The 72,089-nt window shown below is 37.3% G+C and overlaps 1 protein-coding gene across 1 annotated transcript; it reads right to left on the bottom strand.

Moving 5' to 3' along the window:
* Positions 1 to 49,673: 49,673 nt before the first annotated feature.
* On the bottom strand, positions 49,674 to 50,161 carry LOC307105890 (ribonuclease H2 subunit C-like; the record flags this gene model as incomplete). The annotated part of the gene is given in 2 exon segments (XM_079781811.1): positions 49,674 to 50,095; positions 50,098 to 50,161. Coding segments are annotated over 2 exon segments (486 nt in total).
* Between the last annotated feature and the right edge of the window lie 21,928 nt (positions 50,162 to 72,089).

The following is a 72,089-nucleotide window of genomic DNA, read 5'->3' as shown; positions in this document are numbered from 1 at the left end:
GCCATCTGCTTTTCACATTCTTGGTTAGCTTGATGAAGGAATTTGTAAGGGACTTGGGAAGCAGCCTCTAGGAAAAGGTTTATGTGACATGTTCTTGGGTGATATGTAAAACTAGTCAATAGATGGGTTTAGTGTTTGTTTAAAGAAAATGACTTTTATGACAGGCATGTGAATTGGTAGCTCAATGAGCCTTAAACGAGTGCTTTGAAAATTCATTTATTACACTCATGTTCTCTTTCAGTTCTGCTTTATTGTCTGGTCTTTCTGCACTGGGTGGCCTCAAGGGTACAACAGCTGTGCTTTAGACAGCTATGCCCCTTATGCAGAAAATGAATTTGTATATATCCATATAGATATATTTTTCTTTTTTCTTTTCCTGATTAAAACACTATGCTGTCACTACTTCAATGTCTTTATTCTTGGGTCTATCTGGAGATAAAACTAACCACAATATAATTAAATAACAGCTAAAGTGTCAGATAACTTTAATCAAGGTCTCCCTAGAATAGAGAAGGCTTTGTCAAGGAAACCTAAGTCCTCCTGGAACTTCCTTGTACTTGGTTTTGTTTCTGACTTGAATTGAGTGGTATCATTTTTCAAGCCCTCATGAAGATCACTGATCTTTTCCTCTAATTTCAATCCAGTGATTAATATTCTTGCAAAAATTTCTCCTTATGGTTAATTCTATTTTTATACAGGTTTGGAAAGTGAATTTCCTAAAAAGACATTCCTGTATTATTAAATATTTTATGTCTTATATGACAGTGTTTATTTTTTATTTTTATTACTTTATTAGAAATATAAAATATTTTTAAAGTCCAAATGAGTTGGTTCGTTCATTTTCACAGTTTGGAATGTATCTTTGTGTGTGAGAAATAGACTAGCAAGCACCCTTTACTGGATGCTATTATTAATTACTACCAGTTGCCTACATATCTTGTATGACTGAATTATGGAAGAGTAATTCAGAGTCGAAATCAGAACTGATCACTGACCTACTTGAAGCAAAGTTATGGATTAAAGATGATTTGCAAATGTTATTTCCATGAGCCCTGATTTTCCCTTTTTGAACCTCAGGAGTTTAGGTAAAACAGGAAAGCATTTTGTCTTCCATGACTTCCAAATCCTTTTAAGAACATTTGACTCACTATCTATGCCTTCTCCTACTCATGGCTTCTCAAACTTTAATATGCTTCAGAATCCCCTGGAGGGCTTGTTAAAAAACAGATTGCTGGAACTAATCCTAGAGTTTCTAATTCATTAGGTCTGGGGTGGGCCCAAAGAATGTATATTTTTAACAAATTCCCATTGATGCTGATACTGATACTACCAGCCTGGACAGCGCATTTTGAGAACCACTGTGCCTCATCGTTTGCAAATTTCTCCTACATAGTCTCTGCGTTTTCTCTTCCCACATCAAATGCTGACTATTTAAATTTTAAAAAGAAAAATAAACAATCTACCAGTATATGCAACCATATTAACAAACCTCAAAATGCTATGATGAGCTAAAGAAGATACAAAATGTATGAATAAATTTATAACTATAGTTCAAGAATAGACAAAACTAGCCCAAGACAATTAAACTAGAATAGTTGCCCCTGAAGATGTGGGAAGAGTACTTGGAAAGGAACAGGAGGATTGTCTTGAAGTGATGCAAATGTTCTGTATCTTGCTTTGGGTATTGTAACTTGGGTGTATATTTGTTAAAGCTCATTCAATTATACAACAAAGATCTGTAACACTTGTGCATATAAATTGTACCTCAATGAATAAAGTAAATTACGATTGCCAAATATAAAAATGGTTCTCTGTAGTAATAAAATCTGTTAAGTCAATTTAGACTAAAATTAAGAGGATACACTTAATATGGGTCTCCCCTTAACATCATTTACATTTTATTAAAAATATAAACTATTTTCAAATATTTTATCTTAAGGGTCTTCATCACAGGCCTTCACCACATTACTGTCTGTGTCCATGGGTTATAGTTCTTAATCCAACTGCTTATTCAAGAACACTGAGCTGTGGGTAGCAATAGAGAAATGCAGGTTGGTGGCTGGGCAATGATAACATGGAATGACATTTCTTTTTTGACACTTTCATACACACTAAAAATATTAAATTTAGCACTTATTTTTCAGTTTCTAAATTTATAGAAACTAAATGCCATATCTAAGTTAAAAGAAGTCCTACCTCCCAACCCCCAGGAAATTTCTTGTATATATGTTGTTGAACATAAATGACCCTTAGATTTGGCCCATTGATCACATAAAATGATTGTGTTCAATAATAGATTCAAGATAATTAAAAATCAAAATATATTATTTAAATGTGAGGTATTATTTCTATATTTTATTAACATTTAAAAAGGGTGTTATATGAGTAATGGTGGTTACATAAAATTTATGAAAGGCTTTGAGAATTATCTAATAATTTCTTTATTATAGAGCTAAGAAAAAACAAGCCCAGAAAAATTAAGTGACTTACTCTAGGGATGACAGCTATTTATTTACAAAATTAGACTAGAATCATGAGATTTCTTTATTCCCAATTCAAGGAGTGAAAATGACCCAGATAGTGAAAAAATTTTCTATTTATTTGGCATTCATAGGGATTAGTCTTATAAATAGTAAGTTCCAAGACATGACTACCCCAGTATGATATTATTCTTCTAATACCATGAACCAAGGATTTAAGAAAACCAGTGAAAATGATAAATACCTAGCAGAAAGTAGATTGTGTAGCCATCCTATATAATAAAGAGCTAAAATGCTAATTAGACCCAGATGGCAGAACTACCTTCCCAACGACCAGTGGGCGGGGTTGCGGGGCCAAGAGGCAGCCGGGGCCACGAGGGCCGAGCCCCTTGCACGAATTCATGCATCAGGCCTCTAGTTCTTATAGAAGTGAAGATTATTTGTTTATAGCATAATCCTCGGGTTCTGGGAATTTTTCGTTTTAAAAAGGCAACAAACACTTGTACTATCAATTAAACTTTTAAAAAATGTTGTTTTCAGAAAGAGAAATGTATTTCGAGAATCCGTTTAGTAAAGTTGAGTCTTTTGAAAGATATTGCTGTCATCATTATGGGCCATTTGGTTCACCTGCTAATTCCCAAGAACACGTATGTAGCAATAGGTCTCTGCCCGGGGCAGTCCCTCATAATGTTGGAGCCAGATCAGTACAATGGATTGGAAACATATAAATGTTTTGTCACCTTCCCAGTACTAGAGAGCTCAAATTGCTGAACATTTCATTCCCTCTCATGGCAGAGAAATGTGTGTTCTTTATTATAAAAGGTTTAGGGATGGCATACTGTGTAATAGCTCAGATGAGTAAAAACAAATTTAAATATAAGCCATGCACTGGCTTATACTTTGCATGTTGTAAGTACTCTTGGAGACAGTATGGGGCCTTATTAAGTTTGAACCTCAGGTCTTTCAACTTCCCTGAGAAAAGAGAACAAATGGTAAGTACATGAGAAAATAAGTAACTAACCTCTGTGATTTCCCACTTCAGCTCAAGCCCAGATATTTTTGTCAGTTGTTAATTACAGTCATATTTCTCTAAAGCATTTTCTTTTTTTTTAAGCAGAAAAAAAAATATAAGGGACACATTTCAAGGAAAAAGGCTGAACCATGCAGTATAGGTTCACATTTGTTCTGTGTGGAGAGGAACTATTGGGAGGAAGGCAATTGACAGGGCTGCCTACTAGACAGGAGGGAGCTGGGGGTTTAGCTGAAGTAGGAAATCAGAGTGGGACAAGTTAAAAGGCAGGGGAAAATGGCCAAGAACTCTGGCTTGAAAATGGGGAAGGTCTCAGTGGAAAGGTAAGAAGGAACCCTGATGGGATGTGAATATGTTTATTCAGCCAAGAAAATCGCAGTATTGCTTTCAGTGCTCAGTGCTCTCTTCTGTCTATTTTCATATACATACTTGTGTATGATGGTATATGGATTCCCAATGCCTCTAGCATTGAGGATCATTGTGGCATACCTCACACATCTAGCGGAGTTCTGCTTTAAGGGGAAGAAAAGAGAAAGAAACTTTTTTTTTTTTTTACATGAAAAGGAATTAAGGCATAGGGAAGTGCATGAACTGATTTCAGGTCACATAATTAAATTACTAATAACATTTGAATTAGAGCCAGTGTCCTAACCCCACATCCTGCATCATTTCTAGAATTGTTACATTGGATGTGACCACAGAGGTCATTTAGTCTAGTCTTCCCTCATCTGGCCCACCTTCCCTTGGAGGTTAAAATCCTGAGCTATCACTGCATCTACCCCGCTCAGCTTTATCCTGATAATTCCTTTCATGATGAGTGGTAGTTCCTATCAAGAACACCAAGCACATGGTTTGGTTGAGCATGAAACACCAGGCTTTTCTGAACTATCAGTTACCATTTTGATTGCTCTCTTATTTTTCTATACAGACACTTGTTGACAGGAAACCCTGTGGCCACCATTCACTGCATTTAAGTAATCAAACAACCACAAACTGTCACTGTCACTTTCGTTTCCTGTCATCATTCATTTTCTTTAGCTGCTCCCAGTTTATCATTGAAGCTGGATGTCCCGTGCATTCATGTACCAGGAGGGGAGACTGGGTATCTGCAGGTGCTGGTAAATGATGAGGGAGGGAGGCGGGCAGTACATGCTTGCAGCCAGCTCTCCTGGCTTTCAGTTATGCTATTCACCTGTGGTTTTAGAAACTTTTTTTTTGTCTCTAGGATCAAGCGAAAATCCTAGTCTTATTGCTGCAGGATTTTCTTAATCCCCCCACAGTAGTTAAAGACTATTCCTAGCTTCAGTCTGTTTGTTGTAGCTTGTGCAGGAGTGATGCACGGATAACCTGCTTCCAGCGGCAGCTATAGGAGAAAGCTCTGTGATGGTGGGAACTGGATTGAGTTGTCCTTCACAAGGACCTTTCTCCCAGCTGCTTCTATATAAACGGATGTCTCTATAGCTTGGAAGACGAGCAGGAAACAGGTGTCTTTCTATTAATACCTAGGATGTATCAAAGAAAGAGAAAGTACAGCAGTACCGGAGAATCAGGTGGTCCACAGTTGAATACTTTGTACACAATAACTAATCACTCAAAAGATACTATTTATAATAAAGGCTATAATTATAAGCCAGGTGGCTGTGGTTAGGAGACTGTGGGGCTTATCAACAGGTTACTTGACTTACCATTACAGCTTGAAAAGAGCCATGGCCACCTGGGTGGGCAGTCGATGGTATGGCATGCGCCTGCCTGTCAACAATACACATGTGCTCTGCTCTAGCCTCTTTCTGTGCTGTCTTCTGAATCTGCACACATAAAAGCTGTGATCTAAAAATCTCCCCCTCCATTTGCCGATACAATGACCAGAAAACACGGGATTCTAAGAGCTTTGAGACCAGAAGTTTTATGTTATTTTTCCTGTTAAATTGATATAGATTGGTGTTCACTGATGCAGTATTTTAAAATCCAAGATATAATCCTACCAATGGACGATATAGCTATAGATTCTTTGTTTTTTTTAATTTACCATTTAATTTATAATCCATAAGGAACAGTTTGAGTATGGTATAACGGCAATGGTATATTAAGTGAAGCCATTGGGTATGAGAGATATGAAGAAGTGTGGGAGATGGCCCCCTAGTCTGAGGGAGCTTTCTTCTTAACTGAGGAGATAAGATACGATAAAAATGTTTAGTAGATGTTTATATTACATGCCCTATCCCCGCAAGAGACAATATCTATTAAAACTGGTAAGACAGGGGAGATTACTATGCAAAGAGATTAGTTACATATAAAGCTTCATGAAGAAGGAGGGACTACAAACATGGAGAGAAATTAAATAAGAGAAAAAAAAGAACAGTCAAAGGCATTTGGGTGTAGTGATTGTTTTAGTTTTCTATTACTGCGTGACAAATCACAAACTTAGCCACTTAAAACCTGTTTATTATCTCCCAGTCTGTGGGTCATGTGTCCATCATGGCTTCAGTGAGATCTCTGCTCTAGGTCTCCCAAGGCTGCAAGCAAGGTATTACCCAGGAGGCATTAATAGTTGTAGCTCAGGGTCCTCTTCCAAACTCACTCTGATGGTTGGCAAAATTCAGTTCCTCGCCGCTATTTGATTGGAGTCCCCATACTTTTTTGCCAGCTATTCTCTAGGGGCCACTGTCAGCTCCTAGAGGCCTGTCTTAGGCCCTCGCCCTGTGGCCCTCTCCCTAGGTTCTCTCACAACATAACCGCTTCCTTTTCCAAGGCCAGCCAGAGATGTCTGCTCTCAAATTCCCCTCTTCAGGAGGGGCTTAGGCTGTCTTTTAAAGGCTCACCTACTAAACTAGGCCCATCCAGGTTAATCTCTTTTTTAATTAACTCAAATGCAGCAGATTAGGCAATCTGATTAGTATTGGGAGTGAAATCCAATCATGTTCACAAATCCTATATGCATTCAAGGGGACAGAATTGCACAGGCCATGTATACACATAAGGAGGTGAAAATCTCTTTATCCATTTTAGAGCTCTACCTACCACAATAGTCAAACAATGCGGAAAGAGGTGGTTTTACATGATGTGTTTAAAACCCAGTAGCAGCAAGAATCAGTTGTGAAATAATTTTAGAACTATAAATCTGTTAAAACAACATTGGAGACAGTAAATGCTTCAGGTCCATAAGCCACTTTGGTGGGTTTTACTTAGTGCAGCGTTTTAACTGAGGGAGTGAGAGGACCCACAAGTCAGTGGGCTTAATAAACTTGAGACATGTCCATTCTATCTAAAGTCACTGATCATAGCTGAGAGCAGCTTTGGCAAGTGATTTCCTTTGTTTGGAAGCCTTGCTCATATCAGTTTATAATAATAAAATGTACATTACACAATTGTGATTTTAACAGATCTTTTAATGGAGGAGTAGGACTGGAGCATTTACTGACCTTGGTAAAGGTAAATTTAGTTTTTCTGAAGTTTTTGATTTTTCTCTCAGGTATGTATGAAGAAAAAATGATATCTTTAAACAGTTTACTCTTTGCATTGTAAAGTTTGTTTTTGTGCCTTTTTTGCTCTTAAATCTCTCAAGTTACAGGTCCCTCGTGAGAGCTGACACAACGCGGTAAAAGATCTAGATGGGTCGGTACTAAATTTGTGGTATTTTTCTTTTTAATAAAGTCTTTGTAGGGCTTGTAAATGCCTTAGGCAGCTTTTTCTTCTTCTTCACCCTTGTCATAAGGCCAGGTTGTGAACAAAAAGGAACAAATATTCCTTACAAGATTAGTTCCTGTGTGAATCCAGCAATGTATTTCAAGTAGCCTTTTTGTTGGGGAAAATATAAAAATGCTTTTTTTTTCGTTGTTGTTTTTTTCTAGGTATCTTATTTAAAGAAAAACCAAGGTCCTTAATATACTCTCTTGAGGTTTGTAAACTTCAGAATGTTATGAAACATGGGAAATTTATTCACAGAATCTGGAGCAAAGTTCATTGATGATGCCCTGGGACTTGATCGCTTGGTACTATTTTATGATGGTCTGAGAAGGCAGTGTACCAATTCAAAAATAAAAGTGTGTGCTAATATTGGCATTATGACATCTTTTCCAAAAGCATATCTTTGTTGAGCCAACAATGTCTTAATATTTCCTATCTTTGGAAGAAATTATGTAACTTTTTCCCATAGTCATAGCCACTTTGGTGTATTAGTTTGTCCCCTTGCTTCAAATACTAACCTATAGCAAGGGGTGTATTTCTAGCAAATACAAAGAGACAGATAGCTGTTACATGTTCTTTTGATCACTTTGATGTCTGGAATATATAATTTTAATTTAAGATCACCTAAGAAGCTTCTCTAAGTTCTAACCTAGCACAGTCTAGGATTAGTCATTAACAATATAAGATACATAGGTAAATATTAAAATTATGAATTGTTGTTGGCTTTCTGTATGTTCTGGTTTTACTCATTGTGAATCTATGTTAACACTGATGTTTTACTGAGGAATGAGGAATTAAACAGTGAGGTAGGTAAATGCAAGGACCTAATCATACAAAATGTACTTAACAGCCTTGGTCTCTATACATCCATCTGTGATGGTTGCAAGTCAAGTTTAGTGGTAATTTCCCTGGAGGAACAAGTGACTATTAGGAGAAACCAGGATTTAGAACATTTATTGTTTGCTTAATGTATTATCTCTCACTAAACCAGAGGTAGCAAACTCACATGCTCATAGAGGCCAGGGAAGGCACATAAATGAGTGAGGCTGGCTGAGGGGACTCTGGCTGAAAGCAGGTGCCTGCCCTGTCTTATGCAGCTGTTCTTCATCTCCAACTGACCTACCCATGCTGGGATGTGAATGCAGTTATATCTGAGTCTCCAGCTTTTCAAGGAAAGCTAGAAATATATATATATATATATATATATATATATATATATATATACATATATATATATATATATGTATATATATATATATATATCACCTTATATATAAAAGTAGGAAGATGATTAATAATTATTGATAAAGCTTGTGGTCAGAAAACCCATAACATAAAGGCCAGACTCACTCTCAGCTACCAGCCTATAAGCATCACGCAAGGCAATGAATTCCATGATAGCTGAGAGAGCTGAGCTTTATCTCTGGTTCACTGTGTAACCATGGTGCAAATTGACCGACCCATGGTAGGCCGGCCCTCTATAGTTATGAAATGAATTAACTGTTTTGGTAGCTGATTAAATGCATTCCATTTATCCTAATCTTACCCTTAACAAAAATAAAAAAATTGAAAATGAGACCAATACGATGGTTAAAAATAATAATACACAGGTCAATTCAGTGAAGTCATGGGCTTCATGAGGTTTGTATCGTATTTGCCTACATAATATTTTTTTTAAAAAGTGTCCTGTGGTTTAAAAATCTAGCCTACATGTATTGCATTTGGCTGTCACAATATTCCCAAACATGTAGGCCTATGTATAAATATGTAAACCAGAAAGTTTCATACACATTTCCATATTTCAGGATTTTCTTCACAAATAGACAGATCTGGTATTATTGGGCTCACATTCCCATTTAGCCACATTTGCAGATCTGGACAGTGACTTCTCCCTAGAATGCGTGCTTGACAGTTAGGCATAGTACCTCCAACTGCTCATCACACCAAGGTTGAGTGTCTTTTGCCAATTTTTGTGGAAAATATATAGTTATTTTTCTTATAGTAAGAAACCGTTCTCTGAATCGATGGCTCTGCCTAGATTGAGAAAAAGAGAAATGAGAATTTACGTTCACAGAAAAGCCTGTGGCCAAATGGTCACAGTAGGTCAAATTGTAAAAGCCCAGACTAGAAACCACCGTGTTGTCCTTCAGTGAACGAATGGTTAAACAACCTGCGGCACATTTACAACCTACTCAGCAAAGAAAATAAATGAACTACTGAAACACACAACAACTTGTGTGAACTTCAAAGGAAATATACAAAGTGGAAAAAAAGTCAATGTATATAACCACAAGGTTACATACTGCAAGATTCCATTTGTATAACATTCTTGAAATTACAAAATTATAGAGATAAGAAACAGATTAGTGATTGCGTGCATGAGGGGATAAAAAGGGAAGGTGGGATATAGGACCAAGGTGAGTGTGGCTATAAAAGGGTAACACTGGGGATCCTATGGTGATGGAACAGCTTTGGTTTGTGACTTGACTGTGGTAGTGACACACAAACCTGTACATGTGATACAATTACATAGAACTAAATACACAAACATGCATACCCCTACAGAAGTACATGTAAGCTAGAGAAATGTAAATAAGAATGATAGACTGTTCCAATGTCAATTTTTTGTGATATTATACTATAGTTTTGCAATATGTTACCATTGGGGAAACTGAGTAAAATGTACATGGGATTATTTTATACATCTGTATGTAGATCAACTAATATCTCAAATGAATTATAGTTTTAAAAATTTGAAAAAGAAACAGTCTAGGATTACAAATGGCCTAGAACATGTCGCTTTACCCACCCATGTCACTTGCCTGGTCCTTATAGGACTCTGAGGGTGTAGCTTCCGACTTACACGGCCACTCCTATGCCCAGAATGGTTGCTTTCAAAGGGAGCACTGTGGGTTTGGAGCCGGAAATGGAACAGAATCAAAGGAGGCATAAAACGGTGGCTAAAACTGAACACACAAGGGGACCTTGAAATTTCTCCAGAGAAATGTCTGATGTTTTTAATGCTAAAGAGCAAAGCCAGAGCACACAAGAATATTGCTAACTGCCACTGTCATCTTTGCAAGCGCATTTCTGGACATCCCCTGCTGTTTCTTGTCTCCCCCGTGAGCTGGGAGAATAACTTTCGGAGTGAAATCTGGTTGGCTTCGCAAAATTGCATCATCATACAACATCCTCTTTAGGTATCCTACCAACTACTCAACTGTTACTGCTCTGTCGTAAGGGGGCGGTCCAAACAATGAAGGATGGGTATGGAGGAGCGGTAAATATTGTCAAAGGGTGTGTTTTGATTTGCAGTCTTCATTGGTTATGGCATTATGAACATGCCACATGTAACAATTGATAAAGAAAACCGTATTTAAAATGGAGTCGGGAAGCCATGAAGGGAGAGCTCTCAGGCATGTAGCATCCATTACAGCCTGCATAACCAGCAGGAAAAAGAAAGACACATATTATAAAGGAAGACGTTTTTCACATGAAAATGTTATCTCCTGCTTAAAAAAAAAGAACAAAAAAAAAAGGAAGATTCACCCCACACTCCAGCAACAACGCACACTGCTTGCAGCCAATGAGAAACCACGAACCAACCAACTTGCGACAGTCTGCTTGTCCTGAATTGCAATTCCTCTGCTATTCCCTAATAAACTCATTGTGAGCTTGCCTCAGTTTACCTCTTTGTTTACATTAGCACAAACAAATAAAATGCTAATTAAAAAAACCACAACACTTTGATTATCTTCTAAAACTTGAGAAAATGCCACATGAATGCCTGGGCCCAGCTGCCTGTACCCCCTCTGCTACTGCTTCAGGAGAAGCGCAGGTAGATGGAGAAAGCGGCGTGGTTTGCACGCCTCAGGTCTGCCTCCATGCGACAGCGCGGTGTAGGCTTCCAAAGGCTCAGTGGTTGAAAGGCTTGACTTCAGAGCTCTGGGGGAGGGGACAATCCTCTATTTGTTTATAGTCTTTAACTCTAATTACATAATTACATTGGAAGGGGGACTGACTTCTGAACAAAAGCAACAAAGCAAACAAGGTAAAATTATAACAGGTCAGTCCGGCTATTATCTCTTTAGCCCTCCAGTGTGTGCGGGCGTGTGCGCACTTGCGTGCGCTCACCAGCCAGTGCTTGGTATTAACAGATAAAGGCAGTCAGGGGTGCAGGCAAGGCTATCATTTTACCTTTAGTGCACTGTGGCACCCTGATTATCGCATTGAAATTGTAAGGCAAGCGGATGTTGTAGAAACAGAGGCCCTCCATGGCAGGGAATAGAGCAGACCTAATTAGCCTCAAGTACCTGTAATCCTAGGAGATGTACCTCAAGATAAAAGCTAGGGGAAGTCCCTCAGGTATGACTAATAGGTCCCCAGCCAGGTTGGCTCTGGATCAGGTGTAGTGTGTCAGCTGTGCTGAATGCATCCTATTGATCCAGGACAGCCTGCACTTTCTGCCACAAATTGAATTCAAATTGCTTACAAGGCGTCTGGCTCTACCTGATTCATATTTCAAAATAACTTTCTTCAGTACCAGTTTGGTAGTAGATTGTTTAGTCTTTTTTTAAAAGCCATCTTTTAAAATACATCCTCTTAAATCCTGTATATGATTTTCTTCAAAACCAATTTGTAAATGCTATGGACAAGTGCATTTTAAACGCATCTTATAATTTAGAAAAATGGAGAAGGGCTTATTTAAAGATTATGGTCCCTGCCTGCTAGGAGATATTTTATTTTTTAAATTATTTTTTATTTAAGGGAAATATGTTTTTTTTCTGTTTATTTACTAATTATAAGAACTTAAATAATTATAAATACAGAAATAATACAGGATTTTAAGATGCAGATAATCTAAAATAGTGTTTTCCAAATTATAGTAGAGAAATTTTGTATTCTAATAAAATGTTTTTTGTTATATATTTTTATTGATTTCAAAGATGAAGGAAGAGGGGGAGAGAGAGAGAGAGAGAGATAAAAATATCAACGACGACTGAGAATTATCAATCAGCTGCCTCCTGCATGCCCCTTACTGGGGATCGAGGCCACAACCCAGGCATATGCCCTGACCGGGAGTGGAACCGGTGACCTCTTGGTTCCTGGATCGACACTCAACCGCTGAGCTACACCCGGCTGAGCTATTCTAATAAAGTGTTATGACACAGCCTCCACTTACACCTGCTCAGTTCCCTCCCTGTACACAATCTGAGCTGATGTAGACGGAAGCCTCCACATGAAGCCAGGGTGGGGACATGAGCCCTATCTGTTTGGCCCCTTCTCTTCTTGGGGTCTTTGAGGGGCCTCTAAGGAACCCTAAAAATCACTTGATTGAGCAGTGTTCAGTCTTTAAAGGGGGCCATACCTAAGTGTTTTCAGACGAGTGAGGATCTAGGCTATTTTTGAAAACTATTGCTGAATGAGATCGCATAATCTCATGCTAATTGAGTAAGTAACCAACACTGCCAGAAAATTCTTCCTAAACATTGCTGATTTTTACTTTCATTAGACATTGGGGATCATCTCATTCATTCTACACATACTCATTGAGCATCTACTATATACCAGGCACTCACTGTTCTAGGAACTGGGGAGGCATACGTGAACAACACAGAGGGAACATGCATTACTTACAGAAACATACATTACTTACAGAAGAGAAAAGCACTAAGAAAAGGAAAGAAACAATATAAAAGATATTAAATACCAAAATGGTTAAAGGCAATTTTAAATAAAGTAACTAGGATAAGCCAATTTCAGAAAATGTTATTTGAACTGAGACACCAATGAGAGGAAGGAAATAGCCAAGCATTTTTTTTTTGGGGGGGGGGGGGATACATATATAACAGTATTTCCTTGAAAGAAAGCACTCAACTTGTATAAGTTATGCTTCTTCTTGATTTAGTCAAATACTTCTGGATCATTATTCAGGGAGAAAAGCGAAGGCGACCATTCTCAAATGTCAAGAAGGCATTTACGAGAAGTATAAAAATATTAGAAAGTTTACCGTAAAATAAAAGGTTGCTGCTGGTGTTTAGCTAAGTAGCATGGGTTAAAAGGGAAGGCAAGCTAGCATTTCATAATACTTTTAATTCGTGGCTTCCCACCTATTTCCTAGTGGTGTTTTCCCATTTCTCAGTCAGGAAGCTGGGGTTGAGAAGTTGCCCCGATAACCAGTGGTGTACTGGAGCCAGCAACAAGTACCAGCTCATGAGAGCCACAGGGGAGCGTCTCCTCCCAATTCTCCATCAGGGACATCGCTTTGGCAGATTGAAATCAGGCATGAGTAGATGTGCTCCCACCATAGAAACTGAGAAACACTACAGATCTACCTCCCCCACTCCAAGGGCTGGTTGGGAAACATTTATCAGGACACCACTGAAAATAACCTACTGAAACAATTTTCAACAGGTACAAAAGTGTGCCAGTTTTCTCAGGAATCCTTCATTAATAGTCCCATTGGATCAGTTACCCATACAACATTTTCTCCTCAAACTAAGAATGTTTTTTTTTTCTTATGGCGCTAGCACCCAGGGTCAGGGAGTCAGAGATTTTAAATTATTTTATTACTTATCTGTTTGTTTTTCAACATCTTTTTTTTTTTTTTTTTAATCCTCACCGGAGGGTATTTTTCCATTGATTTTCAGAGAGAGTGGAAGAGAGAGGGAAAGACAGAGAGAAATATCCATGTGAGAGAAACATTGATTGGTTGCCTCCTGCACTCGCCCTCGAGCCTGCAACCGAGGTACATGCCCTTGGCCAGAATCTAACCCGGGACCCATCAGTCCACAGGCCGACGCTCTATCCACCGAGCCAAACTGGCTAGGGCCAAACTAAGAAATCTGGCCTAGTTAGTGGCCTGTTTTATTTCTAGTCATCATGACCAGAAACAGAAACTGCCCCAGATTATCTAAAGTTAAGGCAAAACACTTCTTGGGATATTCATTTTAAATAGAAGCTTGATCTATATAGTTATGAATTCTTCTGTTCTCTCTGAAAAAATAACTGTAATACTAAAGGGAGGTAAAAATGATACATTGAAACAAAAATATTCTTATCAAAAATCACAAAGCAAATGTGGGACAAATCCTAAACTCAGTATCTGTGGACAGGGCTAAACATTTTCCAGATTATATGTGATCTAAAAAATAACCAAAATAATTAAATAAATACTAATTTGAAGGGGCTGCGTTGATTACTTCACCTAAATTTACCTCTGAGTCAGCAACTCAGAGTTAACAACTAATTTACTTGATGATTTTACTGTTGTAAAAAAATGCATCAGTTTTCCAGTTCACTTTCAGGATTTAAAAGACATTTTTGAACTTGGACATGTAGGAAAGATTGATAATAAATTAGAGAATGTCTCTAATACTCAGCATTTTATGTCATGATGGTTTATCTTCCTTAGCAAAGGTTTGCCACTAAATCTACAGTGTTTCTAAGCTGAGAACTTGCAAGACTGTTAGGCTAATTACTGAATGCCCCTATAGGGGTTAAAAATTGGACCAGGTTTGTTTGAAGGGATGTCAGATACAAACTAGACAGCTGCTTCTTTCTCACTCATTTCACTCTATTACTGGTTAACTTAGTGGAAAAATGTAAATTTTCCAGGGATTTTAGGTTGAAGGTATCTCAGCCAACGTAGATGTGTGCTTGACTTGAGGTCTAATTTAACTCCCATGTAGTATTGATCGACGGAGACCACCGGGGACATTTACAACCTTCCTTTGCCAAAGGTAGACGATGGTATAAGAGTAAAGTGTAATAAATGTACCTGTCCGGTCTCATGTCGATATCCAGCTGCCGTGTGTGTGTGTGTGTGTGTGTGTGTGTGTGTGTGTGTGTGTGTTCACTTGTGTGTGTCATTTTGAGTGCATCCGTATTTCACGTTTATTGTAGTGTGATGAAACACCTTTCAAAATGGCCAGAGGGACACTCAGCAGTAAGCGTTTAGGCAGTACAAATTGGAGTGAACAGGAGGACAGTTAGCAGGGAATATTTCTGAGGTCAAAATGGTCTGGGTAGGAGCTGAATCAGCTAAATGCAGAACTAAGAGCTACAGTACCTGCCGCAAAGTAAATATAGATTACCTTCTTGATGACAAATTGATCCACTGGACAAGAATCTTTCAGAAAAAGAGACAAGTGCAAAAAAAATTAAGTAATTCACACTGACCAACTTTTAACCCTTTATTCTATAACTATCCCATCGCCCCAAAACTTTCTTCTTCATATCATTTCAGCCTAACAGAATCTATTAAACAAGTAAATATCTATGCAGAACTCAAAATTCCAACGTTAGCATGAACAATTTTGAGAGACAAAATGATTCCTCCTCATTTCACTTGTGATTGATCCCATCAGACATGAATTCTCATTTCTAGTTCTGTAGCAAGAACTAACAAGTAATTGTGATGGTCCCATCTGCAAAACATATATATGGGTAGAAAATCAGCCTAATGTGCAAGCACCATTTTGAGTTAATTCAGCAAATATTTTTGAGCCTTTACTATGTGTCTGCCTGCTCCAAAAAGTTTATTTTGAAAATTGCTGTCTTCAAAAGATCTCTTTCAATCTTAGTTCACTTTATTGAAATTGACTAGATTTCAGTAAGCAATGAGTAGGGGTAGACAGGCAATGTCTTCATTTATTTAGTTAGCAAACATTTATTGGACAAATACTCCAAGCCAGGCTCATTCATTGGCAGATGATGGTACATCAGCCTCAATCACTTGGTTCCATTTCTCAAGGAACTCACAGTTGGTTTAGGGAAGAGAAGTGATTAAAAAGTACAAATAGATCATAGTAGATGATTAAAAAAAAAAAAAGATCTCAGAAAGGAGATCAGTTGCCAAGTTGCCCAAAATAGTATGTGGAAAGGACACAGAAGGTTTTCTGGAAAGGATTACAAAAGGTAAAAGTAAGATTTGGCAGAGTTAAGAAGGATAAGAAGAGGAATAAAGAGGAAGAGCATTCAGCGTGGCAGGAGCACCTAAAATGGATGGACAGAGCAGATAGAAAAAGTCGGTATGGCTTCATACAACCAAAAACAAATACCAGTTACTGGAGGTGGTTGGCGGGAGCCCAGGAAGGAGTAGTATAACAAACGGACAGCCCTAGTGGATGCTGGCAGGGTAGAAGCTATATAAAGTTAATAACACAGAGATGTAATGATTCTCTGTCCTAAGGAAAATTAAGACCTAGCATCAAATTGTGGTCATTGAGATGACAAAGAAAAAATCAAGTTTAAGCTGACAACTTTCAGGAGGTTCATTTGGAAACTATCCTAATAATAGACAAATATGCAAATTGACCATACCTCCGACACACCCACAAGCCACACCCACCATCCAATCAGAGTGAGTATGCAAATTAACCCAAACCAAGATGCCTACAGCCACAGAGAGCAAGGTTTCCTAGGTAACAGAGGAAGCCAAGCTTTCCGCCAGCTGTTGCAGGCCTAAGCCTCCACTCAAGCTACAAAGTTTCAATTATAGAAGGTAAACAAATTCAAACAAATGGCGGCAGAATGGAGAGAGCAGGCCAGGGTTGCCGCCGGCAGCAGGGGAAGCAAAGCTTTCCGCACACCCTGGCTGGGCCCACCCGCTTAAGGCAACAAAGTTTCAATTATAACCCCAACATAAATGGCTGCCGGCTGTGGAGGGAGCCCCAGGCTTGGCTCTGCTCCAGGCTACAAAGTTTCAATTGTAGAAGGAAAATAAATTCCAGATACCAGGGCCTCCTCTTGGGTTGCCAGGGGGCGTGGCCCGCCTGCAAACCACCACAGGCCCCTCGCTCAGGCCGCCCCACGCCCCAAGGAACCCCACCCTGATCAGGGACACCCTTCAGGGCAAACCAGCTGGCCCCCACCCCTGTACCAGGCCTCTATCCTATCTAATAAAAGAGTACTATGCAGATTGATTATCACTGCAACACACAATATAGCTGCCCCCATGTGGTCAAAGATCCTGCCCCCATGTGGACACAAGATGGCCACCACAAGATGGCCAGCAGGAGAGGGCAGTTGGGAGGCACCCAGCCTGCAAGGGAGGGCAGTTGAGAAGGACCAGGCCTGCAAGGGAGGGCAGTTGGAGGTGATCAACTCTGTAGGAGAGGGCAGTTAGGGGTAACCAGGCCGGCAGAGGAGGGAAGTTGGAGGCAAACAGGCTGGCAGCAGAGTGGTTTAGGGGGTGATCAGGCTGGCAGGCAGAAGCGGTTAGGGGCAATCAGGAAGGCAGGCAGGCAAGCAGTTGGGAGCCAGCAGTCCTGGATTGTGAGAGGGATGTCTGACTGCCCGTTTAGGCCCGATCCCAGGGATCGGGCCTAAACGGGCAGTCAGACATCCCTTGAGGGGTCCCAGATTGGAGAGGGTACAGGCTGGGCTGAGGGACAACCCCCTCCGTGCACGAATTTCATGCACCGGGCCTCTAGTGAGGAATATAAAAGTTTCATTGCATCTCAAGAAAAGAAAAGAAAAAAACAACAACCCACCAAAAAAAAATTTATATTAGTAAAGTTAAAATGTATCTGTTCTGAGAATTATAATTTTTCAGACTATTCTAAAGTATAATTGTGAATTTCACTCATAAAATTGTCTCATTTTAGTCCATTTCATCCTCACATTTTTTATTTCTGGTACCAATTATCATTGGGTATTGAGATATAACCATATCTGGCAAGGGAATCAGAAGGACAGATGAAAAATACTCTTAAGTTTTGCAAAACTAGATTCTGAGGAGATCCAAAGAACATCCAAGAAGATGCCAAATTTCCCGGTAGCTACAACAGATTCTGCTAAAGGTAGGTTATTTGCTGAGTGTGGTGACAAACCTCTAATAGTTACAAGGCTAAACTTAGAAGAGAGTAATCACTTGGTAAAATAGACTAAAATAGCAAGAATCAACTCCCTGGCCTAAAACTGGTATCTCTTCTCAGTTTTAAGCCAATTTCCCTTGTTTTGAGGCCAATAGGGCTAAAGTCTCATTTACCATGCACAGAGTTGAGCTCTCTCCTAAAACTGGCTACCTCCTCCCAATTAAACAAATAAGAAATATAACATGTATTTTTATGGGACTCTGTCCTAGATATTGCTCAGCAATACTCAAACATGAAAAAAAAATGAAGAGAACCATTGAGGTTAGAACAGTCCTGTATTACTTTCCTGACCTGAAAAATAAAGCACGCATTTTGTAATTAACTAAAGCCTAAAGACAATTGGGAATTATTTCCTTGGAGAAAAGGATATGCTTAATATTTTATCCAATCAAAAAAAATTAAGAAAGTAAAAATGTGTTTATTGTAAGTTAATATTTTCAACTGCAAAGAGTGTGTAAATACATGAATAAATAATGTAAATCCATAAATTGATGAAAAGTGTATAGATAGAAGGGGCCTACATATCAACAAATATTATTTTAAATAGGAATCAAATTTAAACTTATAGATATAAATTTAGTATCTGAAATACTATTTCAAATTCCCTATAACATTGCACTGATTTGTGGAGAAATGTGAGAATAATATAATTTGCTTCTATCTTTTAGGAGAGAGAGAGAGAGAGAGAGAGAGAGAGAGAGAGAGAGAGAGAGAGATCATTGGTAATGAAAAAATTACAACTCATTCATTTTATGTCAATTGAAGGTATATCATATAGTAGCTGGCTCTAATTTCCAGTACTAAGCAAAATACTGAAATAGTTTGTGGTATGCTTTGTAAAAAAAAAAAATAGTGTTTTCACGTATGTAATCACATCTGTGAACACATTATGGTGATAGAGTTACTAGTATATGCTTCCAAGAGTGTTCTATTATATTCCAACTGCAATTTTCTGAACATTAATTTACCTCTGTACTTCTAACTTATTCTGGCTACCTTGAAGTAAATACTATATATATTTCAAGAATCCTGTACAAAATTATATATTTGATAACAGAGTGACTGCTGATTCAGTAAACAGTGCATAGCTGCATTGTATTGACCATGGTGCCACACGATTTCTAACAGCAGGCACGTGAAAGAGGGGAATTTGTATACAATAATATTTTAAAGTCAAATCTTTAAATTTCTTATCAATCATTTCACATACTGACTGGAGAAGCTCCAGAATCTCATACCATCTTGTGTAGAAGGAGGAACGTCCATTTTAGAGATGACTTGAAGGAGATAATAATAAATAAAAATCATTTATTCAGGTGACTTCAAATCAAGAGCATGAAGAGAAAGAAAGGGTAGATTATGGCCTATTGATCAAACCAGCTTCCACCCTCACCTCCCAGTAGGTGTCAAAGGTAAAGACTCTCCTAGGGAAAGAGGCTGCTAACTAGAAGGCATTGACTGAGCTTGCATGAGGCAATACAGCCATCTCACCTCTGAACACAACATCCTTCACCTTTGGTGCTAAGGATGCTCATTCTATTTTCTTTGCTTCGGGCAATGACTAAGGAAAGAAGAGCTGATGCAATGCATCTAAGGCATCAGAGTTCACAGGTCTCTAACGTATCTGGGGCATCTGTGTATACAGTGATGGAAAGTATTTTCAGTTCAATCATTTTGAAAGCCTGGATAATAAGAGGAGCAGGAGGACTTGTAGCATGGATAACAAATCTGATGTGTTTGTGGATTTTTTTTTTTTTACTTTTATCAACATGAAGCTCAGTTAGCAATTGCACCAAACATTGATTTTGCTGTCCTGTTTGTAGGCACTACAGGGGTCTTTTTAGCTGTGCAGCACAGACATATGCTGAACAGCCTTTGATTTTTTTTTCCTTACAAGTTTGGTTTGCAGGATAGGCCATTGCCAGCATGTGTTGTTCCAGTCATTATGTAAGATCCATATCATCACTTTGTATTGAAAAATCACCTGTTCCCATCCTTACCTTTCTCATTTTCTGCCAATCCTTGGGCATTCCACAGCTGTTACCCACCCCAGTCTGAGAAGTCCTGGATTTCTTACTTAGAACTTGTATAAAAACATCCCTGCAGTAAATGCTTCTCCTGGGCACTGCCCCTCACTGCTTCTTGGGTATGCTAAGGAACTCGCATTACTGTGATGGGAGTTCCGCACAAGCTTCAAGCAGGAGACAGGGCCCTTCGTGCAAACTTTTCCACAGAAGTCCCTGAAACAACTTCTCAGAACCCGTGCCTCGTTTATTTTCTTTTCCCCCCCTGGTTTGATGTCAGTCATCAATCGAGCAGGAGACAACTCATTTCATTTCTCTGACACACCATGATGGACTTGTGTTGCAACCCTGACTTATTTTGAGAACTTCAATTTCTCAAGCTGAAAGCTTGAATGTCCCATGGTTGGAAGAGCTATTGATCCGATGTAGATGGACGGCTCAGGAGGAACTGATACATTCCTTACAGCACTTTCTTTTTCCTTTGCTTTCCCTGGCCACTGTATAATGTAGTCTTTCTTGGAGTTTGCTGTCATCTACAAACTTTGATTCTGGCCTCTGGAATACATTCTATTTTTACACCATTTTTCCCCTCCAAGCTTTGTCCTCATGTTGTATTGCTCCATTTCATTTCAGATGAATTGTCTATTAACTTAGGACTTAGTCTATTAACTTAGGAGTTATTCTTGGTCCCTTTTACAACTTGCTGGAAAATCTAGGCACTGAGGTTAAGTGGTATGTCCTAGTGATTTTAGAAGAAAGAATGTACATTATTTTCTCAAATACAAGATGCTAATATGGCAGTAAACATTAAGAATATATTTTTATTCTTATTTATTTAAATTATTATTTGAAATAGTAATTTAAAATCTGCAAATAACCCACTATAGGTATTAAATAATGTAATTTTTAAAAACCTGATTTACAAGTTTCTGGTGGAAATAATTAGTTCTGTATGCCCTTCTATGATAAGATGAGGTGACTACATGCTGTCTAGAAGTCTAAGGACTTAAACTACTCTGACCTAACATTTCCTTCTTTGATTAAGAAATAGATTAATTTAGAAGTAAAGAATACTGTGGACCTCTACCCCTTTAAGACATGCAAAAGCGAATGTAAAAACTTTCTTTGTCAGAATTCATGAAAATAAGACCTTTTTTGTTGTTGTTAATTCTCACTGGAGGATATTTTTCCATTGATTTTAGAGAAAGTAGAAGGGAGGAAGGGAGGGAGAGAGGGAGAGAGAGAGAGAGACAGAGACAGAGACAGAGAGAGAGAGATGAGAGAGCCACATCAATTAGTTGCCTCCAGCACTAGCCCCAACTGGGGTGCGGAACCTGCAACCCAGGTATGTGCCCTTGAATGGAATCGAACGTTTGAACCTTCAATCCATCAGTTCACAGTCTAACACTTTAACCACTGGGTAATGCCAGCCAGGGCAAAATATACCTTATTTTTATTTTCTTCTTAGCATTTATTGAAGTGATTAGTAGCTAAGCTCTATGCAAGGCACTTCAGGTACTTTGTCCATTTTGTCTTCATATTGCCTTTATAAAGTACATTTGATTATTATGTGCATTTTATAGGCAAAAGACCCTCAAATTTATAACTCTCTCTAGCTCTACAAGTAATATGATTAAAGCAATCATTGGAAAGAAGTCTGTTTGACTTTGGAACATGCTGGATCCCCTAGTAAAACAGAATTCATATCAGAAAGAGACTTTAATGAAGGAGCAGCCTACATACATGTGGCCAAATTTAAAGAAACTACAAAAATAGGGAGGGACCCGGAGATGAGCAAGAAGGTAAGTCTTTAGCATCCATGGGGCTGGATAGGCGAGGGAGCAGGCTTTCTTTCAAGCTACCCAGTCCTTTTCTCGGACCTTCCCAGGGCTATGCTGTTGCCTCCCCTTATCCAATTCATTTCCTGGATCTTTCGGGGTGTTTTGCTCCTATCCCATCTGAGCTTTTTCCTGGATTTTCCCAAGTTTTGTCTCCTCCCTTTTATGGTCACCATTTTAACTCCTACTGCACATGCCTCATAGTGTTGTCTCCTCATCTGGCTTCTACTGGGCATGTGCTTAGTAGAAGGACCTCTCCCTGTGCCATCTTAGCATCTGCTGCACATGCACCCAGCACAGGAATTCCCCCCCCTCCCCCGCATCTCCCCATCCGCTACTCCCCCCACCTCCCCACCAGGCAATCCAGACAAAAAGACTGGTTGTTCACTGGGGTGACTGGAAAGCCAGACCATCCTCCCTCCTTGGAGGGACCCAGAGACATTCATCCCCTTTGGAGGGCAGTGAGGCTGTCCCCGAGTGTCTGGGGAGCTGTCATTTCCTGACTTAATTAAGCTTCGCCAGCTTTCTCCCTTCTCTTTTGTTAGTAACTAATTAGCCGCCTATGCTAACAAAACTACTCTTCTAAAGTAAGGATACAGACTTTCAAAATACTGGATGGATGAACTCTAAGAGATTGTTTGGGCCAAGCCTGTTCTTTCAAACTGAAGCAATAGATGGCCTGAGTGCTTAAGTAATTTACTCAGTTTTAAATATCTAAGAAATGGGGACCCAGACCAGCCCTTTCTCCCACTCCTCGTGTATGAATGACCATTGCACTTCTGTACTTCTTCCTGATAAGAAAGACAACTGTCTTCTACCTGATTCAGTGGTGACTTTTCAGTAAGGTTAGTAACTTCCCTACACTATGTATTGTGGTAAGCTCTCAGGCATTACTGAACAACAGTAGTTATACTTTATCTGTCATTGTTTACAGGTCAGATAAACACAGGCAAATAAAGGAGAATAAAATAGATGTGTTTTAAGAAGCAACAATTCAATAATTAATTAATGTTGCAGGGTATTTTATTAATTACAAATTAATAATTAGATTGTGATGTTTGCTCAAAGAGGCTTTACAAGTTGCATTTTTAAAGGTATATTATGAGTATAATCTGGCAGTTTATTTCAATCTAAATTGATTTTTTTTCTTCTCTCTTCTTCCTTCTCTTAATCTTCCTTCCATTTAACAGGTCTGAAGTGAGATGTTGAAAGCACAGTGACACATAAAAAAGAAAGGGATGAAAAGATTACATACTTTCTTATATTTGAAGTAACCTAGAAATTAGTTTATTTTGTCTCCATATGTGTGTTTGTAGATATAGAAATACATAAATGTGCATTTCTCAATAGTCTGCCAATGTAATATATATATGTATATATAGTGTCTGTGTGCATAATTTAAATGTATTTAGAATACATTATATATAATTTAGTTGATCAAAAGCAGAGAAAGTGTTATACTTTTCATAATTTTTGTAAAAAACCATGAAAATAAGTAAATATTTCTTCCTGAGACTGGAAGACATTTATTATTTTCATAGGCTACTACAACATTTACAATAATGATTATAAAAATAATAGCTAATATTTATAAAATGTGTATTACAAGTTTGCCATATGTATAATTTTATGAAATTCACACATATGTGTACATATTATTTTATCCTACTTAATATATGAAGTAACTAAGGCTCAGAGAGATCAAATTATATAAGTTACACAATCAGGTAAGAGGTTTAGCATAGACTTGAAAATATATCGCTCTAGTTGCAGAATCTGATACCTCTCCTAGCCATTTTCTCAGCTATTCCTCAAATTCCAACTCCATGATCCCAAACACTTTCCTGTTTGTTAATTACGTCTTATTTTTCATTTGAGGAAATGTAGGGATCAAAAATAATAGTGTAGTAACCTTTTTGGACTTGTAGTGGCCTTTTTTGGCTTGTCTGTCCAGACCTTATTTTCTGTGACTTGCCCTTCAATACCTCTGTGAACATAATCCCATTGCTTCTGCAATCTGTGTTGCTTTTTAGTCTGCTCCAAGACTGATCAATACATTTCTTTCCAAGGTATTTTGGAGACAGAAAGGTTAGTGTCCTCTGATGGTTGAATATATATCATGCAAAATTGGTCCATGTCCGCATGAACTGAAAATGTAGCCAGAAGAGCACAGACTGGGAACGAAGGCTGTATTCCAGGTTTTAGTGAATTAGGGAAGCATTCATGGCTCCTAGTTCATATTAATTTAGAGATACCTTAAGGTCCTTATGATAAATCACCGTTCACTTATGCTATCTGTGACTTTTAACCCAAAGGAAAACTCAGCATAGCCACTGTAGTCCTAATCCAATCTTAAAAGTTTGACTCTTACAATCAATATGAGTAACTAAAGGCTAGCTGAAGAGAAGCCTTATAACCAAGGATATACAGAAGCCACAATGAGACTGGTAGGAAAGACAGAGACAAAAAAAAATAAAGGGCTGGCCCCACTTCTACAGTCAGCAGCTGAGATTCCAGGGAGATATGTCAGCTGCAAAAGGTCCCCCTGAGAAGTGTGGGGTTTCAACCTCGTGCTTGGCTGCCCAGCTCAGAGCACCAGAGCCAATAAGAGGCACCCACATAATATCTGGCTATGAAAATCAGGGGGATTCTGTGTGCTAGGAAGAAACAGGAGTCTGTTCGAGGCACAGGCACCCTCTTAAAGGAGCCCACACAAAAACTCATTTGCTGCAACTCACCCTATCGAGAGAGGGCAGAGTGGACTGGATCCTGTGAGGAAAGACTAGTGTTTGAGGCTCTGGGTGAGAGCTGACGGAATTGCTGCTGGTAACCCTGTGCTGAGTTCTCTCACACCACAGACACCACACTTCTTGGGTGGAGCACTCCCCTGCTTGTGGTATCAGCCTGGGGGGAAACAATAGCCCCACTCTCTGGACACCGTGTTGTCCAACACTGCAGAGTTCATTGCCTGCTGAGGAGTCTACTGCCTGGGCTGGAATGTAGAGGTCTGAGCAGACTCAGGAAGTGTCACTGACTGAGTCATGTGGCTTTGGGGCAGGGGCCCTGACATCTTGATTCCTAGTAGCCCCTGCCAAGATCTGGGCAGAATCTGGGACAGACTGAGTTGTGTAGCTCTGAGTAGGGGGCCACTCCATTCACCTTCATCCAAGCCTGACCAGCACCTCCCCTTTACAGGCGATCAATGAGACACATCCTGCAACTCCCAGCAACCCCACCCAGTTGAGATCAAGCTCCTGGTAGAATTTTTGACAGACCGAGTTGTGTAACTCTAGGAAAGTGCCATTTCCCCCTTACATATCTGGAAGATGCAGAACCCTCCATTTAAGCAGCCAAATCATGGCTTCTTTGGGCCTGATGAACTCTGTTGGCCTCACCCTGACAACTCTCTGAAATTCCACTCCACCACAAAGGTCTGCTGGCACTTGGTGGGTGGCAGGTAGACTTGATAAACCTTGGGGCATTTGCTGAGTGGCCTCAGATCCAGCACTGGCACTAAGTTTGAACCTGTATCAATCTGGTGCACACCACTCGCCCTGACTGGGGACTCACTGAGAACTTATCTCATGAAACGCTCTTTCCGTGACTGAGCCTGCCAGGCAGCTGGTAGGCGAGGCAGACAGAGGTGGATCTCAGGGGGCCTTGGTACTTTTTCTCCATGCCCAATGTTGGTAAATGCTGGTGTGCATCTTTGTCCTTCTTGTGCACACTGAGGCCCAACAGAAACAGCCACAAACTTTGGATCTTTGTAGTTCCAAACAGGTTGCCAAGGGCCAATCACAGACAGAGTCTGACATTGGCCTGAACCAGAGTCCCTCCCAAAAGGCCCCAGAACCAATATACCCAGTGGCCAGCTTCAGAAAACATCAGAACAGGATTCAATTAGATTTACAAGAGGCATATCCAAAAGGAGATCTTGGCATGCATTAGACCCTGCCAAAGTGAATTTTAATTCATTTGGTCAGCACCTGCACAGAAACTCATACATCATAGTTGTGTTGATCCTATCAACCAACCTGAGGATCGACCCCACACACAAACTGGACAATAGTAATCAAAACTCAGTTAAACTGGAAAGCCCACATAACCCACATAAGGGACATTCTTGGAGCACCCAGATCAAGTGGTCAAGGAGATTGTACCACTGGGTCCCACATTCACCTACCATATAAGGCCACCCTACCAAGACTGGGAGTCATAGCAGATCTTCCTAATTCACAGAAATAAACAAAAAGAGGCAGACAAAATGGAGAGACAACGAAACATGACACAAATGAAAGAATAGGAAAAACTCCAGAAAAAGAGCTAAATGAAATGGAGTCAATCAACTTACCAAATATAGAATTCAAAAAATGGTTGTAAGGATGATCAAAGAACTTAATGAGAACTTCAACAAAGAGATAGAAAGTATATTAAAAGACATAGAAACCTTTAAAAAAAGTCAGATATAAAGAATACAGTATCTGAAATGAAGATTACACTAGAATAAATAAAAAGTAGGTTGGATGAAGAAGAGGATTGAATCAGTGATTTGGAAGATAAGTTAACATAAAACACCCATCAGAGCAGCAAAATAAAAATATATAATTTAAAAGATGAGGATAGTTTAAGGCATCCATTGGGCCACATAAAGTGTAACAACGTCCACATCATATGGATACCGGAAGGAGAATAAAGAGACTAATGGATTGAGAACCTATTTGAAGAAATAAGGACTGAAAACTTCCCTAACTTGGTAAAGAAAAAAGACACATAAATTCAGGAAGCTCAGAGAGTTCCAAACAAGATGAACTCAAAAGGTGCATGCCAGGATGCAAAAGAAGTTCCAATGTTATGGAAAATATTCTCTCTCTCTCTCTCTCTCTCTCTCTCTCTCTCTCTCTCTCAATAAGGAAAAAAAATTGTGAAAGTTAATGTTCTATAAAGTTGAAGGATTATTTTATGCCAGTGATTGGGTTGGGGTAAGGGTTAAATTTTCTTCTCTTATTTAGATCAATCTTATTTGGGTTCTGAGGAATCATCATTCTAATTGTTAGCACAGCAGGCTTCCTTTCTTTTGGAAAACATGTTAACAATTAGTAATGGCTTTGAACATATCAATAATACAATTAAAATTTGAGGCTTTTTCAACACCTATTTTACAATTATTTTTTTCTCCTGATCCCAAGCCTGTCATTCCAAAACCCTTCATGGTTTCCTTTGAATTCTAAGGCCTACTCACTTGATATCTCCAGGAGGTCTCAGTGTTTCTAATACATCTGTACTCCTTCCGGTAGCAAAGGATTCCAGGCCTGAATTTCAGTCACTTGTCTTGAACTTTACTTGATAAAACACTAACTAATCTCACATACTTACACATGGAAATGTATCAATAGACAATATTTAAACTCTGTGGTTTTGATATGCTATAAATCAGAACAAAAATATTGTTAAGGATATGGACTCACAGATAGACTAGTTGTTAAGACGTTTTTGAGTTTTTTACAATTCCAATTAAAGATATACATTTGGAGCCTGGCCAGTATGGCTCAGTGGTTGAATGTCAACTTATGAACCAGGTCACAGTTTGACTCCTGGTCATGGCACATGTCCAGAGTGCAGGCTCAATCTCCAGTAGGGGGCATGAAGTGGGTGGCTGATTGATGATTCTCTCTCATTATTGATGTTTCTATCTCTCCCTTCTTCTCTCTGAACTCAATTAAAAAAATTTAAAAATTAAAAGATACACAATTTAGATGTTAAAAATTCTCCCATAGAAACAAATGTTTTAAAAATTATTTTAAAATTTCTCATTCATTCATGAACTATTTCAGGGTTCAGAGTTGCTTAGTGTATAAAACACTGATTAACCCTAATAGCTTCCACATTTCTGCTACTGTCTTTATTTGTTGTTTGTTTACCATGCATCTTCTCTAGACTGATATTGTAAGATTCAAATTTGTTCATTCTCCTTCAATACTATATACAGTAGTTCTTAGTTCACTGTTGGGAACTTCCTAGTTAGATCCTCAAAAATTACAATGGCTAAATAGAAGAATTATTCCAAGACTTAGATTCAGATATATAGAGACATATACATATAGATACATGGTGGACCAAAAACTATAGTTAGATTGTATTTTTATAATTTTATTTTTCTCACCTCTCATTTCCCACCTCTGACAACCAACGATCTGTTTTTTGTATCTATGTTTGTAATTTTTCTTATTGCTGTTATAAATACTATAAGGGAGATCTTATGGTATTTGTCTTTCTCTGACTTATTTTACTTAGTACAATGCCCTTGAGGTACATTCATGTTGTCTCAAATGACAAGATATCATTTCTTTATTGATAACTAAGTATCACAATCATTTAATCCATTATCTGTTGATGTACTTAGTTGTTTCCATGTCTTGGCTATTGTATATAGTACTGTATGTATATATATATCCTATCTAATAAAAGAGTAATATGCAAATTGACCATACCTCTGCTACACCCACAAGCCACGCCCACCATCCAATCAGGAGTGAGTATGCAAATCAACCCAACCAAGATGGCTGCAGCCACAGAGAGCGCAGGAGGCTTGAGTTGCCCCCGGCGATGGAGGAAGCCAAGTTTCCGCAGCCCTGGCCTGCCTTGGCCTCTGCTTAAGGCTACAAAGTTTCAATTGTAGAAGATAAATAAATCTCAACAAAAAAGGCTGTGGCCACGGAGCTGGAGAGAGCAGGAGGCTTGATTCCACTTAAGGCGACAAAGTTTCAATTATAAAAGATAAATAAATCCCAGATAACAGGGCTTCTGCTTGGGTCATCAGGGGGCATGGCCAGCCTGCAAACCACCACATGCCCCTCACCCAGGCTGCCCCACACCCCAAGGGAATGCCCACCCTGATCTGGGACACCCTTCAGTACAAACCAGCCGGCCCCCACCCGTGCACCAGGCCTCTATCCTATCTAATCCTATTTAATAAAAGAATGATATGCAAATTGACTGTCACTCCAACACACAAGATGGCTGCCCCCATGTGGTCAAAGATGACTGCCCCCATGGGTACACAAGATGGCCACCACAAGATGGCCAGCAGGGGAGGGCAGTTGGGAGGGTCCAAGCCGGCAGAGGAGGAAAGTTGGGGGCAATCAAGCCTGCAGGGGAGAGAAGTTGGGGGGAACCCAGGCCTTCAGGGGAGAGCAGTTGGGTGGGACCAGGCCTGTAGGGGAGGGCAGTTAGGGGTGACCAGTCCTGCAGGGGAGGACAGTTAGGGGTGACCAGGCCTTCAGGGGAGGGCAGTTAGGGGCAAACAGGCTGGCAGGGGAGCAATTAGGCATCAATCAGGCTGGCAGGGGAGTGGTTAGAGGGTGATCAGGTTGGCAGGCAGAAGCGGTTAGGGGCAATCAGGAAGGCAGGTAGGCGAGCAGTTGGGAGCCAGCAGTCTTGGATTGTGAGAGGGATGTCTGACTGCCCGTTTAGGCCCGATCCTACCAGGATTGGGCCTAAACGGGCAGTCAGACATCCCTCTAGGAGTCCCAGATTGGAGAGGGTGCAGGCTGGGCTGAGGGACACACATATATGTATGGCTAATATGCAAAGTGTCCCCACAGGAGTTCAACTGGGAGACTGAGAGTTCTATCATTCGCTATGATGTGCGCAGACAACCAGTGAGCAGCATGGAATGAAGGAAGGCCCTGGCAGGCAGCCAGAAGGCCCTGATCAGCCTTGATCAGCCCTGATTGCTGGCCTGGTCACCCCTAACTGTGGGGACCCTACTCATGCACAAATTTCATGCACCAGGCCTCTAGTGCTTCAATAAACATGGGGATGCATATATCTTTTTGAGTTAGTGTTTTTGTTTTTCTTGGATAAACACCTAGACATAGAATTGTTGAATCATATAGTAGTTCTATTTTTAATATTTTGAGAAACCTCCAAACTGTTTTTCATTATGACTGTACCAATTTACATTCCCATCAACAGTGCAAAAACAGTTCTCTTGTATATTCTTACCTCCTTTGTCATAAATTAATGCACCACATAAGCATGGGCTTATTTCTGGGCTTCCTATTCTGTTACATTGATCTATGTGTCTGTGTATATGCCATACTCTTTAGATTACAATAACTTTGTAATTTAGTTTGACATCAGAGAGCATTATACCTCCAGCTTTGTTCTTCTTTCTCAAAATTGCTTTGTCTATTCAAGGTTTTAGTGGTTCTATACAAATTCTAGGATTATTTTCTTTCTTTGAAAAGTATCATTGCAATTTTCACAGGAATTTCATTTAATCTATATATTTTTTGAGGTAGTATGATTGTTTTAACAATATTGATTTTTCCAATCCATGAGCATAAAGTATATTTCCATTTATTTGTGTCTTTTTTAGTTTCTTTTACTAATGCTTAATGGTTTTCACTATACAAGTCTTTTAACTCCTCAATTAAATTTTTTAATAGTAATTTATATTTTCTGTGGATAAGTTTTTGATCATATAAAATCTGTTATCTGTGATGTTAACAATTAAATATCTTTAGAGAGCAGTATTTCTGACTATACCCAGGATTAAACTTCCTTCAAACATGGGCTAACTTGAGGGTTATAAGGTTTGCCCAGCTGGTATGGCTCAGTAGTTGAGTGTCAACCTATAAACCAAGAGATCACCAGATGGATTCCTGGACAGGGCATGTGACCAGTTGTGGGCTCTATCCCCAGTAGGGGCATGCAGTAGGCAGCTGATCGATGTTTCTCTGTTGTCATCATCAGTGTTTTTTCTCTCTATCTTTCTCCCTTCCCCTCTCTCTAAAAATCAATAAAAATATATTGTAAAAAGGTTTGAAAAGAGCTTTTAAAAAATGTAAGATTGGATCTTTAAAATTAAAATGTTTCTCATGTTTTTAACTACAAAATAGATTTAGAACAAAAATAAAATATCACTTCCAAATTTCATTTAATTTAAATTAGAAGACAGATGTTCCAACTGACAGGTGTTTCTTTCCAAAAATATGGTTTAATTAGAAATTTTAAGAAAGTTAAATGTGGTGGAAAAACAACAATATTATATGTGGACATAAAAGAGCAGAGAAAAGTAATTACAGATCTGAAATTACCTCTAGGTCACTTGGTTAAGAGACTTGACAATATAATAATGACTATTATATTCTATATTAAAGTTGTATTCTTTAAAGTTTTATTTGAAGAAACAAAATATTTACACATTTTTAGAGAAACCATACTAAAATTTGTTAAATATCTAGTATTTTTCCTCCTCTGTAGTCCCAAAGTCTAGTTTGATGTATTAACACCAAACTCATCTTCCTAGTAATAGAAAGGATATTGACATTCTTTCTACTCAATGAATACTCCACTTTGACTTCAATTGCATTTTTAGAATTGACTTTTGTAAGGATGACTACTTTAAGTACTGCTTTTTAATTGCCTTATGATACTACTTTTCATTTACTTATGATAATTCATGTATGAAATGACATTTAATTGTTAAATACAATTCTTAGTCAACCATAATTGTTGACTAATTTGCATGTAGCTCACCCAATGTGCGAGATAATGATAGTTGTTATTATGCTGTATTTCTTCTGAGGAACATTTTAAAAAATATGTTACAGTTTTCAACTGAAGAACTCAAGCCCTATCACCTTATTAATTTTAAGACCAAATGAGCCTAAATAAATACCTACTAATATCTTAACTCTCCTTGATAAGCTCATTGTTTTACTTCATTTTTCTTATGGGTAGTATTTTAATTTAAAAATGGGCTTATGTTTGTCATTTTAATTTGTATTTATTTTTTTAAATTGGGAAGCAAATCAACAACTTCAAGTTCTATGGATGTGATTGACAATATAGCAATGTCCTGATTTATTTCTTGCCCATCTGTTTCAGATTATTAAGAGTCAGATTAATTGAATCTTCAAATTAGTCCTTAAATGTACATAAAGGGCAAATTGTCTTTGAGTTTCATTTAGAGAAGTGATTAGCTTTAGTTTCTCTTTCAAGGTGAATGAGAAGAGAAGTACGGCATAAAGGAAGAGAATCAGAGAAAGAACCCAGTGACTCTTGCCATTACAGAATGCTATGGATCAAGTGTAGAACATTTACCCCCTCAGCTATAAAGTCAGAGAGAAAGCACTCAAGAAAAAAATAACATCAAGTAACCACTTTTCATGAAAAATTAAGAGTTGTTAATTCAATTTGAAAAGAGAAATGTGGTAACTATGCATTTTTATTTACTTACTAGCATAATGTCCTACTTTCTGGGTTTCTATAATTGTCTAAAAAGGCCAGTCAAGCACACACACAGCATTTATGATACCCAGATGAATACTCTTACATTCTCTCTGGATCAAAATTGGTTTCATTGATGCTTATAAGACTATCAGTAATAACCACCATCCCCTTTCATCATCTTTAGTTTTGAAACAATTGTCATTTAAAGAAAGATGTATATTAACTATACCAGTGTTATTACCCTGGTTGTGATAGTGTACAGATTTGTAAGATGTTATCTTTAGGGGGAACTTGGTGATGGATACATGGGATCACTTTATATTATTTCTTACAGCATGTGAATCTACAATTATCTCAAAATAAATTATTTAATTTTGTAAAAAAAAATCAATCTATCAACTACAAATATACCACATGACAGGGATACTGATTTTCTTTTTTTATATTTCCCTCTAGTTTATTTATATGCATGTATAGTATATGTTTACATAGTTGCTGTCACTGTGTACAATTTTATCCTGTGTTTACTTTAACATTGATCAATAACCTCTATTCCCTGTTACATAGTTTTCATAATTATTATTATTGATGCTTGCACAGTCAAGTTGGTAGGTTATAATTACTCCTGTTTTTTTGGAAATCAGAATGTTCACCTTTCATGTGCAGTAGAGAAAACATTATATAAGAATGATAGCAGGGGAAATAAATGTAAAGAGAAAAGAATATTAAAGAACTAAATCTCCTCATGACAGGAAGGAGAAAGAGTAGAGGGATTTGATTGTCTAAGAGCTGTAAAATCTTACCATTTTGTTAGCAGCAAAATAGCACCAGAATGTTACCAGTGATTGGACCTTGGTTCAGCAACCTGGGCAACTGAATTCTAACTAAGAAAGAATTCAGAGACAAGACTCAAATATAAGCAAAAGTTTATTTAGAAAGTCACAGAGGTAGAAGAAGTGAGTCATTAGGATTGTGTGGGCTCAGGAAACATGTTATAGAGACAAAAGAGGGGCCCTTGGAACTTAGGAGAAAGAAAGTAATGATATACATGCCTCAGAGAAAGGATCAGGCATGCTTGAGAGAGAGAGAGAGGCAAATATTTCAATTGAATATCTATCAGTTTTTTCAGGGGTGTTCTTTCAGGATCATGGTGCCCACTGATTGGTTGGTATCAGGGCAGGGTGTCATTTAAACTGGTCCTGATGTCAGCCATGGCATTGCCCCCCTGACCTTCCTGACCTTACTACTTTTCTGGGCCCAAGGTGAATCACAACTGAGGTTTAGATGATATCTCAAGTTTGACCAAAACTATGTCTCCTGATCAAGAGACCTGAGGATTTGTTCCTAAGATTATTTGTTGTGGACCAGAACTTCATTTTCTTGAAGACTTAATGCTTAAGGAAGTGGTTGGGCAAGGGCTTGTATGGGTTTCATATGAGGCTATTGTCTGGCTCCCTAGTTCTTCCTCTAAGAGGGTCTACCATATGACCAGTGATATGCTAGGGAGGAAAGGTCACCCTGGGGGCAAGGTCCTTGTTTTCCCAGTTTTGCCCATTGCTAGGTACCTGGAGGCTTTCCGCCCTGGTGACATTCTATTCCTGGCCTATCATTCCTACTCTGCTCCTGTCTGTCTAATTGCTGACTACAATTTGACTTTGTAACAACCCTTCTAACCTAAATGCTAGTGTTTATATATTTATCTTTAAATAGAGAAATAAGATAATTTGTATGTGATGAGTACATGAAAGTTTATTATATTCTTGCCTACTTTTGTATATGTTTAAAATCTCCAATGTCTAAAAGATGTTTTTTTAAAAGAATTTGTTGACAGAAGATTCTCCCAACACCCTTGAAAATAGTTTAAAATACCCCTTGGTCAGCTGACCACCATTTGTGAAATTTTTAAAATACCCCTTGGTCAGCTGACCACCATTTGATGCATTTGTGAAATTTTTAATCTCTTTCTAATTGTCATGGGCAAGGAGAGCGGACAACTTACTGTAATGTATTGTATTGGATGGGATCCTAGAACAGAATGGAGATTATGTAAAAACTAAGGCAAGCTGAATAAACTACGGTCTTTAGTTAATAATAAGGTATCAATTGCTGGTGCATGAGTATAATAAAAAGCAAATCAACTTGTAGTTGGTTATGTTTTTGTTTTTAAATTTCAAGTGTTGTTCTTTGCCTGCCCCCAGGGTATGCTGTTCCTACCACCTCACTGTCAGTATATCCTTGGGTCAGACATAATTTAGATAGTCCAGATAGAGCAGCTTCCTCCCTCATGGTGCTGATAGTGAAGTGGAAGACTCAGATGATAAACAAGTAAATAATCAAATAAAGGAGCTAATTTAAGACCATGATAAATTCAGGGTAGAACATGCTGCCACCAAAACTTCAAAAGGCCTACCAGGCACTGTGCCTCCTTCTTTGTAATCGAGGATGCAAAATGCAGGGATTTTACTTGGACTCTGGAGAGGAAAGGACATCCCAGCACATCTTCCAGCCATCTACCTCTTACAAACTTCACTGCGCTCATAGGGCCCAGAATCTTCCTAAAGCTCATCTGCCACTCTCTGGAGTGAATGTGTCTTACCAAGTTGGCCAGAGTACTAGTCTCCCTTATTTGCTTTGTCCATTCAGCAGAATGCCATTAATATAATGGGTCAGTGTGACAGTTGAAGGGATGACCTTCAGAGAGGTTCAGAGAGGGAAGAGAATTGATGCATCCCTGAGGTCAAATTGTAAATGAATATTTTTGCCATATGAATGTCAATTGATTCTGAACCATGTTTTTCATGGGTATAAAAAAGAATGTGTTTACCAGACAAAAGGCCTCATGCAGAAACTTAAGGCATTTTTAATCTGCTCTAGCAATGATACCGTATCCAGATCAGTGAATATGAGTGGCTTCTAGATAGTTAAGCTTGCGATGGTCTATAGTTATTCTTTAGTTTCTACAGGAGTCAGAATAGAAATTTAAGTGGAACTATAATAGGACTACAACCCCTACATTCTTTTGGTCTTTATTTGGTTCTAATTTCTGGCATCCCCAACTCTACTACCCTGGGGATGCGATATTGGTTTTCAATTACTATCTTGGCTATGAATGGAAGGCAATTTTAGAGGTTTCCACTTAGCCTTCCCCACAGAAAGGATCCAATATGGGATTTTTTCTCATTGCCAAATCTATCTAAAGTGTCTGATTTTACTGGGGAAAAGAACATTGGGACCACTGTAAAGCTGAACTTTAGCTCAGTCTCTATTTATTATCAGGTCCCCATAAGCCTGAACTCTAACAGGGGAACCCATGATCACATTTTTTTTTCTCTCTGGATATCAATATCAACTCAGACTTTGTGTCTAACAAATCTCCTAATGTCTGGTATTCCTTTTCCCTAGTGTACAGTCATCTGATTAAACAGCTTTAGAACCCGTTGGAAAAGAAATGAGGGAATCATCACTGTGTACACATGCTGGTGTATCCTAGGGCTACTACCTCGGTCAGTGGGCTCTGGGTCTGAAAATTGGTTCAGATCTGGAAACTGAATAAGAATTGTGATTTTTTATTGGGGAACTGCCCTCAGGTTCCTATTCTTCTGCTTATTTGGTTACAGATGTTAGGCAGCAAGCATGTTGACTACTCACTTGACAATGTTGACTCTGAGGACACCATCCTCTACTAACCATCTTCACAACTCCCTGCAGCCCTTAGCAGTACCTCCTACCAGTCAACTGGTATGGTTGTTGTGGACCCCTCACTCCTGAAACTCAACCACAGCCACCTGGCCTCTCTCACTGGCACCCATTACATCTTTGTCTTTAATGAGCCCAGGTCTGTGATCGCCTCTCCTATCTTGATCTCTGGATTGTGAAACAGAGCCACCAAATGAAATTCTGATGCATTCCCATCAATCTTTGTTAGTAATCTGCCCTCCTGTGGAGCATAATCTTTTGGATAGTTTTCTAGCCTCATATATCTATTCAAGCAGACCCCCCTTTCTCTAATATCTGTGAGAACAGCTCGGGCATTTTTACTTCACTCGTCATTGGCCATCAGTTTTTTCAGACCTCTAAAAGTCACCCTCACCTATAGCTTACCCCATCTTTAGAGGTCCTTGTCAGGGCATTAGATCTCATATTCTGAGATAAATTGTTCAAGTTATGCTTATTAAGTCTTATATTTTAGCCCCTTTAGTCAAAATCCAATCCCAATTCTACCCCTCTGGCTCCTGCAAAATGTGCTAGATAATTTTGCAGCTCCTTCGATGTATATTTCTCCCCTCCCTGTGAGGCTTGGGGCTTCCCAAGGATGGGATTTAGTCTTAGTTTCTGTATAGTAGCCAGAGCATGAGGTGGAGATAGCTCCCAAGGAGAGCACATTTCTCTAGCAGTGGCGGGGCGTCAGAACTTTTTCCAGCATATGTAAGTGCTAACTCTGACTAGGGAAGGATGGACAATTCCTGCAAATTCTAAGCCTTCTAGGAGGTCTCAAAAGCCAGCATCATCAGGATCTCCATCAGGCTGTACTTACTCCATATTTCTTGTTCCTGGGTTTTCCCAACCATGGACCCTACTGCAGCATAGCAAATCTGCTTTGGCTGAGAATTAAACATCCCTCGGGCTCTACATCTCTAAACACTAGGTCCTCTGTGTCTGCTCTTCTACTTAATCTTTAACTATTAGTTGACAGCCCTCAGTGGTTTGTGTTTTTTTTTAATTTGTTTTGGATTTTTATCTCTCTGCAGGGCATCAATAGGACCCAGAAGAAAGCAGCCATGTATGCTGTCTTTGTAGGTATTGTTTCCTCATAACTTTAAGATACTTGAATCATCACACTTACAAGAACCTTTCCCTCCACAGAGCTGTTTTCCTGGTCACTTCAGGTAAAGTTTTTAGCAATTGGACTATTACCATGTACCACTCAGAACAGCATCCTCTTTGCCAGCCAGGTCATGTGCGAGCCCATCCCAGAGCCCCATCCTAATGGCTTTACTTAGAACACTCTTAACACCACTTGTATTAGTTTGGATTCTCCAAGAAACAGACACTACGGTGGGATTAGAAATTCAGGAGATTTATTGGGAAGGATTTGGAGGAAGCTGTTTCCCTTAGAGGAAAGCCAAACAGAATTCAAAGGGAGATGGTCTAGTATTCAATGGCATGGATGGATACTCAGTAGAAGAAAAGGGTACGAGGAGAAGAGAGGCTGTTCCTGGAAGAGCAACACTATGCCTGCGTGACAAGTGGAAGCAATCATAAGAGAATAAACAGAATTTGAGTGTGGCTATGCTAGGTTGTGAGCAACTATACCAATCAGTAGGGCTTTTGATTGTCAGGACTTTTAAGTGTTGCAAGAGCCCCACATGTATAGGATTTCTTTTTTTAAAATATATTTTTATTAATTTCAGAGAGAAAGGGAGAAGGAGAGAGAGATAGAAACATCAGTGATGAGAGAGAATCATTGATCAGCTGCCTCCTGCACGACCCCTAATGGGGGTCGAACCAACAAGCTGGGCATGTGCCCTTGACGGGAATGGAACCTGGGACCCTTCATTCCACAGGCCGACGCTCTATCCACTGAGCTAAACCAGCTAGGGTTGTATAGGATTTCTTGATATGCTGATTAAATGTGCAACTTGGTTTGTAGAAAAGCAGTTTCTGTGTAAAAATAGGGTATATAAAAAAAGAAACACCTTTGAAACGGATCGTTTAAAAAATTATAGTCATTAAGTGGAAAATAGCAACTCTGACTTCCAGAAGCTTAGTATGTCATTTGATCTATTTGAAATTACTATGGTAAAAAAGGGAGACATAAAGATGGCCATTATAGTCATTGTTTAATAGCATGATTCTGGAATTCTAGTAAAAAATTAAGATAAGACAAAATATAAATATTGATACTGTTTATCATAATTATCCACTAAAACAGCTCTAAATGATCAATGGGAAATCAATCAAAACTGAATTCAATGTAAAAAAGCTTTGAACCTACGTATACATAAAGATTCCTCAACACATTATAAAAAGTCATAAGTTAAAAAATAACATGGATATCTACATGTTCTTAATGAAAAATTTTAGGATCACACCTAAAGGCATTTTCTCAAGATAAGTTGTACATTGTATAATTCAAATTCATATTGATATTTAAAATTTTCAAAATTATTTTGAAATTCATTTGAAAAATAAGTAAACTAAAATAGCCTATTAAAAATAAAAATAATATGAGGAACATTTCTATTTCTACATATTATACCATAAATTCACAGTTATTTAAAAATACTGTCTTATTGATAATATAGACATATAGATTAATGGATAAAATATAGCCATAAAACAGCCTAAAATTTTTGTCATTTTTATTTTGTTAGTAATGAGCATATTCCTAATTTGTGGGAGATATATAGCATCAATAAATTTTACTGTAAAACACAACTTAAGAGTATTGGACTGAAGAGCAATTATTATTCAAAGGCTAGAATGTCTGAAATGACTAACATGGTAAGGGTATAATTAGTACCTTATTCTAGAAACAACATACTTGCCAAGAACTGAGAGTGTTCCTGAAACATGGAACTTTCAGATTTAAAACAGAGAGAGTCCCAGGAAAACTGTAACTTGATCATCTTAGACAATGCCAAAGTAGGGAATTGGAGATCATGTTATAAATAACTAATGGGCTACTTTGTGGGACCATCAAAAGCTATCCCACACCTTCCTGAAAAAGTCCTGGGATCAGAGGGTGAGTAGGCAGTTCAATCATGCAGGGCCTTGTATGATGAGGAAAGAATATTGGAGTTTGCTTCGAGTGTGAATGGCCCACAGCAGGGCTTTTTGAGGGGGCAGTGATTCATGGGCTCCCATACGGTATAAAGAATTTTTCCAGCTGTCACGGTGAGAATAGAGATGCCTCCTTCTTCCTAGACGACAGATTGGGAGGAACTGCACCAACACATTTCTCGGCTATTTTTGAGTGGTGAGAGTTTTGTTTTTCCGTCTTAATATTACTTTTTTGAGTTGAGCTTATGATATTCACTACTATTTTAAACAAAGAAATTATTTGTATCTAAAAATAAGTTTTGTATCTCTTAGACATTTACAAATGCTAAAGCTCTAATTCAGATAAAAGTAAAAATCAAACAAAATCCTTTCCCAGGCACAAGCACAATAGTGTGGTCCTTTTAGTCTATTTATTGTCGGTGTCTTAGGCAAATTCATAAGAACTACAGTAAAAAAAATATTTGGAGGTAATGTTATTAAACATTTAATCAAATGGCATCTTTAATAATTTTAATATGGACACGTTCTAGGGTTTAGCATCATAACATTGATAGCCTTAATTTTACACTCACACAGTTAATTTGTGGAAATTGTTACAACAAAAAGTTTCAGTAAAAATGAATTGTGTTCTCAGTGTTAATGATCAGCAAATCCTTGTCTTATTTTTATTCCTGGATAATGATAGTGTCAGTTGTATCACTTGAAACCATGAAAGACAATGGCTAAGTAATTACTTGTTTTTCTGCACACCCATGTCATTACAAATTAGTGAGGTTCACCTCAAATTATCAACATCTAGAGCCATTTATGTCTTAGTTTCTAAAAGAGGAAGTTTCAGTGATGTGCAGTTAATGCTGCTGACTGCAAACAGGCCGCCTACAGGTCTGTTTTCATAAAGAAATTTTTCAATTAGTGAAAGCCATGGGCATCAGCTTTCAAAAAGAGGAAAAAGAACTTCCCTATAAATCTTTGATCTTTTCTGCTGCATCATGCTTCTATGAAAGAGAGTTACAGCGCTCTGGCTTAAGAAGCTTCTACAAAATAATTTTGTTTTCAAGCCAGCAAGATTAAAAACTTGGAATCTGTATTCAAATCATAGTGTAGAAATAAAATGTTAAATTCAGATTATGTTCATAAGAGATTCACTAGACTTCACAGTAGCTGAGAAGTAATAAAATAAGTGAAATTACTTCCTTCCTTCACTTTTATTTGAATTGATAATATCAGTATTTCATAGATTGGCTTTGCCTGATCATTCCTTCCTGATCTTTTTTCTGTCTTACCATTACTCCGTGAAACGGTGCTTTTAGAAGTTTGCTTGAGTTATTATATCTCCTTTCAAAATGTTGTTTTCAACAATTTGTTCTATTCTTGATGGGGGATAACTTTGTGACAGTAGGGAAAGGAGGTTCTTCATTTCTTCACTGTTTCCATAAGTCATGGATTTCCATGTACTTTATATTTTATTTCTCACAAATCCATTAAATAAAACACATTTGGTTCATGTCATGTATAGGATGTGGACATTTAGAAGATCCAAACATAGACGTAAATGTTAGGGACTGTTGAGAGAAAAGAAACCTGGGGTGAATAATAGCCCCCCTTTCTAATATTAGCTATTTTTCATCTCAAGCATAAAATATACAATCATTATTCTTTTTATTTTAGAATCTAGTCTCTAGACTTTATTTGTCCTCTGTTCATCTTTAAAATATAGTATATATTCACTCCATTCACCTTTACAATCTATGGCTCTAGGGAGAGCTGTGAAAATAATTATGTTGTTGATAAAATATAACAATGTTTCTGTAGCACACTGTACAATTTCTCATGAAGCACTTACATTTGAAAAGCATTTTTGACAGGGTTCCGCCCCAGCAGTAAATGGCAGAATGATAGGTGTGGGCGTCTTGGAGAGTGGAAAACTACCTCTACAAATTAGAGACTGAGAGCAAAGCAAAAGCAAAAGCAGCCCAGAGTCATGGATGACATGACACTGGCAGCAAAGGTGAGTGCAGACTGACAACCAGAAGCAGACATTTAGATCATTTTTAAGTCTAAAATAAAAATAAAAAAAATAGCCTGGCTAGTGTGGCTCAGTGGTTGAGATCAACCTATGAATCAGAGGTCAAAGTTTGATTCCTGGTCAGGGCACATGCCCGGGTTGCAGGCTCAATCCCCAGTGTGGGGTGTGCAGGAGGCAGCAGATCAATGATTCTCATTATTGTTGTTTCTCTCTCTCTCTCTCTCTCTCTCTCTCTCTCTCTCTCTCTCTCACTCTTCCTCTATGATATCAATAAAAAATACATTTTTTTAAAAAAAGAAAAGAGTCAAGGCAGATAAATTAGAATTGTGTCATAATTGCTGTCTGTGGTTATTCCTGTTACCAATCCCTCATTTTCTGGGTGTATTAGTGTCTAACAAAAGAAACTACAAGACAATACTTGGTGAGCTAGGTCTCAAGCCAGTAACAATATTTCTTTTTAAAGAATAAAATGGACTCAACCTTTGTTAATTACCAAGTAAAGAAGAAGAAAGAAGGGAAACTCAAATGCCACAAGGTGACTTCATTTAGAAAGCACAAAGTATTATTCTGTCAAAACCTTTGTTCTGTTGGAGTTGGGCCTTGGTAATTAGGAAGTTCTTAAAGAGCCACTTTGCTTTTTGTACCAATATTAGTTTGTGTGCTTCATGTAAAATCATTTTCCCAGAAATATAGCACAGAGTATGTTTCTTATGAATTCTGATAATGAGGCACAATGGTTTTTCAATACAGGTAAGGCCCATTGTAATTCACTTTTTATACAATCCATGAATGTTAAATTCTGAACTATAGGGAACATAATATGCCTCTATCACTTCTCAAATACAGATTTACCTAATATTCTAAAACACAGTGGACAAGACTGACTGCATTTAGAATATATATATATATATATATATATATATATATATATATATACATATATATATATATATATATATATGAAAATGCATCTGCTTTAAAGCTATTATCCACTCTTTGCTAAATCATCATTATTGTCATTGCTCGGAGTACATATAAAATGTTGGGCAGTTCAGAGAAATGACAAATATACCTGCTTTTAAGTAACTTTAAAAAGCTAGTAAAGATAACCCTGTACAAAATCTTTACTTCATTTATCTCTAGGCCTTCCAAAATGAGTAGGTTTTAGCCAGAAACAATGATTTTAGACTTTAAAAAAGGAAACTAGGTCTAGAAATAGTTTTATTAAAATTGGAAAATACTCCTAAGCCTTAAATTAAAATGTATAGATATATTAGTCATATCTATACCACAAAATTATTTCTCCAAAATTTCAAATACCCAGATAACAAATACAATAAAATCCACTTTAAAGTATATATTTGGTCTATAACTTCAGAAATATTCAAATATGGACTAAATTTGTTGGGATGTGAGGGTCTAATGAATATCCAAGGAGACATTTCCTTTAATCCTAAAATATTTTGGGGAATTTATGTTAACTACACAGTTTTCAGTACTAATTTGATCATAAGTCATGTTCATGTTATCTAATAATTTTCCAAAGGACAATATAATTCTGTTTCTTAGACATATTTTCATTTAGCAGGTACCTGTTATGAACCAATTTGATAGGTGCTTTTATGCTTATCAACTTATTCAAGTCTTGACAATTACATTAGTATATGAGCAGCCTCATCTTATAGAAATGAAGAGTGAAAAAAGTTATGTAATTTAGTTATCTGCTTAATGAAAGTTTAAAACTGGTAATGGCTGATTCAAAAGTTCATATTTTAACTTATTTATTTATTAATAATATGAATAAATTATTAATAAAGAAATGTTTCTCATGGTATCATATCCTCAGAATGGTGGTTAGCTGGATACTAGTAGAACTTTTGACTATATGTTTTGTTGGTTCACTCTCCTCTTTCTTTCCCCTATCCCTCAGTGATCTAGAAAATAGTTTGTATACTTAATACATTAAAGTTGTCTAAGATTTATTATGTTATCAGTGTTGGTTAATTTGGACTTCATACAGCTATGTAGGAATGAATGAAATAACACTATAGAATAACCAACAGTATTGGTTAATTTAGACTTTCTGTGCCTAATTGAGATGAGTGAACTACTTGATATTAACTCTTAATCCTTTTAACCAAGAATATAGCAAAACAAACAAACAACAACAAAAACAAAACCCATCCATTTTCTCTGTTTATACTCAGAATTCTAAATTATGATAAATATTCTGTGCATCTTATACTCTATAGAGACCCTGATCCTATCTATATAGAATATTAATTTTATTAAAGAAGGATAATCAATGTTTATTGAAAAGAATTATAAATTTATTGAATTGTGATTGCCCAGAATTCTTTGTTTTCTTAAGTACTGATATTCTTCCTCCCAATATGAAAAAATATCTATTAATGGTTATTAACTCAATTTGATTTGCTTTTCTGTTTGAGTGACCCTGATGTCCCTTATGTCTCTTTGACCTCTGGCTAATCTTATTGTTTTGCTCTTAGTCAATAATAAAGGAATGATTTCAGGATAACTTCAGATGTTGCTAGGAACAAACAGCTCTTAGTTATAAACTGTGGTCCAAAAAGAGTTTCTATGTTATACAGAATTAGCCCAACAGTCCTTTCTGAAACTTTACTCTTCTGATGGCACTGATATGAACAGTTTTAGTTGCTAAAGTTAATCTTTATTTATTGGCATCTTCTACACTCTAATTGTTTAGATTTTCGTGGCATCCCAGAGAATGTCTGAGGTTCTTTCAGAATGTTTACCAAGGCTCTAACATCAATCCATGAAAGATGCCAGACTGTGTTTAGCCTTAGGTGGTGGATCAGATATAAACCCTCCAGAGCCTCTTTGACAGTTCAATTTATTTCAAAGTGGTCAGGAATCTGGATTCTATACTCATACAAATAATTGTCTTTCTTTTCTGTTTTTGGTGTGTGTTTTTTAAGTTCTCAATATTTTAGTGAAAAATTCTTGATATGGTAGGGCAAATAGGAAAAAATCAAAGAGAAATTGGGGCCATCCCTCCAGTCCCTCTTGTAGAGGTCACAGACTGAAAGGTATCCTGACTCAAGGTTATAAATAAAATGATTTCAAATGGCTTAATTGGCCTTGTTTCTAATTCCTCCTGCAGCCTGCCTGCTTTACCAGTGCATGGTTGATTTAAAGATATGGATAAAAGCAACTGGCCCACAATTAATCTACACACACACACACACACACACACACACACACACACACACACACGTGATATTGCAATTCAAAAGGAGAGGAAGGTGTGATTTAGAAACCCTTGAAGATAATTGTATCCCCTTAAACCACAGAGGTTCTTATTCCCTGAATGTTACTAAATCATTAGTACCTAGAATCAAATTTAAGGAAATTTTAGCTGTGATCTATAGACCAGTATTGGATTAAAGATGGCACCATAAATGTGAACTCTATGAAACCATAATGGCATAGACATTGAGCAAATATTAATCTTTTAGAAAGTGAACATACCCAATAAGAGGAATTTTATTTTTATTTATTTTCTGTTGAGTGATTTAAAAAAATAAATGTATCTTTATTGTTGAAAATATTACAAATGTCCCCTTCCCCCCGCCTTGACCTCCCTCTACTCCTTCCTCCCCACTCCAACCTCCACCCCCCACACAAGCCTTCACTACACTATTTTCTGTGTTCATGAGTTATGCATATTAATTCTTTGGTTAATTTTAATAAAAGCACTTTATAATATATAATTTAAAAGAAACAACTTGAAATAAAGCCTAGGGAAGATTTCCCTTCAATAACAAGCACTTGATATTTATTGGGCATTTCCTAGGAACCGGATTTTAATGTTGAACAAATAGGTATGGACAGAACTCTCACAGAGTTTACGATCTAAACCTCTACAGCCCAGTAGAAATTTTTGCAGTGATGGAAACATGTTTTTGTTTTTGTTTTTAAACTGCACTTTCCAATATAGTAGCAACTAGCCATATGTGACCATTGACAAATATACTCTTCCTGACCAAATTCTACTAGGGCTCCCCTGAACCTTTCTAATGGGCCTCAACTTTTGGACTTCTGTGTTTGTCTCTGCATTGTCCAATTATAGCAAGAATTCTGCTAAGTTTGTTTATCTAGAATCCTCCTGATTCCATATCTGCTCACCTTCATTATCTAATTAGGTTCCTCATTCTCCACCACCCTGCAAGTGTCATTTATCACCCTGACTTGCTTTCAGCAAGAATCCTGCCAGGTCAATTTAGCCACTGACCTCCACCTTGCTCATTGGCTATAAATTCCCATTTGCCCATGGGGTATTCAGAACTGAGCCCTGTTCTATATGGCGATTTATTTTCCCCTATTGTAGTACTTGTGATTAAAATCTTCTTACAACTTAACCACAGTCCAGCTCTGATTTTTCTTTAACATTACTGAACACTTGAGATGTGACTAATGTGACCGAGAAACTATATATATATATATATATATATATATATATATATATATATATAATATTTACATATTATATTTATATAAATTATATATATACGTTTAAGGTGAAATCTTTTTTAAGATATATTTTTATTGGTTTCAGAGTGGAAGGTAGAGGGAGAGGGAGAGAGAGATAGAAACATCAATGATGAGAGAGAATCATCGATTGGCTGCTTTCTGTACATCCCCTACTGGGGATCCAGCCCGCAACCTGGGCATGCTCCCTGACCAGGAATCAAATCATGACCTCCTGGTTATAGGTTGAAGTTCAACCACTGAGTCACCCCAGTGGGGCAAAAAATTATATTTTTAAAATTTTAGTTAAATTAAATTAATTATAATATGCAACTTGTGGCTGCCATATCAGTCAGCATAAATCTAGACATAAATTAACCTACCAATTAAGAAGATACAATAGTAAATTGTGATTATTGTTTTGGGAAAAGTGACATTTGAACAGGAGGACTATTATTTTCTGATGTGATGGTCAGGAAAGGTTTTCTTGAGGAAGTTAACTAAAATATGAAAAATGAGTAGGAATTAACCTAGGGAGGGAGATGGGGGATGGATGGAAGCAAAATGAGCAAGACATTGAGGAAAGGGGTGTACCCATACCTAGAATCAAAGTTACCACTGAGTAAATTGAAGCCTTACTTTACCTAAATCACTTAAACATCTAAATTCAAGGGATGATGAATAGGCTAGAGAAGTAAGTTGGGTTCAGTTCATGCACAGCTTTCCAGACCATAATATACATTTTGTCTTGGTAATAAAAGAAAATTTGAAAAACTATTGAAGGTTTCTAATCAGAAAAAAATGATAATGTTTGTGGTTTTATAAGATTACTCTAAGCTGAAGTGGAGAGGAAAGATTACAGAAATAAGAGTGGATGTAGTGACAACAATTAGAGACCACGGAGGTAACACAGACAAAATATGGTAGGAACTGACCTGGAAAATGGCCATGGACATGGAGAGACTTGAGTGTGTTTCAGAGTTCTAGGACCTAATAAAATATTGGATCTGGGGTGAGGAAAAGCCAAGTATCACAAATAATGCCTAGATATACGACAAACAGGATGGGATGAATGCCATGGGCCTTTACTAATAAAGGAACCTGGGAGATAGTTAAATCTGGATGTGAAGATGATAATTTTAATTAATGATTTGGTGAGTTTGTGATATCTTTGTGACATTTAAAAATGGCATATTCAAATGGATAAAGAAGCACAGAGACCAGAGAGATTTCTGGTTAAGAAATACAAACTTGAGGGTCATGGACATGTCAATTAAAAATATTGTAGGCAAAAAAAAAATGTGGTTTCATGGAGTGAGAGGACATAAAAAGAAGGGAAGAGGGCTTAGAGTTGAGCTATTCATGATTCCAGTATTTCATTTGTTTTCTGTACTGATTTAATATTCTAATTTTTCTTTTTTGTCTCTAGGCCATCTAAATCCATCTTCTATTATACCTTTGATATGCCAAGCTCATGGTGGCAATATGCTCTGATTCATTCACTCCCAAGTTAGAACATATAGGATATTTTTAACCTAGGATAATTCACTATATATCTGTGTGATGTTTCTAGATATTTTCCCCTCCCTCTTTTCCCTAAAGTTCCAGTCCATTCCAATTTCCTCAAATGTAGAAGTTAGATATCTAATAAAAATTACAAAGAAATTTGTAACATAGATAGTTTTTCAAGAAATATGTGTTAACCCAAGTATATCTAAAGTTACTAGAAAATATCAAAATACATTCTTCCCATTAAATTTCTAGAAGGAAAATTAAAACACATCCTGAGCATCTCTAAAGTCCCTCCTTGCACCTCCTGCAATATTTCCCCACACTATGCTGTTTTCTCTCATTTAATTATTTTTCATCACTTGGAGCAATATTGATTTATACCTAAGCACCGCCGTTTAGCAGTCACTCGCCATATACCAATGCATCCAATAGCAGGTCCACACAGGCAAAGTAAGAAACACTTCTTTCACCTATTTATGCTATTTGGGAGATGCAAGTATTTAGTGGATAATCTTACTAGTAAGTTGTAAGAACAAAGACGTTAAACTTTGGCCTGCTTTGTCAGAACCATTTCAGATACTTGGAAAAGGGGTTCATAAGTGCTTGGTAATCATGTGGTCAAATAGCAAATGAATAATTTCTTACATAATTTATAATTACAAAATAATTACAAAAGAATCTTAAAATGTATCATTTTGATCAGTGTAATTTGTGAATAAAGATTTCAATAAGAACACTAAAGTAGTTTGTGTATGTGTGCATGTATATGTTTGTAGACATATATGTCTATATACACATCTATATATATAAAAGCCTAAGCGACCGAACAACTGAATGACTGAATGAACAGTCGCTATGATAAGCACTGACCAGCAGGGGGCAGATGCTCAGCGCCGGAGCTGCCCCCAGGTGGTCAGTGCACTCCCACAGTGGGAGTGCCACTCAGCTGACTGACCCATCCTGGCAGTCCGATCCAGTCCACTAGCCCAGCGGCAGCCACTCACTCCCTCAGTAGTCCTGCAGGTCCAATCTCCGGAGAACGGGACAGGCACCAATGGACCGGCACCACCAGCATGATCCCAACAGTGCCGCTGGCCTCCTGGAAGTTGGCCTTGGGCACCGCAGCTGCCTTCCCTCCATAGACGCTCCACAAGGAAGAAACGATATAAAAGCAGCCGCCAGGTGGCTCCCGACAGCCAGCATGAACATCAGCAGGATGGATCCGGATCCTGGCCTGGCAAGGGCATCCCACAGCCCGCCTGGAGGGCTGAATGCATACTTGGCCCCCCCTTTCCCCCCCCTCAGGATGAGTGCCAGACACAGGGCTCACAGCTGGCGGGCACCGCAATTGCAGCGCAAGACTCTCCCGATCAGGACTGACTAGGCACGAGCCCGCAACAGGCGCAGCAGGACCAGGATGACCGGGGGCGGGGGGGGGGGGGGGGACAGGCAGGAGTGACAGGAAACATTAGACTGCTGGTTTCAGTCCAATCCCCGCAGGCCACGCTGAGGGACCCCACCTGTGCACAAATTCGTGCACCGTGCCTCTAGTGGGTATATAAATACACATAGATATATGTCTATATGCATGCATATATGCAATGCATGTCTATTTAAATGTATATATATAATAAACAAATATATCAAACCTGTATTATACTCACTTGTACATAATTATGTATATCATATCATTTATATGATACATATATGTATATGCATATATTTATACACATGTGTACATACATAGGTGTGTCCATGTGTGTTTATAAAATCATCTAACTTTTGCTGAATGACAAACTGCTCAAAAACTTAGTGATTTAAAACAATAACCCGTTTATTTAATTTTATTGCATTTTAGAAATATATGCTGGTTTCAGCTGGATGTTTTTCTGGTTTCTGCTGGGCTCACTCATGCCTCTGCAGGTGCTGGTCAGCTGGGAGTTAGCTGATTGTTGGCTGGGTCACACAGCTCTTCTCTAAGAGGCCATCCCTGTCTTGTACACTTGGTTGAAATATAAGGGATCCCCAGAGCAAGAGAAAGTATGTAAGGCCTTTTTGAGTCCAAGTTTAAAACTTGAACAACTTTGCTCTTTCCACCTCCTACTTATTATAGGAAGTCATTAGGCCAGTTCAGATTCAAGGAGTTGAGAAATACATTGGGAAGGGAAAAATCTGGATTCATTTTTTGAAATCTATATTATATAACTTTTAGAAAAAATCTGTTTGGCTGGTTATTCCCAAAATTTTCATATGTTCAACAATAGTTTCATTGTTTGTGTTTTCTATCCTCTCCCTCCACCTCTTGTGTAAATTGAATGTTGGTCACCATTTCAATAGGGAAAGACCATGTCTGTGTGGGTCTCCTTTTATACTTCACTGGGCCTCTAGTGCATGCTACACGCTTTCGCTTTTCACGGTGGAGCTGGGTGCCTGTCCGCTGGTGCACCAGGCCTTTCAGAAGCCTCCGGCTCGGCGGAGGCTTCTGAAAGGCCTGGTGCCGGAGCAGACAGGCACCCAGCTCCCCCACTTTTGTTTTTTTGTTTTGTTTTGTTTTTGTTTTTGTTTTTGCTGTGAAAGAGCTCATTTATAGGGGTGGTGGACTCAGTGGATCCAAAGTGGAGAGCTGGTGAAGGGATTGGTGGCTTCCAGTTTCAAGCGCTGGTTCTCAGTCCTGTGGCACCTGTTTATGGATCGCTTCGGCGAGGCTGGGCCAGGTCAGGGCTGCACGCACTTTGGCATCCGGGCCAGGGATGCTCTCCAGGCCCCATAGGGTAAAGCAGCTGAAACTGGCGGAGGCATGAATAAAGCGGTCGAAGTCCCGCTCCAGCGCCTCTGGGGGTTCCACCAGCTCCTGCTCCTCCTTGTCGGATCCCGCTGAAAAGTCCTGCTTCCCCACCGACTTCTCTTCCATCACCATCACATATCCCAGCAGGCCAGGCGGCACCTCCACCTCCTCGCCCTTCAGACTGCAGCCCCGAAACAACACTTCGAGTCCATCGGGACCCTGACGGATGGCCGGGGTGAAAAAGCGCCCCACAGGGGCGGGCCGGTTAACCCGGACTTCACAGGGCAGGAGGTGCAGCGTGTGCGCAGAGTGACGGGGCGTAGGTGGATGCGGTGCTTCTCCATGTCTTCCTCGTCGCTGCTCTCCATCCTCTGCCGTGTTTCCGTGGCTCGCTGACTGAAGCCAGAGCTCGCTCCCCCACTTTTGATGGTCTGCGGCCGCAGAGGGGGGCTACCCTGCTGTTAAGAGGCGCAGGGGCGGGACCCCCTCAGAGGCCCTGGATCTGGCCGTTGAGAGGCACAGGGGGCGGGAGTCCCGCCCCGTGCGCCTCTCAACAGCAGGGTAGCCCCGCTCAGTGGCAGTGGATCCGTGCCTCTCAATGGCCGGATAGGCCACCCCGAGTCCCGCCCCCCAGCCTCCCACCGCCCAATCGTGGGCGTAGCGGAGTGATGGTAATTTACATGTTACTCTATTATTAGATAGGATAGAATGCGAAAGTGTCAGCCAGCCCTTTTTTTCAGAGAATTTCCATAACAGTCTGTGCAAATTTTTAACATCATTGTCATAGACCTGTTATGCTCTTCACTACAGGCTTTCTTGCTCTTATGTGACCTCTTGAGGACAGCCCCTTTATCTTACTTATATTTCTCACCCTTGAACTTGTAACTTTGTCTGGACATAGTAAAGTATTAATAATTCTCAGTCAATAATTTCATGAACGATTGCATAAATGAATGTGCTGGAGCTTAGCATGCTTCTTAATAGGAAATTTATATTTAGAGTAAAGAAATAATTGTAAATAATTTCCAGAAATTATAAAATTGTATTGTTACATTGAGTAAAAAGGTAAAATTTTTAAATAGAAAAGCATAAATTTAATGCCATGTCCTTTTCGCATTTCAGTCCCTCCCCTGGGGCTTAGTGAACTTATGTTGACCCATCTAGATTTCCCCCTGAATTGTGCATTTTATTCTGTAATTAAACCAGCTTTTAGTTCAAATCAGGGAGCTTTCTTTGGTGGTATCATGAGATAATAAGTGACCATATATCCAATTTGCCTGGGACACACCCAGTTTAGTGTCTGTTTTCTTGGTGTATTATCAATGCCCTCCTTTATTCCAAAATTGTTGTGTGTAGTAGACCACAAATTATATGATTTCCCTAAATATAGCTTAAGCTTTCAATGCAATGCCAATAGAAGCCTTACGGTTGAAAAATAATCTCTGTGGCATTGGGATCATAACTGTTTGAACAGGAATAAGGCACCTAACATCACTATATCATTTTCTCACTATTCTTCAGGACTTTTGTATTATAGACCTCAGAAAGGACTAGGCAATGCATGAAGCACCTCAATTAAAGGTCACCAGCACAGAGGTTTGTGTGTAGATGAATTCTTTTGTGTCGTAGATACTATAACCGATAAATAATTTATTAGGTAAATGGGAAACTTCCCCGGAGATCATGGCAAAATCATTGGGTTAAAATGCATGATAAAAATGGCATTAAACCTTTTACCTAGGGAGAGAGACCTCTTTGGCCTTTCTGCACTTGTGCCTTCTTCACTTTCACAGCTGACCTGGAGTGACAAAGATTCTATGTGTTCCTAATGGAGCTGGGCTCTGGGAATATGGTACTTAATCCTGGCATGTGATAGTAATGGTGAGTCCCAGCGGTGCACACTAAAGGCTAAACCATGAGTGCAATCACATAGTGTGTGTTGATTTTACATTTAAATACACATTTCCATAGTTTATGCCCTGAGATCATATTTTAGTTATAGGATAATTAGCAAAAATATCTTTTAAAAAATATGAGACTATACAGCATTTAGCTGATGAACTTGTCAATCTTGTAATGATGTCATAATATTCTCCTTTTATCTAAAATTGCAAATCTGCATATACAGTGTTCTGAAAAATCTACTAGCCAAAGCTTTATAATATGTTCAAAGATGAATGAGTGAATTTAACTATAGAATGAGATTCTCTGGTTAAATATATGGTTTCCCAAAAAAATGTATACATATTTTTGAAATAATTATAAAAAGCAGTGTTTATTGGGGGATAAGGAGACATATGTAATACCTTAATCAATAAAGGGAAAAAAAGTTTAAAACATTTAAAAATAGAAAAAAAGTATATAGAAGCAAGGAAAAAAAGGCAGTGTTTATTAAAATACATTTAATTTTCAAAATTGAGCTATCAGCTGATAAAGTGTCTATACATTTTGTTGGGGACAACTTGTATAGACCAAGCTACTTCTTCAGTAAACTGACTAGCAAGTTTTGTCAAAAAGTGTGTTTGATCTATTTCCCTCATAAACTCATAGTTTTTGTGGTTGCTAACTGTTAAACTTTATTTTCTTTTTCTATTCCCTTTTTTTTCCTTTCTTCCTTCACTCCTTGCTTCTCCCCTCCCTCTCTCCCTCCTTCCTCCCTCCCTCCCTCCCTCCCTCCCTCCTCTCCCTTTCTCCCTCCCTTCCTTTGTTCCTTCTTTCATAATTCAGACTTTAAGGGACAACATTGACAACGCCAGGGTGAGGTATAGTTACAGATTCTGTGTGAAGAATAATATTTTAAAACAGTAAAGAGAGGCATTACAACAAATGCCATGCTTTCTTACAAAACCTTCACAGAATTAAATGTATGGCTTTGGCATTCAGAAATATGTGCATATATTTATAGTTTATAAGTAAGGCAGCTTATACCATCCATAATCAATAGTTTAGTTTCTCTAACCCTTTAAAGTGTAGACTTCTTTGCTGTTTTCTGTCCAAACTTTCTCTCTATTGCTGCTTTTTCCAGAAGAGGCACCATGAAGGGGCCTCATGGCCACATCCATCTGGAGTAGATATCATTTGTGTTGAGAGGGAGGGAGGGAGGGAGGGTGGGAAGAGGGAGGGAGGGAGAGAGAGAGAGAGAGAGAGAGAGAGAGAGAGAGAGAGAGAGAGAGAACCAAAGTACTTTTTATTTTTAGCAATAATAACTATTCTTTCCTCTTTTAGATTAAATAATTTTTCATCATGGCTTGATCAAAGACTTTTTACCACAATGTTTTTTAAAGTAATATTTGTAAATAATACCTGGAAACTTTAAATAAAGGAAACATTTGAGGGCTAAAAAGAATATACTTAGTTCTGTTTCTGCTCTTTAATTTTACATTTCTATCTATGTTTGGCTAGTGAAAACTTCCTTTTCTTACTTAATGTCTGAATCACTGCAAGAAAATCCACTCACACAAGGTAATATAAAAATATGTGTTTTTCTATTCACCAATCTATAAACTTGAACTTTGTCTTCTTTTATTGAGTAACTGTTAAGTTGAAGAAAATTCAAGCCTCTGCCATGTAGGGGGGGAAAGTAGCATAACTTTGGAAATGGTTTGAAAAATGCATCTGAGGGTGATATTCATCAGCTGTCATTTGAAACACCTCCTACACCCCCTGGCTTTGCTGTCTCTGTTTGCCCGTAGCAAAGCAGCAGGTATTTTTCCTTATCAATGAGTGTGAAACTGTAGCACATGGTGTTCATGTATTTCTCTTTCATTTTTTAACATTAGATAATTTACTCTATGGGAATATTTAGTTGGAGGGTGAGGACTGAAGAACATGTCAGTTAGGTAACATAAGACTAAACACTAGGCGAGTTGGTTCATCCAATGTTTAAACCAGTTGTTAGTCACCCTCTGGATTGTAATCAGGCCTAGTGAAGAAGGGAGGAAGAACGGAGACATTGCTCCTCTTTCCCACAGGGAAGCTACTCATCTGTTAACCATCAGAAGAGAAGAAGTTGAATGAGATGTGTTTAATTCTGCCACCTTCATTCACTCGGTTACCTCTTCTCTTAATCACTCATTCATCGATCTATACATTCATGTGACAAATATGTTTCAGCACTACAGGTATAGCAGTGAACAAGATAGGCATGGAACTTACAATTTAGGGGCAGAGGAAACAGAGAGTAAACACTAAATCAAATGTGCCTGTGGTATGTATTATGAAAATAAGGTAAAAAGAGACAGAAGTCTGTGGACCAGGAGGGCAGAGTTGGCATTACTTCAGGTAATGTGACCAGAAAAGGGCACTTTGTGGAGGTGACTCTTAGTGTATGCTTTGTCAAGAGAAGCCAACAGCTGTATAAAGATCTGGGGGGATGCCTCAGGAGCAGCTGGGGATGCTGGGGTGAAGGCTCTCAGACTAGATGAAGCTTGGCTTGTTCACAAAACATTTCGAGGGCTGTGTGACTAGAAATGTGTCACCAAGAGGGCCATGGAGGGAAAGGTGACTGGTGTTGAGCAAGTAGCAGGTTCGTTTAAAGCATTTAGAGGGCTTTAGTCAGAGCGTGAGTTGAACTTCTATATGTTTCTAGAAAAACAACTCCAGCTATTGGTTGGAGAGGGACTATAGAGAGACATAAGCATCTTTAAGGAAGAATCCACTCTCAATGACCTATTTAGTTCACATTACATTTAATATAATCTGACAGGTTTAAAACATACATGTATGATGTATATATCTAAAGAAGTGTAGTGCTGTGAGTTGCAACCATGAGACACTATATCCACATATTCCAACATGCTGCTATTGAAAATGATAAATTTAACAATTCTTTTGGGAGAGATTGAGCCTGTAGTATACCATTTAGTGCCATGTTATTAATGAATTTGATTTTTAATAACAGGATAAAACTACTTGAAGTTTTATCTATCAAAAATATCGGGGAGGAAAGGGGAAGTATGTATTTTGGTTATAACATAACTCACATGATTTTTCTTTTAATATAAAAATCATTTCTAAAATTTGAGTTTCAAAAAGTTTTCAACAATTGTAACATCTTTGAAATAGGTGATCTTTTCTATCCTAGATGGTGATGGTTTCTCCCACCTCTGAACCTACAGTAGACGTTAATCTCTCTCTCCCATAGGCAATGGAATACTTTTGTGTGATTTTAGGTTGTATCCTCATTTTATCTTCCTGATGAGACGTGAAACTGTTGAAAACAGAATCTTGCTTTTTTAACCATTAATGTCACTTGGTTCAGTGCAATCAGTACTTGGATAAATAACTGTAGGTCTTCACCTTCCTAATTCCCATCTCAGTTAATCTTAATAATGGTGTCATTTTCAACCTGAGCCTGGGATCCAGGAAAACCCTATTTAAAAACACTAGAACTCCCTACTTACCAGCTAGTGGGAATTGGAGAAAATATCTATTGGAGTGTTCAAGATGATAAGCTTAGACTAGAAAAAAATAGAAATAATTTGTCTCCTCTTATTCTATTGCTTTCTTTTAGACATGTGTAAGTTATTTATTTTGTTTTCATTATGTTGATTGCTTTATTCTTCAATGTCTGTTACTATATTTTCAGATCTATTCCTCCATGAGCACCTTATAATTTAGTCTTCACTTATGAGATAATTTTATTTTTATTAAAATTTTAAATGATTTTAATCAACTCTAGTTCTATAATCATGTATATTCTAAGTTTTAACCCTCTGATTTGGTGTGTACTACATATCTGCCAAACCATGTTTGTTTAATTTATGTTGGTGTATTGAATTACAGCTTTATTTTGTTTCATAGTTGAGGCTTTCATTATTACTTTGATCAGTCGAATAGATTTGATTATCACTTTTTTCTTGTCTCTTTTATCAATTTACATGAATGTTTCCTGCCATTTTACTGTTGTCCATTTTCAAATCCTATAGAGCTTCCTGGACCAGTAATAACAAGTGAAATATGGAAAAAGGGTAAGGATTTGAATAGTGTATCAGGTCTCTTACTTTAGTTGAACTCTTTTTTTATTGATATAGAAATGTTTAATTTCTTTCATAAACTCCACTTATAGGGAATGGGTTGGTGCAGCTTCTGATTCCATGATCTGTTTTTGTTTCTATTGGACACTCAATGATCACTGATTTCTTTCCTTTCCTCACCAGGTCCCCACTGAGCACCACCACCTTCCAAATTGCTTTCATCTGCTCTAGAAGCTTACTTTCTCAGAATTACTACCTAAGGGCCGCTGCACTTTCAGGCCTCTTCCTTTGGAAGCAGCCAGAGTTCCAGTTCACAAGAATTACTCTGTTCTGCTTTTCCGTGTTTCCCATGAAGGATAGGACCAACTAATTTGGGAGGTGAGGTTATCTATGTTGTGTGACCACTATGAATAGTCATCTCTTTTCTGTGCAACATAAACCCAAACTAACACTGCCTGGGTGTCAGAGATTACTTCTGGTTTCAGGTGTTCATTCTTGTAATCACATATACATAGAAATATCTGAACAATTTTCTCTGCTTATGCTATAGATGTGGGTTATAGGTGGCTTTATTTGCTCTCCTTTTTAAAAGTCCTTTTTTAAATATATGTTTTTATTGAAATTTTTAAAGAGAGAGGAAGGAGAGAGAAAAAGAAGCATTGATGTAAAAGAGAAACATAGCCGAAACCGGTTTGGCTCAGTGGATAGAGCGTCGGCCTGCGGACTCAAGGGTCCCGGGTTCGATTCTGGTCAAGGGCATGTACCTTGGTTGCCGGTACATCCCCAGTAGGGGGTGTGCAAGAGGCAGCTGATCGATGTTTCTCTCTCATTGATGTTTCTAACTCTATATTCCTCTCTCTTCCTCTCTGTAAAAAATCAATAAAATATATTTTAAAAAAATAAAAATAAAAAAGAGAAACATAGATCGGTTCCCTCTGTACCCACCGGGATCAAGGACCGAACCTGTAACATGGCCATGTGCTCTGACCAGGAATCAAACTGGAAACATTTCAATGAATGTATGATGCCCAACCAACTGAGCCACATCAGCCAGGTCTGCTCTTTTTTGTGAACGATATGGTCTGTGAAGATTTGTGGACATATGTTGAGATACTGCATTAAATCCAACATGGTGTCCATGTACAGTGACATTTACAGTCATTAAATAACTAACTGTTCTATCATTTATTATTTCATCTTTATTTTAGAATACCCAACTTGCTTATTTTACATTCTTTGAAATACAAGAGATTTTCTTTTTTGCTCCCAGCACTTGGAAAATACCCAATTCTAAGCTTAGACTTAAGTACTAATTTAACATTCACCTTCAAGAGAGCACTAATTATTTCAACTAATTATTTTATGTCTCTCTCTCTCTCTCTCTCTCTCTCTCTCTATATATATATATATATATATATATATATATATATATATTCATACCTAGCACATAATGTTCTCTGAAAGATTTTGTACTATAAAAATCATGCTCTTGAGACAATTATCTATGTTTGAAAATGGTTCTAAGTGGGTTAAGTCAATGATATCTACCTATAAGTGACTCCATACCTTCAAGTGCCAACACTGTTACTAAGCCACTAAAGAAATCAAAGTCTTTGAAGAAGGCAATTGTGCAGTGTTCAGAACATGAGTTTTTGCATCAACTTGATTTGTTTCAGTTTAATTTTGCTACTTTCCAGACCCTCTCTGAGTTAGTTATACTATAGTAGATTTTATTTTTAATTATAAAGCAGATATAATAATATCTACATCATAAAAAATTTGTCATATTTAAAATGAGATAATATATTAAAAGCACCTGACAGAATATTAGGTAGAAAATATATACACAAAAGAAAAAAAAATGTCTTCCTCTTGCCTTAGGAGGAATTAATATTAAACCACCATTGTTTCTCTAATTCTAGCTACCCTCTAATTTACCCAAACATTAGTTTCTCTCACCCTAGATTTAGTATATTTATTAAAAATTCACAAACATCGATATTGTGGTAATTGACTACTTGATGTTATGAATTGTTATTTCCATCTTCATATTGAGGAAATGTGATAGAAAAGGCTTCCTCCCAATTTCGGTTGCTTGGGGGAACTCCAGTTCCCATGTTCTCTGTGAATTAAGTTTTTAGTCACTGAAAATGTATTTTCTAAAAGCTCATCATTACATGAACAAAGGTATATAATACTTTAAATGCAGTAATTCTGATTTAAACAAATATAATATAACTTCTAGTGGGATTTATAGTACCCAATAGTCATCCTGGAATATACTTGCTTCTTTATATTGTGAAATGAATAGGATTTTATATCTGAAGAAACAAATCTGCACATTAAAAAATCAATGTTTCTCATGATACACACTTGGTACTATTACTGGGAATACTACAGCTGACATAACCTAGTTAAAATAGTATGATTTACTTGCCTATGTGCATAGTGCTTTTGGAGTTGAAACTGCCACTTATAACATGCAGAGGGAAACAATAACCTTCCTGCTTTTGCAACCATCATAGATACTTTTTGCTCTGCTCCCCTTCAAAGGTCTGATGCATGAGCCTTCCTCTGGCTACTTAAACACCTCTTAGATTTGAAAAACAAAATGGTGGGGAGAGAGCGAAGAAAGAGAGGTATAAAGCACATTCTGTCACAGAACCTCTACTGAAAAATCCTCAACAAGCAGAATGAATTGAAAAATTCAAGCATGACTAAAGAGTACATTCCCCACTAGTCAGTAGATTTTGCTTCCTATTTGTCACTGCCACCTTGGAGAGCGGTGAGCATTAATAATGCATGGGTGCTAGGAATGTATTAGCAACTAACCTTGCGAAGAAAATCAGCTGGGGACCCAGAAGAGCTGTAAAATGAAAGAGAGAGAGAGAGAGAGAGAGAGGGGAAGAGAGAGACAGACAAAGAGGCAGAGTGAGTATACACACATGCTCTGAGAATCCTTCTTATTTATTGAAGAGTTGTGGAGAGCAGTGTCAGGTGTGTAGGCAACCATGTATCATTGTAAATGGAAAATAGAAATCCTTAGAATGGGGCCATAATTGAGTTCATTGATCAAACTCACAAATTTCCCCACCTGCATTAGGTTTATTATTCACCTTTATATATCATAAAGAAATACACCTGGGGGAATTAGTGTGTCTATTCACTTATGGAAATAAGGAGTTTTAGTAAATACTATCTTAGACATCTTTGTAAAGAAAATGAGCAAGTGAAGTTTTAAATGTGCTATGTGGTGATTTTAGGTCTACTTTGGTATGTAATATACATTGCAGATAATTTATTCTGATATGTGAATGCCAAGTCCGATTCCAGAATGCCTATACAACAAGCAAGCAAATAAGCAAACAACCAGATACATTATAGCTCAAAACAGTAAGGTTCAGTAAGGTTGCTCAGGTTTCAAAAGAAAACTTTAATTTTATAAAAATTGCATTTAACAATTCTAAATGGAAACCAACTCAGATTTTTGTAAAATTATGACTAGTCTGTGAAGTTGCTACCACATGACTAGTCTGCACTGGTGGTTCAAGGCTTCAGCATTTTATGGGGGAGGGGGACTTCACCCAGAAAGTGCTCCAAGCTCTGTCCTTTCCACTTCCTTTAACCTCACCACCCCACCTAATAAATCTCAATACCATACCCACCCCACAATGATGTGTCAATTTATTGAATTTATTGTGAAACATGTTAGATCATGATTTATAAACATTTATATTCTAAGCCTACACACTTCAAATTATTGAATTAAATTATTTTACTGGGATTTTCATTTTACTATCTAAAATTTTATACCTGAAAATTTGGGAAGATTTTATTAAACATGAAAATATGTGAACATGAAATGTTTTTAATTTGTTTACTAATAAATGTTTAGAACTGTTTTCTTAATTTTATAATAATGTCATCCATACTGAATAGTTGGAACAATTTTCTATATATTTCAATATATCCTATATGTTCAACACATAGATTATACAATTAATACTTAACTGTACTTGATTTATCATATGTCTAATCATTCCCTTCTCAATCATCATAATAAGTTGCAAATATTACTATACTTCCTCCTAGTCTGGCATTCCTATCATTAACTTAATTTAAATATTTATTTATACATTTTTATGTAAAATTTACATACAATGAAAGACTCAAATCATCCCATATAATAAAATCCTAATATGCAAATTGTCCTCAACTGGGAGTTCAACAGGGAGTTCAACCAGGCGGCAGGGCCGGCCAACCTCCCTTGTCCACTCCTTCCAGCTGGCCCGGCCCAGATCAGCCCCAATCGGGGCTGGGCCAGCCAGACCCCACCTGTGCACGAATTTATGCACTGGGCCTCTAGTAGTTACATAAACCATTTGAGTTCTGTCAAATGCATACAATTGTGTAAACCAAATCCTATTGAAGATATTGAATGTTGTTATAGATTTATTTACTATTTTCTTAGTTCTGTGACATTTAATTTTGAAGACAAAAAGTAAATCCAATGACTACGGCTAACAGATTATCCCACAAAAAGTGCTTATTCAAGATTCAAGAAGACTAGACTTTGGCATCCTAAGATGATCATGTGTTTAAGATATGAAGATTCTAAGAGAATTGCTTCACTACCACTTTCTCATATTCATTACAATTGTTCTCTTGAGAAATGAGTAATTTCATCCTATTAGTTTCTTAACTGGTTTTGTTGAACTTAAGTAAATTTTTACACATCCTTCCTTAATTATTATCATTATTATCATTATTATTCTTTCACTTAATTTCTCATTTGGGAAAGCGTCCCAGAATAATTTTAGTTTATTGTGGCAATCTTCCTCTCCAAAGCTATTTTCTTCTCCTTCCCCTCCCCCAATACACTATTATACATTCAAAGGAAACTAATGGGATAGTGACTAAATTCAATTGTATTGCTTAAAGCTCACAATATATACTTGTTAAATGTTTTTACCTCAAAGAATTTCAGAGATAAATGAATGATATGTAAATGACTTGCTTTACACTGACTTACATGTTAGTTGATAAACAGTCCGTGAAGCAAATAAAAGAATATTATATAGAGTCATTTTTTCAAAAATGTATTTAAAGTTTTATTATCAACTCACATGGGTCATAAATAGTAAATATATCCTGAAAATATAAGATTATTCAAACTTAAAATGATATACCTTTAAATTTTAAAATCACTTCATTTATTGAAGGCTTGCCCTGTCCAATCTTTTTTTTTTTTTTTTTTTTTTTTTTTTTTTTTATCATCAGAAGCAAGACCTGCCTTTGAGTTGGAGAAACTTTTCTTTATTGTTTCGCATCTGTGTCCTCATTGCTTAGTTGCTTAGATTTATTGGTTTATTGTGAGTTTCCCACCTTCTCTTCCATTATGAAAAGTGTTTCCCAATTTGGCAAGCACTTTATGTTTGATAACTTGAGGCATCCATCACAGGAGTTTTTTGTAAGCAGGCCTGTTGTAGGTCCTCTCTTCCAGTCCACACCCCATAGGAGAGAGAGCACTAAGGAGCATCAAACTATGCAAGTGGTGGTGGTAGCAGCACACCCATTCCTGTTTCCTGAAAACACAATTCATTCCAGTCACAGACTTCACTCCTACTCCTGCTACTTTGAGCAGATGCAGGAAAGTGGAGGAAGAAAGATGGGGAAAACTGAGTAGTAAAACATGAGAACTTTAACCCTTTCCAGGACTATTTCATTTCTTCATATATTATATTATTAGCAATAAATAAAGGACCTTGTATGCATATATGCATGGCCCATGGACGCAGACAATGGGGTGGTGAGGACCTGGGGCAAGAGGCAGGAGCAGGCTGAAGCGGGTCAATGAAGGAAAAAAGGGGACATATGTAATACTTGCCACAATAAAGAATTATTAAAACAAATTAAAAAAAAAAACATAAAACAAACAAAAAAGCAATAAATAAAGTAAAATAAAATGACAAATAATATAATTAACTAAATTATTTAAATTATTTATTTTACTTTTAAGTCTCTGGAGGACAAAAAGCCTCTAACTTGTTTTAAAATTTCACAAATAGCAAGTGCAATACTCTGCACATATTGGATGTTCGATTATTTCAAATTGGTAAGGAAAGGAGATGATTTGTTGTTCGTTCAGTTTGACAGGAGACTATTATAACTCCTTTTTCTCTTATACTAACACATCTTTTACTTGTTTCTAATGCCAAAAAAAGGAGAGCAACACATTTTTTTTTATATATATTGAGAATTGAAAAGGAAGAGCAATGCAGCATTTGACTGTTTTGGGGTTTTGTTTTTGTTTTTTTGGATAAAATTTGGCTTAACCCAGTAGGAAATGTATGTGGGAGAAGCTATACATTTTCCTAAGTTAAAAAGGCTATTTTTCAGCACACGATATGAAGACATCTTCACAAAACCTGTAAAAGACTTAAATACCACCTAATATGCACCTGTAGAAATAAATTATTCTGATTAAAAATCATAATCATGTACCCATTTGAGCTTAATTCTTCAACTTTACAAAATAGTTAATCTAATTCTCAAAAATAAATGAACCATTGGAAATAGCTGATAGCCTTGTGCACTTTGTTAACATTTTTCAATATTTTAACAGAAATTCAATTTCGAAGTGATGGATTATAATTAATTCATTCTTCCCAAAGGGGCATAGAAACATATAGAATCTGGCCTTCCTTTCCCAGCGAGGTGATTTTAATTTACAGAATAAGATTTCCTTATTGCTGGCTTAAAACTATGAATACTTTGCTGTTGTTGTTGCTGCTGTTGTTTAATACAATCTCATTAGGATATTATCCTATTCTTCTTTATACATTTTTTTAAAACTACTGAACTGACCCAATTCTAATATTTTATTTTAGGATATATTTCAGTAAGTTTTTAAAAAAAACAAGAAATATAGTATACCGAGGAAATATTAACCAGAAAAGTTCAATAAAAAAATCATTATGGTGGTTCTATGAACCTACAGAAAGCCAAGGGATGTGCCATGATTATGAACAAGAGCTGTACAGTAAACCCTCCACTTAACAGACTTCAGATTTTTTTTAATATGTATTTTATTGAATTTTTACAGAGAGGAAGGGAGAGGGATAGAGAGTTAGAAACGTGGATGAGAGAGAAACATTGATCAGCTGCCTCCTGCACACCTCCCACTGGGGATGTGCCCACAACCAAGGTACAGGCCCTTGACTGAAATCGAACCTGGGACCCTTCAGTCTGCAGGCCGACGCTCTATCCATTTGAGCCAAACCAGTTAGGGCCAGACTTCGGATTTAATGGGCAAAATTTCCGGTCCATGTGTCATATGTGAAGATTAACACCTTGTTAATTTTAAAATGCTTTCAACTAAGATTTGCTTATAATTAAATTAACAGGCTTATTTTTTGTTATTAACTTTTATTTTTAACAAATTTTAACAATTAGGCCCTATGTTGGAAAAAACACTGTAGTAATTTTGTCAACATAAATAAAGATTACTTATCTACAACTATAGTCTACATATTTATATCCAAGAGACATGTCTCAGGAACAATGTTTGGGAAATGATTAGCACATGATCACACCTCATCACAGTAATTGGTTCTGCTGTCACGTGGCATGACTTTCTACAACAGTCTTAATGTGTGCCCACCGATGTCCTGAGGTATGCTAAGCCAGGCCCCAGCCATGTGCATTTGTTTACTCATGGTGACTGGTGAATGCACGCATTTATTAGACCTATTCAGTATAAATTTATAGTTACTATAACAAATACAGAAAACGTTTCTGTAAGATTAAACTTTTCATCTATACTTAATTTTAATTACAAAAATGTGTCTACATAAATAAAAACAGATAAGCTAATTTGTCAATTTTTTAACAAATTCATTTGGAAAACCTCCTTTACAATATAATGGACTTTTGGCTTTAACAGACACCCCCTTGCCCAAATTAGTCCTTTATGTTGAGGTTTTACTATACTTCTCTTGGTAGTTAAATTCAAGGTTATCCACTTTCTTTCTAGTTAGAATGTGCAAAATCCTAACATATTTTCTTGTTGCAATAAATTGTTGGTTAATAAACTGATGACTTTCCATTACAATTATTTTAATAGTAAAATTGGTAGCTAAAATTTTTCTTTATCAGCCCATTAAAATATATATTAACTCAAATATGTAAATAGGAGCCCATTAAAAGGGGAAGCATAAAACATAAAAATAAGGAACTTATATAACAAGCTATATAAGTATATACAGTATGTAAAAAAATGTGAAATAGGAAATTGAAAAAAAAAATGAGCAAACCAAGAGGAACCTGGAGTGCTGAGAGGGTATGAGGATTGCAGTTTTAAATGGGTGTTTAAAATAAACTTGATGCAGAAGTTAACATCTGAGCAACAACTTGAAGGAGGTGAAAGATTAAATCATGTCAATATTGGGAAACTAAATAAAGTCTCTGAGAAGCTCTGGCCTTCATGTTAATGGGACTGCCAGGAAGCCAAGTAATAATGCATGGGACTTTATTATACAACTGTGCTTAGAACTATCCCCAAGTCTTCCTTCTCAGTATTGCACATGCACATTCAAGGGTAGGTGATGATAGATAGATGATAGATGATAGATAGATAGATGATAGATAGATAGATAGATAGATAGATAGATAGATAGATAGATAGTAGAGGTAATATCACAGACTATAATATATACCCAGTCAAACAACCAAATATCAATTTTTATATAAATTAGACAATGTCAACATAGACAATATTTCTCTACAGCAATTAGTGCCTTAAGCTCCTTATATTTTAAAATGTATGAATTTTCACCCCTAAAGCCTGCACAAATAAGTACTGTGCAACCTCAAGCAAAGTAGGAAACAATTCATGTTTCTCATACAAACTCTTCACCAACAGAAGAGAGTTAGCAAGTATCTAATGCATTGGCAGGTAATATATTACATACAGGAAACACAAATGTAATATTAGAAAAAAAATGACATCAGATGAAAAAAGAAAGCTCTTGGAGATTTTTTTAAATGGGTTAAAAAGTTCAATATGACTAGAAAATAGAAAAAACATCATCATAATTGAAAAGCAAAATAGTTGGAAGATATGAAATACAAATATGCCAAATTAGGTGGTCTAACAGTCAATTTATTTCACAAACAGAAAATAAAAAAAAAGGGATGTGGGAAAACATGTGCATTGACAACATTAAAGATTTCCCTGATTGCTCAATGACAACAAAGTATTCTTGACTACACACATGAGTGTAAAATTTCAGAACTCTAAATATAACCAGAAGAAAATTGTAGAGAAAAAATGTATCTATAAAAAACAAAATCATACTGACATCAGTGTCACTGGATACTAGAAGAAAAAGGTACCAAAAGATTCAAAATTTTATACCCAGACAAATGGTCATTCAAGTGAATGTATAAAGATTTTCAAATACACACGGCCACAGGAAATTTACCTCTAATGCATTTTTAATAGAAATATATGTGCAGATAAATTTTAGCAAAATAAATTGATCCCAAAAGATGGAAGCATGTAATCCAGGAAACAATGACAGCAAATGTGCATATAAGTAAAGGGGAGCAAACTGTGAAAGCTCTATAACAAAATAAAAGGCAAATATTCCAGATGGGAGAAGGAGAAATACAGCCTTTAGGGAAAAGTTTGGTAAGAAACAAAACAAACAGACATTTTAAAAAAGGTCACAAAGAATGAAAAATTCTGATTAAAAGGTTGTAAATAATTGGAGGTCTTAGGAAGTCTGGTGGCAAATAAAAAAGAAAATTATAAATGTTCAGGAAGACAAAAGTGCAAGAAAACTATATAAGAAAATCATGGTCCAAATATAAAATAAATTAAAATAAAGTCTGTATATAATAAATATGAGTCCTAATAAATATTTGAAGAATAAGTAAATGCTTGAATTTTGACATTGGAAAAATATGTGTAACTAAAAGAAGATAAGATGTACCAAAAGGGAAGAAAGGAAGAGGAAAACATAAGTTTGACTAGCCTCAATTTGCAAAATATGAAGTCAGAAGATGCTATTAAAAGAGGAAAGAAATATAAGTGTGAAACAATCACTTAAATTACAACAGCAATCAATTGAAAAACTAAAAATAGTAGAGATTCAAACACTAGAAGGAGAATGGAGAGTTGTGAATATAGGATGAATACTTTTATACATCAAATCATTAGCTATTGTCTGGCCAGAGACATGGAATACTGTCAAAAAATTATAATATTTTCCAGAAGAATTAAAATTATAATAATGACATTATGCTAAATGAAAGAAGCCAAACACAAAACAGTCAAATATTGTATGTTTCCATTTATATGGAATATACAGAATAAGTAAATGTACAGAGGCAGAACACAGGGTCGAAGGGAAGGGCCATTGATGGCAATTGCTTAATGGGTATGAGGTTTCCTTTTAGGGTGATGGAGTGTTTTGGAACTAGATAGAGATGGTGAATGCACAACATTGTGAATGCACTAAACACCCATGAATTGCTTACTTTAGAATGGTTAATTTTATGTTATGTGAATTTCATATCAATATAAACATCATAATTATTTAAAAAATCCAAGTATAGGGTTGGAATGGCAAGAAAAGAGGGCAGAGACTGTTTATTTTCACCATAAACTCATTTGTACTATGAGATGTATTGTGTTATGTATATATTATTTTGACACATATTTTTTAATTATTTTAAAATAAAACAAATTCAGCCAAGATCAGAGGAAGAAAAGTTTTCTCTCTACAGAAAATAGAGGAAATGGACCAGTAAAATGTTGTCCAGTTTATTAGATTGTAAATGGATGCAAATATGCTTGAAACATAATCTTTTTTACTTTCAGATGATAGAAATGGATTTCAGCTATTTATTTCAATTATATGCTTATGGAATTAAATGAATGCATATATATTTCAGATAAGTATGATGAGCAATAAGAAATCTATAAAACGAGCATCAAATGTACTTCTTTAATTCACCATAATCCTACTGTAATCTGCACTCAAAGCTTTGTGTGTTAATTATGAAGGGATATGAATCTCTGCATTTCCTTTATCCCTGCCTTTTAGTAGTGTCTTGGTAATATCTCCTAATGGGCTTTGTTGTCTGATCAACTGAATTACTGTGCTCTCTGCAAAGGACTCTGCTAAATCATCTAAGATAGTTGAGAAATTAACCTTCATTTAAACATTAGAATTGGGGACAAATCATGAAAAGCTTACCTCTGATGGAAAAGAAAAATCATTTTTTGTTTATAGCTTTTCAGAAAGATCAAGGAGCCCTACATTTTCCCTTCATAATTTTATTTGTATTTAAAGCAAAAATAAAAAGCAATTTTCATGATAAAAATATAATACTATTCCCTGCCCCTCGCTCTTTGAATATAGATTTTTCCTCTAAAATAAAATTTTGCCTTCCAAAATGTTATTATTTCAACCTCTGAAAGTTTTAGTTATCTATAGACACACCATGGAATATCACTTTTTTAAAATAAGTAAATTTTGTTCAATTTATAATGGTGAAAACTTCTAACTATGCGTATTTCAAAATTTTCAAGATTTTCAAGTGGAACTTAATGAAATGGAAATCTGGTTGGTAATTATACCCAGCTCAGCCAGAGCGTTCATGGTGCTGTCAGCCTGTCTGGTCATGGGTAGCTAAGCAACACAGTCAACTAGCACCTTGGTGGAGGATATTTTTAATTTCATTGCACATTTTTCATGTATCTATTAGAGACTGATTTATTTTGCAATTTATTTTGAGATTTCACTACCTAGAATGAAAGGTACACCATTAAACCAAAGGAAATGTACAAATGGAAATTTTTTTTAAAAATTAAGAGGGAATAAAGAGGGAATATGCAAATTGACTGTAACACCATAACAAGATGGCTGCACCCACCATAACGAGCCTTAATGAGCAATCAGAAGGGATCTGAGGCTGCTGGGCCAGGGCAGGAGACCTGAGGTTGTGCCCCCCCCCTTGGTGGGGCTTGACAGGGGACTTCAGGCCGTGCCCCCTGCCCTGACGCCAGGCTGGGGGACCTCAGGCCCTGCCCCCCCCCCCCCCGGCAGGGCTTGACAGGGGACCTCAAAGCATGACCCCGCCCTGGCGCTGGTCCAGGGGACCCGAGATCGTGCCCCCCGCCTGGTAGGGCTTAACGGGGAACCTCAGGCCATGTACCCCACCCCAGCACCAGGCCAGTTGACCTGAAGCTGCACCCTCTGCCTGTCGGGGCTTGATGGGAGACCTCAGGCCACACCCCCTGGCCCGGGGCCAGTGGACCTCAAGGCGTGCCCCACAATCCAGGCCGGTGGCCTCAGGCCATGCTCCCGCCCCGGCACTGGGCCAGGTGACCTGAGGTGGCACCCCCACCTGGCAGGGCTTGACAGTGGTGGGGTCAGCTGGGTCTGGATCTAGCCCAATGGGGATGGGGCCAGCCAGGTCTGGGTCTCATGCGATTTCGAGGCGCACGTGGGTGGGCGGGGACTTGACTCTGGTTCCCATGGCACACCCCAGACTCTGACAGGAGGAAGATTTTTACATATAGTTTACTAATTTTCTTTCATCTTTGACACTTCTATAATAGAGAAAGGGCAAATAGCAATATTAAAATATTTTCTCTAATTAATTCCCTTTTAATGTGCACAAATTTCAATGTGCACAAATTTCATGCACTGGGTCACTAGTACTAGTAATTATCTCCATGATTTGATACAGACATGATATAAATGTTATTGGAGAGTTAAACATTATACTTTACATTTTTCAAAAAAATGCAAATACTTTTGAAGCTTTGAAAATAATGTCTCGTCAATAAAGAAAAGAGATGAGTTCATTGTTCATCAGTGAAGACACCGACACATCAAAAGTTAAATAATTTAATTTGTTTCTAAACTCAAATTAATAGTCTAGGGACAAGTTCATGATTGCTTGATAAGTAGAGAATGACTTAGACCCTAGGATTATGTACTTTTGGTAAACAGCATTTCAAGGATTGAGGAGAAATGTAACAAGTTGTCCGAAATCTTAAATGCCAGAGTAGCAATGGGCAAAAACTTTTGGAGTACTTACTTGATTTCCAGATCCCTGTGTCCTGTGCTGCACCTGGAAGAATGCTGATGGCCACAAGGAACATTTACTCCATCAGGTCACACTGGTCCATTTCCACTCACTAAGTTTGATCGAGTTTCTCTCTTAACATAACCTGCTATTCACTATCACAGATGGGAAACTGAATGGCTTAGAGAGAATAAACAAATAAACAAAAGATGTCCAGAAATGACAACTGTGAAGGGTTCAATACCAACTCAACAATTAATATCCATGTTCCTAAATTAGATACTTACTTTTCCTCTCCCTTGTGTCCTCACTTATGCAATGGGATGATATTTTCTATCATTCAGAATGTTATGAAAAGTGAAAGAAATACATAAAATATCTAGCATAAATTAGGTGACTTAAATATGATCCAATTATGTTCCCACCCTTTGTAACCAGACACAATGATCAAGTATGGATAGTGTTCTAGACATTTGTCATAATCGTATATGTTATCATTAATACAATCTAGGAAGCTACCAGCTCCTAAGCATCTTTGCTATTTTCAAAGAGGAATAATCAATCTTTCAGTAGCAGAATAGATATTATTTCTAGAAAAAAGTGGAAATTGACCTGGGGTAACTGAATGTAAAGAAGGATTTTATAAACTTATATCTCTCATGATTAAAAACCTACTGAACATTTTAAATTTTAAAACTCTTCTTAAATATATTCCCTGCTCATTTAAATATGATGATAGCTTGACTAATAGAATAAAATCCACTTTTAAAGGAGACCATTTATAAGGATTTCCTGTGTGATTTATTTAAGAGTCTGGAATCATGGTTCTGTTTCCCAGGTGTATTCTTGGTGATATTCAGTGTATTTCTTAAGTAATATCTTAAAGGCTGAGGGATAGTTGTCTGTATAAACTGAAGGGCTGTGTGTTTCCTTCGTGAATTTATAGTGGAGACAGTGACATGTTTGAGGAAGTTTCCCCTACTATTCCATTGTTCATTTTTAGGTATTAGCTAAGTTGAATTTCAAGCATTAGCATCCATAGTTAGTGAAAGTGATCATGTCAGGATGCTGATATAGCCTCCTAAAGAGATGCTCGGGCCTCAATCCTAGCACAGTAAGGGGTCAACATGGGAGAAGCCTGGTTGGACTCAAAGCAGTGATGTGAGGAGGAGATGACTATTTTTAGCTTGATTTACTCTTGTTTGTGTTCCTTTCCCTGCAGGCTGAATAAGGTAGAACCTGACTCCTGCTATTGGGGACAACAAAGAGAGGAAGTCACATAATACACTCCCTTCAGTTCTGAAGTGGAGATAAGATTAAACAATACTAATGCTTCTCACTACTGACATAAAAATAAATTGAAAACATTATCAGGAATGCCACTAATTCAAAGTTCCCCAATCACACTTCCAATAGAGACACCCATTTCCTGGCACTCTGGAGACTTGCAAATAAAAGGATCAAAATGTAACTACTCCTTAAAATGAGTCACAGGTGGAGTAAAAGCCAACAGAACATCCATGCCTGAAAACTGGTAATGACATTGGGCAATTACAAAATATGAAAAAAATGCTTTTCATTTAATAGTTTTTATTAGTTAATGATAGAAACAGGCTTCTACATGTTGGTATGCATGATATATGTTTGAGTACTATTATATGTGAACTATATTACTGAACACTATAAGAAGAAGGTCATATGCATTTGACGGTTTGCACATTAGTACATATATAAAATATATAAATGTTAGTATCAAATATATGTAGAGGGTGGGAACACCTTGCTATTCTATGCACACTACTTATTTTATGACGAGAGGCCTGATGTATGAAAATTCGTGCAAAAGTAGGCCTTCCTTCTTCCCCCGGGCTGCCGGCACCGGCTTTCCTCCTGCACCTGGGACCTGGGCTTCCCTTCTCCAGCTGCCTGCAGGCACCCGGGACCCAGTCTGGCTTCCCCCCAGCCCTGGCTTCGTCAGGAAGAATGTCAAGAATGATGTCCGGTCTAATTATCATATTACCCGTTTATTATTATAGGTTGAGTTGCTATTACTCTACGATAGTGTCTTTATCTGTGGTTCAGTTTTCAGAGTTTATTCAGTTTGATTTGTATTTGTTATTATTTTCCCATGGCACATTATTGGGCTTAAAGATCATCATATAATTTCAAAACTATTTATTTCATCTTCCGTTAATCTGAGTATTTGTTCTTAAAGCATTCCCTTTTAAAAAAAAAAAATCACCAATTTTTAAAGTTTAAATTTTAACCCAAATAAGAAAGCACAAATAATATTCTAATCATTTTTAACACAGTAAACACAGCTGTTGTTGACCTTGAAATGATATTGATGCTTTTAAAGTTTTAGGTCATTTTCTTTCCCTTCACTTTTGAGTCGTATAAATGTTTAAATAGCTAATCTTACACAAATATGATAAAGAAGTTATCCTGAAAGAAATCTCCTTTATTTCATTTCTCCTTTTTTTTCTTTGTATTTTACTTAGCAGGATATACCTTATTAAAATGATCATGCAGCTTTTCCCTGATATGTCTAGGTTCAGCAAATTGTTTTTTTGGTCCTCCATTTTTGGCAAATATTAATTAATTTAATATTTACAATATTATCTGTCAATAATGCTAAACTAGGACAAATATAATTTCTAAAGAATGTATGCATTTGCCCTAACTGGTTTGGCTCAGTGGATAAGGCGTTGGCCTGCAGACTGAAGAGTCCCAGGTTCGATTCTGGTCAAGGGCATGTACCTTGGTTGTGGGCACATCCCCAGTAGGGGGTGTGCAGGAGGCAGCTGATTGATGTTTCTCTCTCATTGATGTTTCTAACTCTCTATACCTCTTCCTTCCTCTCTGTAAAAAAAAAAAAAAAAAAAATCAATAAAATATGTTAAAAAAAAAGAATATATGCAATTCATTTTAAATATATCCTTAATGTTTTTACTTAAAGTTGACTGTATCAAACTGTTTTTAACTCCTAAATTTTGCTTCACATCCTTAAAAATATATAATTCCATGTTGTAATATAGTGAGGCATTTAATAATAGGTTTTATTATATGATAATACTTTTCCATGTTCTACTTTGTATTGATTAGAAGAAATATAGTGTATGTAGTGAGTGAGATTATGGCATTTTGTGTCAGAATATAAAGTGTGACAAGATATTAAACACTTTTGGACCTAAGTTTTCTCATCTGAAAATGA

This window comes from Cnephaeus nilssonii (assembly GCF_951640355.1).
Source record: "Cnephaeus nilssonii genome assembly, chromosome: 10".
Lineage (NCBI taxonomy): Eukaryota > Metazoa > Chordata > Mammalia > Chiroptera > Vespertilionidae > Cnephaeus > Cnephaeus nilssonii.
Note: the sequence above shows the minus strand (reverse complement) of the source record. Positions and strands in the feature narration are given on the sequence as shown.